Source organism: Coffea arabica, chromosome 2e (genome assembly GCF_036785885.1).
Source record: "Coffea arabica cultivar ET-39 chromosome 2e, Coffea Arabica ET-39 HiFi, whole genome shotgun sequence".
Taxonomy (NCBI): Eukaryota; Viridiplantae; Streptophyta; class Magnoliopsida; order Gentianales; family Rubiaceae; genus Coffea; species Coffea arabica.
In genome coordinates, this window is record NC_092313.1 from 76,910,952 (window position 1) to 76,980,392 (window position 69,441).

At 36.1% G+C, this 69,441-nt stretch overlaps 6 protein-coding genes across 15 annotated transcripts; 4 read left to right on the forward strand and 2 right to left on the reverse strand.

Annotated features, from left to right (window-relative positions):
• Positions 1 to 4,528: 4,528 nt before the first annotated feature.
• LOC140036473 (uncharacterized) lies at positions 4,529 to 9,328 on the reverse strand. Its single transcript, XM_072077912.1, has 7 exons — positions 9,277 to 9,328; positions 8,372 to 8,419; positions 8,241 to 8,282; positions 7,988 to 8,053; positions 7,862 to 7,899; positions 7,092 to 7,240; positions 4,529 to 4,872 (listed from the first exon to the last, which is right to left on the reverse strand). The coding sequence occupies exons 1-7, from the start codon at positions 9,326 to 9,328 to the stop codon at positions 4,800 to 4,802; spliced, it is 468 nt and encodes a 155-aa protein (XP_071934013.1). The 3' UTR covers positions 4,529 to 4,799.
• LOC113728227 (28 kDa ribonucleoprotein, chloroplastic) lies at positions 9,275 to 20,846 on the forward strand. Of its 6 annotated transcripts, XM_072081324.1 has the most exons (6): positions 9,339 to 9,794; positions 9,922 to 10,023; positions 10,156 to 10,467; positions 10,562 to 10,731; positions 19,088 to 19,584; positions 19,735 to 20,846. In XM_072081324.1, the coding sequence occupies exons 1-4, from the start codon at positions 9,432 to 9,434 to the stop codon at positions 10,613 to 10,615; spliced, it is 831 nt and encodes a 276-aa protein (XP_071937425.1). In that variant the 5' UTR covers positions 9,339 to 9,431; the 3' UTR covers positions 10,616 to 10,731; positions 19,088 to 19,584; positions 19,735 to 20,846. The 6 variants fall into 6 exon arrangements, with proteins under 6 accessions (XP_071937426.1, XP_071937425.1, XP_071937424.1 ...); XM_072081325.1 differs by lacking the exons at positions 19,088 to 19,584; positions 19,735 to 20,846 and adding an exon at positions 11,091 to 11,428 and having other exon boundaries at positions 9,275 to 9,794; XM_072081323.1 differs by having other exon boundaries at positions 19,088 to 20,846.
• Positions 19,812 to 20,846, forward strand: LOC140003789 (NDR1/HIN1-like protein 12). Its single transcript, XM_072081330.1, has one exon. The coding sequence runs from the start codon at positions 19,812 to 19,814 to the stop codon at positions 20,469 to 20,471; it is 660 nt and encodes a 219-aa protein (XP_071937431.1). The 3' UTR covers positions 20,472 to 20,846.
• A 10,320-nt stretch (positions 20,847 to 31,166) lies between these two features.
• On the reverse strand, positions 31,167 to 32,886 carry LOC113728183 (protein CURVATURE THYLAKOID 1B, chloroplastic-like). Its single transcript, XM_072081331.1, has 6 exons — positions 32,466 to 32,886; positions 32,208 to 32,311; positions 31,994 to 32,080; positions 31,793 to 31,855; positions 31,511 to 31,548; positions 31,167 to 31,425 (listed from the first exon to the last, which is right to left on the reverse strand). The coding sequence occupies exons 1-6, from the start codon at positions 32,632 to 32,634 to the stop codon at positions 31,368 to 31,370; spliced, it is 519 nt and encodes a 172-aa protein (XP_071937432.1). The 5' UTR covers positions 32,635 to 32,886; the 3' UTR covers positions 31,167 to 31,367.
• Positions 32,887 to 38,047: 5,161 nt separating this feature from the next.
• On the forward strand, positions 38,048 to 52,575 carry LOC113728184 (protein LATE ELONGATED HYPOCOTYL-like). 5 transcript variants are annotated; one of them, XM_072081332.1, is made up of 8 exons: positions 38,048 to 38,624; positions 38,798 to 38,823; positions 39,148 to 39,381; positions 39,507 to 39,618; positions 39,873 to 39,934; positions 50,056 to 50,283; positions 50,413 to 51,855; positions 51,947 to 52,575. In XM_072081332.1, exons 3-8 carry the CDS (start codon positions 39,343 to 39,345, stop codon positions 52,364 to 52,366), a joined length of 2,304 nt encoding a protein of 767 aa, XP_071937433.1. In that variant the 5' UTR covers positions 38,048 to 38,624; positions 38,798 to 38,823; positions 39,148 to 39,342; the 3' UTR covers positions 52,367 to 52,575. The 5 variants fall into 5 exon arrangements, with proteins under 5 accessions (XP_071937433.1, XP_071937435.1, XP_071937434.1 ...); XM_072081334.1 differs by having other exon boundaries at positions 38,804 to 38,823; XM_072081333.1 differs by having other exon boundaries at positions 38,804 to 39,381.
• A 1,794-nt stretch (positions 52,576 to 54,369) lies between these two features.
• LOC140036474 (probably inactive receptor-like protein kinase At2g46850) lies at positions 54,370 to 58,734 on the forward strand. The gene is made up of 3 exons (XM_072077914.1): positions 54,370 to 55,380; positions 55,877 to 55,960; positions 57,456 to 58,734. Exons 1-3 carry the CDS (start codon positions 54,513 to 54,515, stop codon positions 58,517 to 58,519), a joined length of 2,016 nt encoding a protein of 671 aa, XP_071934015.1. The 5' UTR covers positions 54,370 to 54,512; the 3' UTR covers positions 58,520 to 58,734.
• The last annotated feature ends 10,707 nt before the right edge of the window (positions 58,735 to 69,441 follow it).

A 69,441-nucleotide genomic window follows, 5' to 3' on the forward strand; every position in this document is an offset into this window, starting at 1 on the left:
TTGGTTTGAGCTTGATGAACTGTGATGTATCACCAGTCATATGTCTTGAGTATCCACTATCTATGAACCACTTTGATTTCTTAATAATGTTCACCAGGTTCACCTCTTCATCACCAATAGCCATGAAAGCCACTTGGGCAGATTCCTCTTCTTCTTCGACTTCACCTTCTGAATTGCAGTCATTCCAAGTGATTTGAAAATTGTTGAACTTTGATTTTCGTTCAACCTTGCTCTCCTTATTTTTCTTCATTGGACACTCATTTGCATAGTATTCAGGTTGGCCGCATTCAAAGCACTTATCAGTTTGCTTTTTGTTGAACTCTAACTTCCCTTTGTTTCTCAAGTTGTTGGACTGATTCGGAAAGAAATTGCTAGGTCCACCTTTTCTGAATCTTTTCTTGTTGAGTATTCTTTTGAAATCTCGTGTGATGAGTGCAATATCACTGTCATCACCTACCATGTCATCTTCATCTAAGGAGGTTGAATCATCTTCATCTTGTGAGACTTTTAGATCAATACTCTTTCTCACTTTCGTATCTTCTTCCTCCTGCACCTTAGATTTGAGTTTTAGCTCATAAGAGGTTAAAGAATTAATAAAAGATTCAATAGGCAAGCTATTTAGATCTTTAGCTTCCTCAATGGCAGTCACCTTACTCTCACATTCATTGGATAAAGCATTCAGAATTTTTTTATTTTTCTCACCTAGAGAGTAATCCTTTTCAAATACTTCTAAATCCTTAATAAGATCATTGAATTTGCAATACATCTTGTCAATATTTTCATGAGATTCCATCTTAAAGAATTCATACTTAGTGACCAGAATGGAATTCTTTTGTTCTCTCATATTCTCACTTCCTTCATGGATTTCTCTGAATTTATCCCAAATCTCTTTTGCAGATCTACAGCCTTTAACTCTAATAAACTCATTTGAATCTAAAGCACTGTATAGTACATTCATAGCCTTGGCATTTAAGGTAAGATGAGTTCTATCCTCACCAGTCAACTCACTCCTTGTTTTTTGTCTCAACCTATGAGTAACTTCATCAATAATAGAGGTATCATATGTACCTTCATTGACAATAAACCACAACTCAATATCAATGAATTGTAAGAAAATAATCATCCTCTCCTTCCAACTCACATAATTTGATCCATTGAACATTGGGGGTCTAGTGACGGATTGTCCTTCAAAAAATATGGCATTGTTGGTTGTCATTTTTACTCCAAATCCGATTGAGCTTAATCTCTAGGAGACTAAGCTAGGATACCAATTGCAAGGATTGAAGACAACCTAAGAGGGGGGTGAATTAAGTGATTTAAAAACTAGCCAAAATATGAGTCACTTTTTGAGAACTTGCCCTCTTTTTCTAAAGGACCACACAATGGAGCAATTGATAAATAAGCACAAGTGCTTGAGAGTAGAAGAGATAGACAATTTATATTGCAAGACAGTAAGTAAAATGATAGAATAGCAAACCAAGTTTCAATCTTCACTTGAGTTTGAATACCACTTTATATAGTAAGTTTCTTCAAGTTGATTAACTTACAACCAAACTCTTGTGTACAATGGAAGGATCACTTCCTCCTCGCCCCAAGCCGCACTTGGTCAAGCAAGGAAGTTTTACTATTACTCGGATAACCCTCACAAAGCTACACTATTAATGAAATAGAAACACACTTGAAAAGTTTATTGAAATTTCCACAACTAAGAGTACAAATCTTCTTTAAAGAGTATTCTCACACTTGAATCACTCAAGATCTGATGTAGTCTCAATGTGCGAAAGTTCTTTTGAAGTGGTTGACTTTACTCTATTTATAAGAGACCAAAAAGTACTTCAATTAATACTGTCAACGGATAGAAGGCAGCTGAAGAGTCAACTAGCCGTAAGTGGTGTCGGACGTCCGATAGGCTGGTTTTCCCCGTCCGATCACAGGCAGTGAGTTCAAGAAGTTTTCTTGAAATGTTTAGGACGTCCAGTGCTTCAATACTTTGCGTCCGAAGTGTCGCAACGTTTATCGGACGTCCGGTACTTAGGTGTTGTACATCCGAACGAAGTCAGTGAGTTTAGAGAACTCGACTTATTATCTTCGGACGTCCGAAAGTGAGTTCCTTATGCGTCCGAAGTTACTCGAAGGTTGTCGGACGGCCGATGCAGACTTTTTGTGCGTCCGACTCATGCTTCTGCATATGTTAGCCTGTTTTGCTCCAAATCTGAAAACATCTATTTAGGGAATATTAGTAAAATCCATTTATTTTGTAATCTTCAAAAGATACGGACTAAGATGAACATCATGTCTTTTACCTTATAGAGTATCATTCATCAAGTAGATGCAAAGACAAGTGAAGAAACATAGGGTTGCTATCAAATTTACCTCTTAAATCCCACAAAACAAAGTTAGAAATTCATAACATAATCTGAAAATCATGAAATCCACCATACAAGTCCTCTTTTAACTTTTATAATATTATATATCAAATGAACTCAAAGATAAGGAAAGATTTCTAACAAAATTCACCTTTTTACCTCCAAAACCTTAGATTGACAACCAAGCAAGAATTATTCACAGGTTTCTTCCTCCAAAACTTCTCCAATGGCTTCCTCCCAAATTTGATTCAAGGTTTGTCAAAATAAACTAGAATTTTCTCTTGTTTTCTCTCATTAATCAAACAAGAAATCAAGACTTGAACTTATAGTTTTCTCTCCATTTTTGTCTCGCATTTTTGGCCATCTCAAGAAGAAAACGATGGAGTTTTGGTGCTAAAATGTAAGATAAATACTAAGCAGGTTTTGGTCAACGAGGGTTTAAATGAGTGACACTTGGCGGAACTTGGTTTCATGCCTATTTCTTTGTCTCTAGTCATTAACATATCTTGTGCTTCTCCAATTAACTCTTTAACACTTCTTATCACATAATCTCTTTTACAAAGTGTTCCTTCTAATCTTTCAAATTTATTACACACACCTCACAATCGGTAATACTAGTGTAATACACTATGAAAATCGACATGCACCAAATTAAATGTAGAAGCAGCCATTTGAAGATGCTTTAATTAGGTATAATTGTAGAATTTTTTACAATTTCATTAACGAGCATGTTATAGCACATGACTTTTTTAAGCAGAAATTTGAAAAAATCTCTAACGTGTACGAAATGTGTGTAAATATGGTAACTTTGGGTACCAGATTATTTTTCATTTAAAGTTTGGGTTCCATAATTGCTTAAGGGTCGAGATTTAGGTATCAAAACTGTATTTTACCCTTTTCTTTTAATTGGTGCTTCATGTATGTTGAACTCTTTTTTGTTCATTTTCCTCTCTTACTGATTTTATTAGGGAATAGCTACTCTATTATTGTGGATGCTTGCAATTAAAATCAATTTTGATAAATCAATTAAGAAAATTGTCCATTCATTGAAAATTTTAATATTGTGAAGTGTTAGGATAAAATAGCAATGCGTATATCAATCTTGAATTGATACAAGGTAATATCCTAATTAATACTAATTGATACGCACATCATTTGCATTAATAGTAATGATAATAAAAAAATGACATACATAAATTGGCCTACCTAAATTAGGGTGTAACAAGCCTAATCAAATCGAGTACTTAGTGTGTTTAAAAAGAATCGAATAAGCGCATAATAACAAAAATTAAATTGGTCCAAACTTAAAAATAGGGTAACCAACTTGCAATTTTAAAAATGATTAGATTACTCGAACCTACTTTAAAAAATTAGGTTAGGATATAGTTTTGGTATATATGGTTGGTTAGGGTAACTAGTGCCCAAATCTCAAACCATGATTATTTAGTTATTTACTAATAATTTGAGTTAGGAGCACCATTATATATTTTATTTTCAAAACTTATAAATTTATCTACCTAACCCTAACTCTCATTTACCTTTTCTAGTTCCTACTTTCGTCACCATTAATTTCATTGAGTTAGGAGGACCATTATATATTAATAGTAAAAAGAATATTCGATGTTTTAATTATCTAACGTGTTTTGATTTTCTATTTTGTTGATTGTTTTTTATAGTTGGAGGAGTAAATACTCTTATTCATTTGAAAAAATGATGTATTATTTGATTTATTAATCTAATTCTTTTTTTTTTCTGTAAACGAAGGATAGGTTATTCTGCATACCTGACCTATTCATAGGTTAATCAGTTGAATTTTTTACATGTAAATTTCATTTATATGTTAATCAAGCCAAATTTGAAAATTTTAAATGCAAAATTCTATTGAAACTTGATTTGATTTAATTAACTGATGAACTAAATTCAAACGAACTTTTTCCGACCTAATCAAAAATTGAGTATCGACTCGTTTGATTTGTCTTTCAGCACAAACCTTAATGGACACTTATAGACACTCTCTTTTTCCCCCTTTTTCCTTTACTAGGAGGAGAACACCGCGCGATGCGCGGTGTAATTTTCAAGCTTGCCCAGAAACATCCAGTTATTCAAATTAAAAAATTAATTATAAAAAGTTACATAAAAATGTATCAAAATCTTTGCAATAGTTACAAAAAGAACATCAAATATACCCATTTTATTTTGTAACAAATGGATGGCTTCATTACCTGTGGCACTGGTAACTTGCTAGGTTGACATTGCCAACCAAAATAAAGTTCCAACAAAAGGCAAACTACAAATTACCTAAGAAAACAAATTAGTTTACTCTCCTTGCCACTACTGAGCTGATAAAAAAAAAAAGAAAAGTAAATCTTGCAACCCATCAATAAGGTTGACAAATAACCAAAAACTGAAAAAACAAAAACAAGACTAACATCTCTAGAAAAAGGAAACAAGCAAAACTACAAGCCGAACAGCAAGTGTACAAGCAATTATATGTCCGAGTTGAATTCTGCAAAAAAGAAATTGAGCTTTAGGTTGTATGATTCTCAAACAGAGAAATCAAAACAATAAAAACAGAGCAAGTAAAACAAGTAAAAGAAAATAACTTTGGATCTCGAGGAAATAGGATGCCGTCTCAAATTTCCACCCTTCACTTTTTTAAAGACCAATAACAGGACAAAGAAAGCAGAAAGTTACAGCCAGTTACAATGAAAAAAATCTGTTCACACAAAAAAAAAGGACATTAAAACATATCATCCAGGCTTACTGAAGAAAAGTAGCCTCCTTTATCTTTTCTTCCTTCATCTAACAAAGACTTAGAATAAAAAATGCTGGCAAGAGCAAATTTATTGGGGGGAAAAATGAAGACGACAAAACCTTGGATCTACACTAAACAGATTAACATTTTTTTGTTAAAAAAAAGGGCCTAAATAAAATTAACATTGAGAAAACAATTTCCAAAATCCTTTTGTACTATGCTGTAAATCTTAATATCTCAACCCATAATAAACATTTGGGATTTAGTAGAAAATAAATATAGTTAAAATTCTTATGCTACACCATCAAATCTAGCATAGCATATGTTAAATCGCAAAAAAGAAGTAAAACAATAGGAATTAAGCACTAAACACCTAAATTTTTTTTCAAAATTTCACATCCAAATCACATTGATGCAATAAGACAAAACATCGTCCCTAAGCCACTTTTTGAAGTAAATAAATAGTTTGTAATCTAAACAGATAACAAAGGACCTAAAACTTACAATAGCAAACAATTAAGGACCAAAAAAACATTTAAAGTTACTTTTGCAGCATCATAGGTGAATACATGAAAGGGTTCGGACCACCTTAAGCAAATGAATCAAAATGCAATCTACTACATAAAAGGACACGTAGAACTACATAAGAAATCTGGTAATATTTGATAAGTCAAAAAGGAAAATATTTACAAGAATAAATCAGCATTTTCTGAAAACTTTTCGTACTTCCTATAACAACATAAGAAAGTTTCCAAACAATGTGATATGATAATTCAACCACATTTCCAAACAACATAGCAGATACAGGAGAACTATTATTAGAAAAAAGGCTTTCTAAATCTAAAACCTAAACAAAGGACCTAAACCTTACAATAGCAACAATTAAGGACCAAAAATACTTTTAAAGTTACTTTTGTTGCATCATCGGTGAATACATGAAAGGATTTGGATCACCTTAAGCAAATGGATCCAAATGCAATCTACTACATAAAAGGACACGTTGAATTACATAAGAATTCTGGGAATATCTGATAAGTCAAAAAGGAAAATATTTACAAGAATAAATCAGCATTTTCTGAAAACTTTTCGTACTTCTTATAACAACACAAGAAAGTTTCCAAACAATGTGATATGATAATTTTACCACATCTCCAACCACGTAGTAGATTTAGTAGAATTATGTTATTGAAAAAAAACCTTTCTAAATCTAAAACCTGATTCTTCTATAATCATTATAAAACAACCAATAGTTGGCCACAATCTAAAACGCAAAAGAAACACTAACATGAAGTCACCAATTATCAAAAGGGATAAATCACAAAAATTAAGGTCATTAGGTATGAGCACCTTGATTACTAACTCATACTGCTACTCAGATAGCATTTTGAATATCCAGTGTTCTTTTTTGACGAGTCTATTTACTCAAAAAATGTTTATCTTTTTTTTTAGACAGTGATAAATTCCTCTTGCTTCCTACAAAAAATAATGGTAAGACAAAAAAAATTCAAAAGATTTGAGACTTGAGAAACAGAAATCAAAAGAACATTCTTATCAGCCAAAAAGAGTTAAAAAAAAACTTCAAATGAATATACCTCTATAGAACAGAAAAAAATGAAAGGTAGGTGCTATCATCTTTCTTCCTACAAAGGCAATAACATAAAAATATAAATCAGATAAAAAATATCAATGACACAAAATACTTTCTAAGAGGCAAAATATCAGAAGAATAAAGGTCTTGTTAATAAAAAAAGAAACCATGAGTCATTAAATCTAATAAACATAATCCAACAGATCAACTAAACATAATCCACCGGTTGAAGGATGAGGGACAAATCACAAAAGGGACTATAACTTCAAGCTAAACCCAAACATAAGCCAAATATTCCAAAAAAAGAAAGCATAAAATGAGCTTATTTACTTGGAATTGAAATGTGCTAAAATACAATTAAGTACATGATAGAGCAACAGACCTTCTATACATTCTTGTGCTCGATACAAAAATATCAGAATTGAGAATGTTTCCACCTCTTGAAGCGATACATTTTGATAGCTTGTAACTATTCCACCTCATCGTGCAAGAAAAATATGGAAGAAAGGGTAAAGAGTTCACAAAGAGAACCTGAAAACAAATAAGTAAAATAGATGGTTATTAAATAATTAACCAAAGACAATGAGAAATGTAGTAGTTGAAAGTAAACCAGCAAATCACACAAATCATAAGTTTGTATAAGGGCTCTCAAAGAAACGTAAAAAAAAAAGCAAACTAAGTAAATATAAATACAACTCCATGAGAACTATTAAAACTTAGACCAATAAAACCAGTAGCAAAGGTATGGAGAGATCACTGCCAACCAAAAGAAGAAAAAAAAAAGAGATCGAAGAAATTAATTCACATGCAATAAACAAAATTTTCCAGAAAGAGAGCCCCAAATTGCAGGATACCTTAAAGCCGTCCTTGGGAGAAATATGATCAAATTTTATTCCATACAAAAGAAAACCCTATAATGATTATTTTTCATCTCTAATATAATATGCGCTCAGAAAGGAGGATGGGGGCAACAAATAAATATGGTTGGAACGAAGCTTTAGATCTATAACTTTTCTAACAAAAAAATAGTTGATACCAGTATGAACAATATTGGATTTTCTCATATTATAGTTGAAGGAAGAAACGAGTAAAGAAAAATACTATTTATCACAACCAAATAACCCAAAAAATATAAAAGGGCAAGAAATTAACTGTAATTCCTCCTTCAATGGCCTTCCTTGTGTTTTTTTTACCTGAGATAATCACAAAAAAATTCCATAAGAAAAAATAATCATAGTCTAAAAAGCCATGAGAAAAATAAACATCATGTGAGATCTCTTACCTGGCGGGTTCTGTAGAGATTGAAGATACCAGATAATAAAAAGCAAACCTTAAACTTGCACCCTGAAACAAACATGAAATTGATTAGAGAATAAAGAAAATCAGTCAAAATAAAGGAAAATTTTAAAACTAAAAAATGGCTAGATCAGCGGATCGAAAATAAATCAGATAAGAAAGATCTCCAAGGTAATTATGTCCCAATAAAGAGAAAAACAAATAACCCAAAAAAATGAAAAGGCAAGATACTAACTGTAATTCCTCCTTGAGTGGCCTTCCTTGTGTTTTTTTAAACCTGAGATAATCACAAAAAAATTCCATAACAAAAAATTATCATAGTCAAAAAAGCCATGAGAAAAATAAACATCATGTGAGATCTCTTACCTGGCGGGTTCTGTAGAGATTGAAGATACCAGATAATAAAATGCAAACCTTAAACTTGCACCCTGAAACAAACATGAAATTGCTTAGAGAATAAAGAAAATCAGTCAAAATAAGGAAAATTTTGAAACTAAAAAATGGCGAGATCAACGGATCGAAAATAAATCAGATAAGAAAGATCTCCAAGGTAATTATGTCCCAATAAAGAGAAAAATAATTGAGAGAAAATAGAAATTTTTCTATGTAGAAAGAGGGAAAAAATCATAGGTTTATGAGGAAAAGGAATGGAGATCAGAAACAGAAAAAGAAAATCCAAATGTGAGCAGTTGAGCAAACAAGATCGACCAAATTTTCGAGGTTCTCCTATCTCAGAGTAAGGAGCAAAAAGGGCAAAAAAAGAGAGAGAATAAAAGGTGCGTTTTGAGCATCATTTTTTTTGAATAATCTTTAAAAGAGGGGAAAAATATAGAAGAAAGGGAGAATAGATGCGGTGTGTTGTTAGTCTGTTTCTTTTCTTTTTTTCAGAGAAAAAAATGGAGGAAATCCATGGAAGGAATGGAGGCGGTCAGTCATACTCTCGGATGAGACAAAAGGAAATAGAGGTGTTTTGGAAAAAGGGAGGTGAGGAGACTGGTAGAACAAGCGGCGCAAGCAGAAGCAACAAGCAAAGACTCTCAGGAACCCTACCTATTCATTAAGGCGTGAAATCTCGATTTTGTCCTCAATTCAATTCATCAGCTCAATCAACGGAGGACGATCACCAATTGGCCAATAAAATTGTGCCATGTCAGCAATTAAAACTCAATTGGAAACAATGGCATTCGCGCACAATCAGCAAACGTCCAATTCTCATGCGGGCTGGACGACATCAAATTGGAATCCCACGGGCCAGACGATCACCAATCAACCAATGCAAGGAAGCCACGTCAGCAATTGAAGCCCAATTGAAAACAACGGCATTCGCGCATAGACTAGATATGTTAATAAAGAGGGAGAATAGACGAATGAAGAAACGGGGCTGAAAAGGGTCATCGGATTAGACTAGTTGTATTGAAGACGCGCAATGGTTGTTGTGGTTGGGAAGTCCACTCTGACTCCGGCGCCCTTTTTGGCCTTCCCATGGAAAAGTTGTTCCGTTGTTGACGAGTTGCGTCGTAGGAAGCCATGGTGCTGTAGCAGCACCATCAGCCTCGCCGTCACTTTCTCTCTCTCAAAGTACTACCTGCTGTCTGCTCCTTCTCCAGGATTAACTAGAGCAATCCTCCAAGAAGACCAAGACCAAGACTACCACCTCCTCTCTCTACAAGCTAAAGAATTGTCTTCTTCTTCTAATTCTCAACTCTATGTTTGCAATCTGCCCAGAAACTATGGCATTTCTGAGCTTGTTGAAATCTTTACACCTTATGGTACTGTTCAGTCTGTTGAGGTATTTAATTTCCGTCCTCCTTCTAAAATTCAAAGATGGACTTTAGCTTGAGCTGTGCCTTTTTTATGTGTTTGATCCTAATTTTGAGTCTGTGGAGTCTTTTTGTTTTTGCCTTTGTTTGCTTTAGGTTTCTAGGGATGCTGAAACGGGTATTAGTCGGGGATGCGGTTATGTCACCATGAGCTCGATCGCCGAGGCCAATGCTGCAATTGCTGCTCTTGATGCCTCAGTGAGTAGTGTACTGTTTTTGCGATGCCCAGATTTTTTAAAATTTTCTTCTCTTTCCCTTTGTATTTTTGGTTTAGTGCCGCCCTTCTGCGTTGCTGATCCTGATTCGCCTTTTCTCATATGTGCGCCGAAGGATGTTGGCGGGCGTGAAATGCGGGTGAGGTTTTCCACTCAAATGACCAGGGGCAGTTCCCGTCATAATCTCGGGCCTGTCAATTTGTCCACCCGACGGGATTTCATGTTTGAAAGCCCTTACAAGATTTATGTTGGCAATCTAGCCTGGTCTGTTACACCTGCAGATTTGAGAAACTTGTTTTCCCAGTTTGGGACTGTGGTTAGTGCTAGACTGCTCCACGATCGTAAAACTGGAAAGACGCGTGTTTTTGGGTTTCTCTCCTTTTCCTCTGCTTCAGAGCGGGAGGCTGCTTTGTCCTTGGATGGCATAGTTAAGTTTAATTCCCGTTCTTGCAACTTTTGCCATCTTACGGCTCCTCGTTTTTTTCCTCTCCAAAATATTCATTTAACAATTTGCTTTGCAGGATTTCTGTAGTAGGAAACTACTGGTCAGAGATGTTTTTTCAAAGATTTCCTGAGTTTGCTCACCGCCACATTTTTTTTCTGTTTCAAATTCTCAAAGATTTCTCATCAGAGTTGCGAATTTAGAAATTGATGATAATTTCCTTTAACAGACGGAGATGGAATTAAACAGGTAACTCACTCGCCTAGCTCACATTTGCTTTACATGTTCGCCTATGCTTCCATCTCAGCTAAAGATACTCATTCCAAATCTGAACAGTAGATTACATAATGTCATGATCCTTGACAAATTTACTTTTGTGATTAGCATGTGCTGAGAAGTTGTACTTCATGCTGGATTTGGATTTAATAGGGCTTTAAATGCCTTTCGCCTTTGATATAGATAGAGCATCTATAATGAAGTTCCCGATCAAAATAATTAAATTGTGTGTATCTTCTGGTTAATGACTCATGCTCCTTGGTAGAACAATTTTTTCCTATTAGGAGGCCTGCTGTGGGTTTGGTACATGAAACCTTCAATTTTGCTTGCAGGAGATAGACCTGATATGTTGAGCTCTTCCATAGTTGTTCTTTTACTGCTGTGGCTGCACCGCTGCATGGTGTTAACCTATCCATAATGCTTTTGCTTTCATTATACACATTTTCATATTTATGTTAAAATCATTTCCTTGCTGGTTCCCTGCTTCTATAATCCCTATCAACAAAAGATTTGTTAGAGTACCTGCAGATTACGTTTTTGTTTTCTGTCTTGCCAGAGAAGTATAAGTACTGAACTGTATCTAAATGGTCAATGTCCTTCGTGTAACAGTGCTTCATCTTCTCATGCTTGTTCAGTTTCACTGAGTCAATACCTATATTTTCTAGATTCATGATCACGATCCAAATTTACCTAGTATATGCTGAAAATTATTGGACATGCTTGCATAATTTAGATATTGTACTATGTTGCTGACATTATGAAATCTGATAGATGATTACACTACTTAACAACTAGACCTGTTGAAGGACAAACAAGTAGTATTACATATGGTGTATTAATAAACTTTGGTAGTATCATGGAATCGGTCAGCAAATATTCCATTGATTGTTAGATCATACTGACTTATGGGATTTCAATTCCAATAGATCCCAACAACCCATGATGATACTTCTCTAGGATGTAAGTCAATTATCCTGTTTTTTATAAAGAATCAAACACAATCTTTCCCAAAGCCAGGCTCCTAAACCTTGTGTAGTTAGCCAAAGTGAAGCAATTGTGCTTGTTTTGTTTGCTGGTTTTCCAGCATAGTCCTCATTCCACCTACTTCTATCATCCCACTGAACTCTTCCTCTTGAGACTGATTGAGTATTTGCTCCTTAGACTTCCAACTGCAATCACTTCAATTTGTGAAGGTGAACGAGGAATGTAATTTCTCCTATTTACCTTTTTTTTTCTTTTCTTTTCTTTCTACTTGAAAGTTTGGCTGGCTGGGTGATATTCAATTCTGTTTGTGGGGATGTAGCGTGAGGTATGGTAACTTGAGATGTTTGAAGGTAGTTTCTGAAAAAATGAGTTCAATTCATATGCCTAAAGTTCCATAAATAAAATATCCATTTCCTTTACCTTTATTTGGACAAAGAGTTAGGATTCAAGCCACCCAAACATGGTAGAGGAAGGAAAGTGACGGTATCTGTTCAATTAAGGTAAATGGTGTAAATAACCATAAACTGGAATTGCAGATGTTTGTTATTTGAGTGAGAGTGCTGGACTTTGAGCTTCTCAATCCTTAGATGCATAACTTTGATGGTTAGATGAGTTTATGGAAGTTTGTTTAGCTCATACAACTTCCTACCAGCGAAAACTTCTTGGGCAAAATTGATGACGCCTAAGATATTTCTAAGCATATTTAGCTCTTGACATATTTCTAGGCATTTTACTAAGCATTACCAAATGGAAGGTAGCAGTTTTATAAGATTTTATGTGCGTTTATGAGACCGAAATAGACGGACTGGGCAAATGTATAAATTTGGAGAAGTAACTGTTTACTTCATTAGATTAGATGCCCATTTGCTGATCATCTGTGCAGAAGATCGATTGAATCTGATTCGTCAGTCTCATTGCTTCATGGTGAAAATTGCTAATAAAACTCTTAGGAAGAGTTGGCTTCCCCTTCTGTCTCGACTATTTTTTTTGACCGATTCATCCTTCCTGTAATCTGGCAAAGTCCTTTGGTACCTTGATTCAGATTTATGAGTGTTCCACAGCGCTCCTAATAGCTACAGTTTGTTTTGCTGATTTTAGTCAACGTCAATCTAGAGGTGTAAACGATCTGAGTGTCAAACTCGAATCGAGTTCAAAGTATATGGATTGCTAAAGGTATTAGAGAAAGAGCTTTTAATAATATCAAACAAGTATATTTTATTAGTTACGTTGAATTTTATGTAAAACTATCACAATTATTTTACAGTTTCCTTGTCTCTATTCTTATTATTTTAGACTTATTTTGTTTCTATTTTCTAAATTGTTCTAAAATACTTTTCAAAGTTCCGCGCCTACAACCTTGACAGATTTCTTCTTTCGTGAGTGTTTTCAGTTGTTTTTAAGGTTTTGATCTAATAAAAAGTAGGGGTTATTCCTATTGAAGTAGGGATTTTTTTCAGTCACTAATAATAAGTTTATCCTTTTTTGTATTAAAATTATCTCTCAATTTCTTTAGGCATATTCATATTCAAAAACCCTTCTTCTGGTTCAATACCCAATTGAGTACTTCTAGACATGGAATAGACTCAAAGGCTTTCTAAAATTAATTTATAATTTTAACATATAAAATGAGATAGACTTATTAATGGAAGAATTCTTGGACAATTTGTTGTTATTAGAACAACCTTTTTGGAGAACTAGATATCATAAAATTCTAGATTGAAACTAAACATCAAACAATTAGAATATTAAATATCCAAAAGATTTATAAATATTAGATATGAACTTACTTACAATCACAGAAGATGTTGATACGACTTGTGTTGGAAGTTTGTAAGATATTGAGAAGAAAGCTTTATCAACGAAGATATAACAAAAATAATACTAAAAAAAAGACAGTTTTTACAATATCAATCAAAGAAGTGTTTTAGATTGGCTTACTGAAACTAGATTCTTTAAATGCCTAATTTTCTTCTTGCAAAGCTCTTTCTAGTCTCTCCTCGAGAACATGTCCGTTCTTTTATGCTTGAATTGTTAGATTGTAGTTAGCACCGGCTGAATTAGCAGTGCTTCTTTCTTTAAATATCTGATAAGATTCTATCTTCTAAAGGTATCCAATGTTAGATGATAATATTTGTTAACAGTAGGATGAAGTGGTGGGCAATTTGATTGCTTATTCTTTCGCTTTTTTCTGCTCATGTTAGCAGACAACTTTATTATTGCTCCAACATATTATTCAAATTTTGGAGTCCTTCACTACTTATGAAGTTTGCTAGATCATTTTTATCTTGGTTGTCTTCATCTTGATTTTATATCTCCAGAAAAATTTCTTCCATAAGGAGTTCCAACAATTCTTCCAAATGAGCTATTTGTAGAAATGTTGCATTTAGAAATTTCCATTCGCAGTAAATCTTTTGATAGTAATTTTCTAATGCTACTAACGACCACTATGAACGGGGTTCATTTCTTTAAGTCTGGCATATGCAATTTGTCTTACAATTCAATGACTAATTTGATCTTTTGTTCTTTTATTGTGAGATTTTTTACATGCTCATAAATAACTTTCAAAAAGTATCATCAATTTAGCTCGATATCCATCCAAGATTATATGATGTTGCGCTGGTTGGCATATTCCATCGATAAAATTTGGTCATTTGCTAAATATGATAGTTTCTACGTGTTTGCATTGATCTAGACTAAACAATGAATTTATTGCATATGTTAATTTTCTGCAAAACTGATTTCTCTGGTTTGGATCATAAAAAATTAATCAATGAACAAATCTATAGTTTTGGGTAGTGAGAGTTACTATTTGTCCCTCTACGTTTAGTCATAGCAATTTATATATATTTAGATATATAGAAATCTTAAAGATGTTATATATCAAATAACACTCTTAGTTTTGTCTGTTAAGAGAAAGTATTTGGTAAAAAGGATAATTTTAAAATAGGTACTTTGAGTTCGGTAGCATGTATTCAAAGTGAATAGCATACCAGATGGATAAAATTCAAATTCGCGAGATCTGAACAAAGATTAAGTTCTTGCCTTTCATCTACAAAATCACAACAAATAAAGTGAGCAACGTTTCCAAATAAATAATTTGCTAAACCATTATATTTTCCTTTAATATGTTCAAATATTACCCGGTAACGATTTCTAGTTATTGTATTTACAAAATTTTGTTGTTTTTTGCTATTCAATTTTTCTCATTATTATAGAATTTTACTATAGCTTCATAGTAAGTACTAATACTAAATGGTTTGTTTAAAGTCTAAAGGTTTTTTGGGCATTAATTAGCCGTAGAATTTCATAATTTGGGCTAGATAATCCAAATTCTTTATATTTTTCAGAAGTATATCTACAATTTTTTTCATTTTTATTACTATATTTTTTGGGTTTAACTAATAATATGACTTCCCTGTCTAGTACACTTGCATCTATTTGTATGTTTGTATAGTCATTTTCTAATTGTAAATCTAAATGATTATGAAAACAGCTGGATTTTTCTTTCATTTTCTCAATCCAGAAGAAATAGAAAAAAAAAAAGAGAATTAGATCTTTCTCTTTTAGATAGAAAACCTTGGCACAATTTTCTGTAGAAATTCAAAAAATGATCAACAGAAAATCCCAAAACAACGAGATTAATTGGATGATCACCTTCCAAGAATTTTTATGAGAAGTCCTGAAATCTAAATTCTATCCAATTGGTATGCTATTTACCTGGGATACACATTATAGATTTCAAAGTGCTTGTTTTAGAATGGATCTTTTTTGTCAAGCTTCCCTTAGAAACATAAAATTGCAAATGTCAATTGACATATAGCATCTATAAGGTTTTTATATTTTTTGGATGTATATAAACAGCTACAATTAAACGTAGAGGGATAAATCGTAACTTTTACTCCTCAAAAGCTCATGGATTATGAGTTTGTTCAATTATTAATTTTTTTTTATCCAGATTAGTTTGGCAGAAAATTGGTATACGTGGTAGATTAGTTGTTTAGCCATGATCAATTCAAATGTGTAGAACTTATCATATTTAACTATGGACAAGAATTTATCCATGGAATATGTAAATCAGCGCAATACCGTATCATTTAAAATGAACATCAAATTAGACCGATGATACTTTTTGAAAATTATTCGCAGGCATGTAAAAATCTCACAATAAAAGAATTTGAATGATACTTTTTGAAAATTATTCATAGACATGTAGAAATCTCAGAATAAATTTTGAAATAAACCCCGTTCACAGTGATTGCCAAGAAGATGACCATCAAAAGATCTAATACGGATGAAAATTTTGTGATATAAAATTTCTGTTGAGAACTAGGTTGGAATAATTGGTGGAATTTCATATGAAATTTTTTTTTCAAGAGATTCAAAACCAAGATGAATATGATCTAGCAAATGAAGGATTCCAAAATTTGGACAATATGTTGGAACACTAATAAAGTTGTCGGCCAACTTGGGTAGAAAAAATCAAAAGAGTAAGTAATCAAATTGTCCATTATTTAATCTTGTCATTGAAAATGTTATCATCTAGCATTGGATACTCTTTGAAGATAAAAATTTTAGTTGATATTTAAAGCAAAAAATAATTGCTCATTCAGCTAGCATTAACTACAGTCCAACAATTCAAGTATAAAAGAAGAAGAGTTTGAAGAGAATGGATAGGTCCTGTAGAAGAAACTAGAGAGAGCTTTGCAAGACCAAAATTCAGCATTTAAAGAATCTAGCTCCAGTAGATCGATCTAAAATACTTCTTAGATTGATATTGCAAAAATTGTCTTTTTTCTTGATAGTATTATTCTCGTATCTTTGTTGATAGAACTTTCTTCCTAGTATTATATAAATTTCTAGCATAAGTTGTATTGGCATCTTTTGTGATTGTAAGTTCATATTTGATATCTAAAAATCTTTTGGATATTTAATATTCTAGTTGTTTGATGTTTAATTTTAATTCAAAATTTTATTATATCTAGTTCTCTAAGAAAGACGATCTAATAACAAAAACTTGTTTAAGAATTCTTTTATTAACAGGTTTATCTCATTTCATAAATTAACTTTGGAAGGTCTCTAAGACTATTTTATGTCTGAAAGTGTCCATTCAAATATCAAACTATCTAGGAGAAGGACTTTTGAATCTGAACATGTTGAAAGAAATTGAGAGATAATTTTGATATAAGAAATGATAAATATATTATTAATGATTAAGAAAATCCTTGCTTAAATAAGAATAATCTCTGCTTTTTATTAGATCAAAACTTTAAAAGAACTGAAAACACACATAAGAAAAGAAATTTGTTAAAATTGTAGGTTAAAACTTTAAAAAGTATTCTAAAATAGTTGTACTTGGCACCTATGTTGTGAATTCTCTCTCCATTTCTCGCAGTATACATTTGAATGCATGATATGTGTTCTCATTTATTAACAATTGTTAGAATAACTTAAAATGATCATGTCCTTTACGAGTAAATAAATATACATGTCATGTATCTAAATGTGTATTGTGAGAAATGAAAAGAGGAGCCAAATCCTGATTTAGAAAATAGAAACAAAGTTTAAAATAATAAAAATCAAAACAAGGAAACTATAAAATAATAGGGATAGTTTTACGTAAAATTCAAACTAATTAATAAAATATACTTATTTGATAGTATTAAAACTCTTTTCCTAATCTCTTTAACAATCCGTATACTTGAATCGAGATCGATTCTCGGATCGTTTACTCCCATACATCAGTCTGCAGCCAAAAGTCAGAATGCTTTGTGCCCAGATTCGGTGCCTCAGTAAATTAACTTTTGATTAGTAATTTGGCCGTGCCCTAGCACCTTTTTTTTAAAATTTTTTTTTATTTTTACCATTAGTTGTAAAATTTTGCAAACATGTATAATTCAAATCGACATTCATTAACATTAATTTTTTTAAAAATTAATGTATTCTGAGTGTCTAACTATTATTCCAATTTTTAAAAACTTCTATACACACTTGTAATAATGTAATATTCATGAAATACTACCGACGCATCTCAAAAACTTGATAGGTATTCTTTGAGATAAGTAAAATTTTTATAATGACTATAAACATAGCACTGCATGCTCGTACTCAATTAAATGCAAAAGATACAGCGATTAATCTTCTCATGAATGAATATTTAGTTTTTATCAGCGTTAATAAATATACCAATAATGACAGTAAGTAAAATTAATCCAGATTTCAGAAACTATGAGGAAAAATAATTTTAATTGTTTTAGAAAGATAAAAGTTTTTAGAAGAGAGAGAAATTATTGAAAAGAATGGTTAGAGAAGAACCAGATACAATATGAGTTAAAATCCAAGTACCCAAATAATCAATCAAGTCTCTTCAATTAAACAATGTCACCTGAGAGACATAAGATAATTAATTAGATATAGTGCTTTTATTTTTTTACAGTAGCATCCGGATACACCAAATCTGAAAAAAATAATAAATATTATATTGAGAATCTTTATTCTATTTAAAATGATATCAATTACTTTGAGTCCAACAAACATCTTATCCTGCCAAATTCACTGCCCGTGTATCGAGTTGAGAGCTTGAGATCTGATAAAATAAATTTCGAAAATTTCAGATCTGAAAGAAAAGAAGAAAAAGTGAAACCACAAATTCTTGCTTCGTTTCCATTGCATTTGTAAGAATGTTCTTATTATTTGGCAGTTGTTCGATAAGAGTGTCTATACGATTAAAAAAGTGACTTTTTTTTTCTCTTAGAAGAAGATCTGAAAAGGTACGGTATTAATATTTGTTGATAAGAGTATGTATGTGACAGAAATGATCGTAAAGTTGTGAATTTGAAAAATTATTCTATTTTTTCTCTATAAACCTGCAAACCAAAAGGGTCCTGACGTATAGCAGGACGAATGATCCATCCATGCACTGACGGTGGAGCACGAAACCAAATCGAGAGGAGGAGGACACGAAGAAGTGAAGCAGAAGAAGGGGAGGCCACGTAACCAAATTCATGCACGGTGCTACACTTTTCGAGTCATGTCCGAATGTCGGCTGAAATTGGCTTTTCTGGCACAGTTTTTTATCTGATTATGTGGTTGCTTAACGTGTTGTTATTCATTTCGTGGCAGACATTTCCAGTTGCAAATTTTTTTCCAGTTTACTTTCAAAGTGCAAGCACAATAAATATGAGAGCTCAATAACAGAAAAGTTAATGCAAAAATGTAGTATGAGTTAGTTAAACGTAAATATCTCTCACCGCACAAAAGAAAAGTTTCTAACAATTAAAATGCGAGGGTGTTGCATGGAAAGTGTTCTCTTACTGATTATTCTAACACTTAAGTACCATTTTTCCAGGCTCGGTGGCCACCAGGAACCTTGGACTGTAGGTGAGGGTTCAAACCTCATTTGCAGCGAAAAAAATCTAAGGATTGTGCCAGAGCATTTTCTTGGTCTAGTTGGGTCTGTATTTTCACTAGTCCCTACCACAGTCTCCTTAGGCTTTCTCTTCCCCCTAAATTAGGATAGACTAAATTATACAAATGTATGGTTACTGACAAAAAAAAAAATACCATTTTTCCTTTTCCTTTGCTTTGCGAACCCATTGAAAAGATAAAACGTGGACTATACATTGATGCCATCATCAGGAGGAGTAAAAAATACTACTGGTACGTAGTAGTAACCGGAAAGGAATTTTATGAAATAATAGCATATATGTAGCAGAATCGAATCCTCTTTAACTCGCTTTTCCTTTTTTCCTTGACCCCCGGTATTATTCTCTCTTCCCTCCTGCAATTGCGAGTTGCGGTGCCTTTTTCTCTCATCCACTTGCCACCACCGATTTCCACTTCCTGGTAGTACCCACTTCCCTTTTAATTCCTCCGGTCCTTCTAAGCCGGTTCAGCTTTAATAGCTTCTCCTCCCTCCCTCTCTCATCTCTATCAGTACTCCCCCTCTCCCTTCCTAAATTAATAGAGAGTATTTTTCATATGTCACATTACTAGCTAGCTGCAGCGGAAAAGAAGCACCAGAGCTAGCTGCGGGCAGGCAGGAATAAGCTAGCTAGTGGAATTCTCTAAGCATGAGCCATGAAAAGTGTGTCGACGAAGGTTGCAAGCGGTGTTCACGGAGGGGCTACTTTAATCGCTCTTCTGCAGCTGTACTTAAACGTGGTCGCGGCCGAGCCATATGCTCTTTCCTAATCACCTTCCTCGTCCTGGCCGGCATCACCGCTCTCATATTATGGTTGGTGTATCGTCCCCACAAGCCAAAGTTCAGGGTGGTTAGTGCTGCAGTCTTTGATCTCAACGCAACGGCTCCTCCCTTCTTGTCGGCCACCATGCAGTTCACACTCACCACCAGGAACTCTAACCGGCGAGTCTCCTTTTTCTACGATCAGCTTTCGGCTTTTGTCTCCTACAGAGACCAGGCCATCACCCCTCCCGTGATGCTGCCACCTTTGTATCACGAGACGAAGAGCACGGTGATTATGTCCCCGGTGCTGGGTGGAGCTTCTGTTCCCGTTTCGCCGGAGGTGTCCAACGGCCTGGCCATGGACGAGGCTTATGGAGTGGTGGCTCTGAGATTGGTACTGTTGGGAAAGCTGAGATACAAGGCTGGTGCTATCAGGACCGGTCGTTATGGTATATACGTCGAGTGTGACATGCTGGTCGGAGTGAGGAAAGGGTTTGTAGGTCAGGTGCCTTTGCTGCCATCTCCCGGATGTAAAGTAGATACTTGAAAGAGATCATCACCAAAGCAGCTATGGACATCATCTCATCATACCTCTTCAAGTGGCCCTCATCAGCGATGTAAACGTTTCCCCCGTTCAAGTTACTCACAAAACCAACGTCAGTCTACTGTTGCTACTTTTCACTTTTAAGGTCATATAACTCTTAAAAGTGTATCCCATATAACTCTTAAAGTTACCCTAGAGGCTGTCCTGTGGGGTTTCTATCCCACATCCCTCTTGGGGGTTGGGGGATTTGGTAGATAAGTCTCCTGACGTCCTCACAAGTTGTCGGTTTTGAGGATTGTTCGAGAATTAGGTTTATTTGCGAAATTCTGTGGCTTCATAAGATGATGAAAGAAAAAAAAAAACTCTTAAAAGTGTAAATCTTTTGTCATTTCATTCAGTTTAGGCATTAAACTAGACGGAAAGAGATTTGCGCCACAGGCACGAGCCCGCTCAAAGGGTTAACAATTTCACAAAATTTTGAGGGACAATTTGAAAAGAAAAAAATGTCTCGAGAGTTAAATGGAGATACTTCACAAAGTCAGGGTCTTCTCAAAAAAACAACGTTGAAGGTCATCGTCATACCCAAAAATTTCCTTCTTAAAATTTTCATTTTAACTGAGTTTAATCAAATTGAACACAACATTATTTTAGCTTATTTATTTATTCTGACGAGTTTAAAATTGTATGCAAATTTAATTTGCTTATTAGTGAATTCAAACTCAAACAAATTTTTATCAAATCGAGTTATGTACTAAATCTTTTACAGGTAAATTTTAAGCTCATCTTATACAATTGTTCCATGCTCCTCGTCTCGCCTCTCTCTCTCAATCTATTGTTACCTTACAAAAAGTATGATGAGTCTTGGTGTGTAAGAGTGTAAGCAAAAATTAATGTTAATTTTTGTGATATCAAAATTGCCTTTGACATCAATAAATAGACAAATTGCATTACATTTCCTTAATAATTAATAAGTATTATGCTAACAATTTTTAAAAAATATTCCTTGAGTTGTAGTAAATTAAACAAAAAAAAAAGAACAACCAACTCCTTGCATTTCATTAATAATTAATACCAATTATGCCAATAGTTACAAGAACAAAAAATTGTTTTCCCTTGAGTTATGGTGAATTAGATCAAAAAAAGAAGAATGGTGAATCTTAGTTGTTAATAATGTAAGCAAAAAAATGATATTAGTTTTTGTAATGCCAAAATTACACTCTCTAATAAATAGGCAAATCGCATTGCATTTCATTAATAAACAATATCAAACATGCTAGCAGTTACAAAAAATGAAAGATTTCTTACTTTTTTTATTTATTAAAAGAAAGAAAAATGAATTTTATGTGCAAAATATCCAAGTTTTTAAACATGAAACAAAACGTAATAAATTGGTACTATGAGTCTCTTAAAAAGTACAACGAGTCTCTTTTTTTTCAGAATAAAAGTAAATTAAGCCTTAAGAGAACCTTTTTAGTATGTGTCCATTAGTATTGAGTAGGAAACTTTAATACAAAATGTAATAGGAGATGAAGTTCAAGGGTAGACAAAGAGTTTTATGTTGGAAATTTATTTATTTAAATTGCAATAAAAATTAAATTTAATGAACTTTATTAATGGTATTCTTATAACAACTTATAGCATTAAACTACAATTAATGGATATTATACACATCAATGCCAATCATAATAATAGTTATAAAGGTGAAACATATCCAAGTTGAATTCAACTATTATTTAATAAATAATCTTAATGACTTATAATTTTTAATCATATAAAATCTAGGGTTAATTGCACTTTGCACCTATGAACTATTTCCAAATTGAGCACTACACCCTAAACTTCTAATTTTTGCAATTCACTACCTTTAACTTTTAATTTTTCGTAACATAGTACAATCCACCTAATTTTGACAGATAAAAAGACTGTTTCATACCTTACTCTTGTTTTGTCCTACAAAAACCCTTTCTTAACTTTGTAAAAATAATATGGTAACAAACAAAGGCTTTCAATCATAAGAAAAAGAAAGAAAAATAAAAGGGTTTTTTCCTTGAAAAATTTAGTCATTGAAAAAAGCTTCCAAAACTCCCATTGACTCTCAACCTATTGGATGAAAAAAAAAAAAAAAAAAAAAAACAGCAATGCCCACTATCCCCATAACCCCCATCCACCATCCCAGAGAAGAGCAGTAAGGCATCCTAGCATGCCCTGGCCCTTCTCCCAATGAAGAAGCTCTTGAATTCAACAACAAAAACCATGGTGATGGGGATAGCCTGAAGACCCATTGTTTCTTCTTTTGTTTTTGACCAAAAAATGGTGGTGGATGAGCTTGAATCGAAATTTGTTGTGGAAGAGAGTTCAAATTAAGATATGGTATTGACTAAAAAAGGTACTTTCTTCTTCTATATAGGAGACGTCAATACCCACGGATTTAAGAAGTTTTGGTGGTTGTGATAGGACTCTTGAGGGTAGTGAGATTTCAGCATGGGATATTTCTCTCTCTCTCTCTCTCTCTCTCCCTCTTTTTTTTTTTTTTTTTTTTTGATGAGGGTGTGGCTGTTTGACAATGGTAAGATTTAGGCTTCTCATGAGATGAGTTGTCTCATGTTTGATGAATTTTTAGGTAAGAGTGGTGGAGGTTTAAGAAGTTATAGTGGTGGCGGTGCGACTGGGTCATGAGACTTAGACATGGGATATTTGTGGACTTATTTTCTTTCTTGTCCAATGAGTTTTGAGGAACTGATTCAGTGGTTTGTTTGATGAGTTCTTGAGGTTCTAATTTGTTGATGAGTTTGAAGTGGCTATGGTGCTGGTATGGCTTTTAGGGATGGAAAGAATTGGATATGGGGTTTTTTAATTATTTTTTTATTTGATTGATTTTAGGAATTTGGGTTCTAGGAATTTGAGAATTTTTTGTCTCCAAAAAACTTGTCATAGGTAGGGTATTTTTGGAAGCTCAACAAGAAATTAAGGGTAAACTAGTCGCACCACTCTTTTTGTGATTATCTTTAGTTTGATTTTTAAATTGTGCCAAAGGTTAAAAGTTTGAGGTAGTTGATTGCTGTAATTCAAAGTTTAGGATGTAAAGTCTGATTCTTGAATAGTTGGTGGGTGCAAACTGCAATTAACCCTAAAATCTATTATCATAAAGCATGTCATCAATGATAAATACAAATAAATTTTACCAAATTAAAACATTTCTCTTCAAAATTATGCTATTTAAATTTGAACAATGGAATTTCAGTATATTTAAATACTACTATAATTACAATAGCACTATACATTATTTTACAATCCATCATTAGCAACAAAATTAATAATAATTAGAAAAGCTCACTAAAACTAATAAAAATTCATAGAATGACTTAAAGAGAAACAACAAATTATTCCAAAAGTTAAAAACTTTAACTCAAATGACATGAAAAGAACCTTCAAGTTATCCAAATTTAACAGAAAGACAAAAATATTGATACTGCTATGAAATAAAAGTGCTATTGGGACAAAAAAAAATGCTTTTATTGTTTGTGAATTAGTGTTGATTAGAGCGAGTCAATTAATTTTCTAAAAATTTTAAGCAAAAAAAACTAAAAAATCACGTTCACGCGTATAACACTTGATCTGTTACTAGTTTAAAAAAAAAAGCTCACTATAAATCATAAAATTTATGTTGGATTTTTTAATTCATTTTTCACATTTGTTACCGTGTAAAATCTAAATCAATAGCCATGTTTATTAATAAACAATATACAATACGTGATTTAAAAAAAGTTAAGTGGACTAACATAACAAAATAATGGTTTTACCACAAATACAACTTACTGACAAAGAAAAAGTACGCTCTTCTACACAACAATTATCATATTATTTAGGTAATATTATATTTATATATATATAATAATATATTATATTATAGGATAAAATACAGTAAAACCCGTGTGGTTTGTTATGACACACAAACACATCTACATAACCCTCTTGTACTTTGAATTTCTTTGGGAAGTGGATGGAAACTATCTTTATTGATTAAAAATCATCAAATTTCGATACTATCCTTACTTTAAAACACTAAAAATCAAATGTCGGGCTCAATTAAAAGTTAGTTCAGAGTTCAATTAAAATTTAAAAACTTTCTTATTTTTTTTTTTTTACAAAAAGTAAGGAACTCAATTGAAATTCAAAAAGATGAGTCATCTTTTTCTCCATTCCAAGCGTTCAACAAATTAGAACACCGAATAGTTTCTTCTTTTTCTCTTTTTTTTTTTTCATTTTTTGCCTCGTCCTTTCAATTTTCCTTTCTTTTTTCTTCAATCCGTCGATCCAGCCAACACCACACCACCCTACCACTGCCGTCACTGTGTTGTCATCGCCATGTTGTAGCTGGTGTCGTCTCCATGTTCATCGTTCCATTATCGCTGTGTCTAAATCTAAATTCATGTATTTTCATGTAAAATTGATGATGCGTAACAATATAACCACTCTTAAAGATCGTTGTAGTACTAATTTTACAAAATTTGGTTAAGACTTTAGGATACAAAGAGGGTTAGATAGATCTGATTGCGAGCCTCTTTTTACAAATTTTTGCCCATTTTTTTGGCCAAATTGGACACTGGAATCAACATCTACACGACAAATCTTCTTTGGGATGTACATTTGATGAAGTTTTAATGATAAGCAATGGTGGCTGACATGATGGTGGTAGCGGTGGTTGTGCAGTTCCATTCTAGTTTCGGGTTTGCTGAAACAGGAAAAGGGAAAAAATTAACAAAGAAAAGAAGAAAAGAAAAAGAAGAAAAAAGTTTTGCCGAAAGTAAAATATCAGAAACAAAGAAAACTTTGGTTTGCTGTACAGCAAGGAAAAAAAGAACAAAAAAAGGAAAAGAAAAAGAGAGAAGGAAAATAGAAAGAAAGTTAAAAAAGGAAAGAAAATGCTGCAGTTTCTGGCTTCTTGTTTGAAAGCAAGAGAGAAGGAATATTAAAAAAAGAAAAATGGCAGATTCTGAAGAAAAATTATTTTGGGACAAAACATATTCTGGCGATCAATCATATACTTATGTGTTAGGTGAGTGTCATTCACTCTCCGTTTAATAATTGATTGTTCAAAACCACAGCTTATTGACGATCTAGCAAAGTCTGTGCACTAAGGTCATATTCCTCCACTGCAGCATTCCATGCTCTAACGAGTTATGAAGAAGTTGAAAGTCTGGAACTAGGCGAGCAGCTCAGGGGTTCTCTGCTTCATCGATCTCCCCTTCCGACAGTTGATGCTGCTTTAGCTGAGTTGATTATTTAATTATACTAGGGGGAAGTACCCGCGCATCGCGCGGGTGTTTGATGCCTGTAACTAAAGAAAATTTTTTAGTGGTTGAAGTGAATATTATTTTCATATTGACCAAGTTATTTTTTATCAAGAACCTATCGGTACATATCATCAATATTTTTGCCAGGTGAGCAAGTGATTGAAGATAAGAGTAAAATAACAACGCATATTAAGTAATATTAACAAAATTGTTGTAGATAATAATGCATATTAGCCGAATCCTACTTAATATAAGTAGAAGGAAATGCATGGATAATGGAGTAGTTTAGAGGGCATTAGCCTAATCCTGAAAGCCGAAAAGGGAAAAACGGAAGAATGTGAAAGAGGAGGTATCGGAACAACCATAACCGATACTTAGACATTAAATCATCAACATACCTATGTTTTTTGCTGTTTAATTGAGATGTAAATAATGATATTCAAAGTTATGGGATTCAGACATAGAACTCATGCATTGGTATTATTATGAGTTGTTTCAGACAGTTGAATGAATAGCTGCAACATCTCTTTATTTTAATTGCACTATGACACCATTTCAATAATTACACCAACACATATGCTCATATAAGTTGTACCCAATGCACTAACGATTGCAAAATAATCCCTCATTCCAAAAATACCTAGATATCCTTATATTATATAAGAATGAGTTTTGGTCAATTTTGTCAAATGCTACTATATGATAACATCTAACAATCATTTCATTTGGTGCAATAGCTAATAAATTAAGTAGGCAAAGATTTTACAAATTCTTAGAAATTGAAGTTATTAACTTGTATAAATTAAGATCCTTTTTAAACTACTTTGGGAGCTTTGTTTTTGTTAAAATTGTAATAAAGTATTTACAAGGATCTTCAAATGATAAGAATATGTTTGTCCATATAATTTTTTGGTAGTACTAAATTTGCTATAGTTTCAGTCAATTGGTGATAAAACAACTCCAACTTCAATCGAATTTTGGAACTATTTATGTGGCATAATTTGTGGTGCAATACTGATAAAGTATGTATCTAAATTTAGGTTGAATTCTAATGTTTTGTTAAGGAAGTTAGGAATGAAAGCTTTAATGAATTCTATTCAACCATTATAGACTACTCGATTACTATAAGTTTAGCAGAATATAAGAGAAAATAAACATATTATCAAACATAAGATTAAGACAAGCTATAAGTTTTATAGCAGCAGATCAAACTATCAAAATCAATTATCACATGATCGCATAAATGAATCAACTTTATCACCATAGCAAATCAGCAGTACAAAGGTCAAACGACCACCAAATGGATCAAATATTCCTAGAAATCGGACAATCATATATATAACCAAATACATAAATGAACAAACTTTATCACCAAACCAAATCAGTATCACTAAATACACACTAACACCAAAATCAATTCCAGAACTAACGACATGTATATCAAAAGAATTTAAAAGATTCAGCAGAAAGGATAAACTTTTGGTTACCTTATTCCAAATGTTCCCTGCAAAACTTTTCCTTGCACACATGAGGTTGACATTGTTAATGTATTAGTATTACCTAATTAAATATATTAACATGTGCACAAAATGCAGTTATACATGTATCATAGGTTATTTGCAAATTATGACAAATTTCAATGTAAAAAATACAGTTTCAACATACCTTGGCTTGGAGATTCTGATTAGGAGATGTAACACACTTCCAATGAATCCTGTTCCTACCACAAATACAAGTAAAGCAAAAAAAAAATTCAAAAAGTTAAGTCAATTGATTGTTATGATTTGTCTTCAAATGGATGAAAGATGGTTCCAAATAACAATATCTTTGTTGAGCAAACCAAAAAACTAAGAAAAGGGGATGAACTGTTGGCCAACACTTGATGCTATAAGTTTTTTAATAATTAGCATTAATTTTGTCTTAACCATCCTGGTTCTAGAATGGTTGGGAGTGGTAAAGATAGCTAAAAAGATAATCTTTTAACTTAGACCTTAAACCAAAATACATGAAGTTGAAGCAACAGAATTTGAATAGTAACACCTATCTAGCCAACTTCGTGCAATTATCCCTAATAATTGTGTCTAATAAATCATTTGTAGTAAACCTTTGCAGTAAATGAAATTTAGCCAGCCGAGAAGTCTAGAAGTCTAATTAGTTACATCAAATCAATGTTCTCCAACCTTTAATTTGCAACTCACTAAAAAGACCAGTACAACAAACTCACATTCCTAAAATACCCCTCTCTCATTAATTTCTTTCACTAATTACCTACTAAACCACATTCTCCCCAATTTAATTAGAGACTAAGGACGTTTAAATAATTACAACCACACAAAAGCTATTATCACTTATACCCACAACTAAAAAGACAACCAAAATAATCATCATTTCCAAAATACCCATAAAAAGACACAACCCCATTTCTGAAAATGTATGACAAAAGAATTCACCATAAGTTGTAGTTTGTGTTGTACCTACCATATAAACTTTAAATGTACAAATATGAGGATATCTCTGTAAACATACCTAAACACATGCTGTTATGAGTTGTACCAAAAGCTTTAAAAAAGCTACATATTATTTCATATTTCCAAAATGCCCCTACCCATACGGTTGAAATTCAAAGCCCTCTTTGACTAAAACTCATTCTTATATAGTATAAGGAATTGGTAGCTAAGAGATATTCCGGTAATTACACCAGCACACAAGCATACATGGATCGTACAAAATGCAAAAACGGTTGTACACTCATAACACATTCCATCAATACCTAGGTGGCTCATCAATGACAACTTTAAATGTATTATAATGGGGAATTATTGATAGTTAAGGGATATTCCAGTAATTACACCAACACACAAGCATATGTGGGTTGTACAACATACAAAAACGGTTGCACACTCATAACACATTCCATCAATACCCAAATGGATCATCAATGAGAACTTTAAATGTATTAAAATGGGGTCATTTCAGTAAACATATCCAAATACAAGCTTTGTTAAGTTGTACATAAAGCTTTTAAGCTAATGCATAATATTAAGGATTCCCAAAATAACCCCACCCTTGCGGTTGAAATCTTTGCCCTAAATTCATTCTTATATAGTATAAGGATATTATTTTTTAAATGGGTGGCGGGGCGGGCCTCTTTTCTAAACTGGGGAAAAAAATTCCCTCTTGCCCCATTAGCCCCACGCTGGACAGGTGCCCCAATTGCCATCCCTAATTTTTGATAAATTAGATAGGAATCAAATTTGAGTTTTGTCCAAAACCCTCCAAGTTACTAGGGAATTGAGGAATTTCAAATTTTTAAATATAATTTCAAAATTTCAATTTCGATAATAATACTCTAAATAATAATTATGGAGTTTATTCCAATTCTCCATTCCGAAACTCTCTTACCAAACGCCACCTATATTATTGAATAGGCAGGATATTGTACCAAGAGAAGGGGAGGATTGGGTGAGAGTATTGTTTTAAGCCCCCACCCCATCTAAAGTGACTGACGGGAGAACAATTTCTCTCACCCCATATATCTCTCGACAGCATTTGTTCCCGTCTCCATTCCTACTTCAGCCATCTTGTAAACCATTATGTGCCTTTTTCTTGGGGGTAAATTACCTTTTACTCTCCTTTGATTTAGTGTATTACTACGCAGCCTCCTTATGATTTAAAAACCTATAGATAATCTCCTCCTGACTTGGGTTTTGTCCAAAACCCTCCATCGTATCACAACTCAACTAACTTGCATGAATTCAGCACAAAATTGAATAGACTCTACCTGAAATCTTTCTACACAATTGTATTTTTCTTAGGTTCATTTGGAAAGTGCAATTAGGTGGTGGTTTTAGAGAGAGGATTAGTTTTGGTTTTTTTGCAATTGTCAATTTCAGTTGCATTATTGACACAATAAAGATAGCAAATTTTGTTTGAATTCAAAATTCTGCTGATCTTCTCAATTTAATAACGTACCCAACTTCTCGTTTGAGTTGCTTTTTGACCACTTTTAATTAATTCAAAGATGCCTCCGTAATATAACCACAACACTAGCTTAGATTTTGTTTAAATTACACTCAAGGGTGTGTGCATGAAGACTTGTCCACTGCCCTTGCAGATACCCCGTCCACATTTAGCATCAATACTCCTATGTTCTTATCCTCTTCCTCTTCTTGTGATGCTTTGTAAAAGGAGTTACTTTTGTCCGGAATACTGGCAGACTACCTTCATGACTGGGATGATGGTCAGTGCGTGAAGTTGCTTAACAAATTGTTACAAGGCTCTATCAGACAATGGAATTGTAATAGTCGTTGGCGCGATTCTCCCCGTGTAGAGGTGTACGCGAGCCAAGCTACTCGCGAGCTACTCGCGAGTAGCTTGGTCAACGACTTGGCTCGAACTCGGGTTGACCACCCGAGTTCGAGCCGAGTTTCGAGTAGCTCGAATGAAAATCGAGTCGAGTTTCGAGTCAAAAATCCCCGGCTCGAGGCTCGTCGAGCCGGGGTTATTTAAATAATATATTTATAATTTAAATAATATATATATTATAATTATAAAATGACCATTATGGGTATAAGTTATATGGAATTTACAAAATACCTTTCGTTATCGAGCCTTATCGAATCGAGTTTCGAGCTTAGAGCGAGTACATCGAGTCGAGTTTCGAGTATAAATTTTTTTGACTCGATCGAGCTCGAGCCTAGGGATATATGAGTCGAGTCGAGCTCGAGTATAGCACTACTCGAGCTCGACTCGGCTCGATTACATCTCTATCCCCGTGATTCCTGATACTATTGCACGCGTCAAGCTGATCTTATAATGATGAATCAATATCGGGGAGGGAAAGAGAGATCTGGACCGGAGTTTCTTGCCGTGGCTACTGGAGCTGTGTTTAAAGGTATAAGTGTAGAATGTTTTGTATGTAACTTGTGGGTCATAGAGTTCTATTAAGTAGATGACTAATTCATGGTGCGCATCGTACTTTAAAACCTTGACGTTGTATGTTGATTGTTTGTTAGTTGTAGCGACATCTACAACCAGGGGGAAAAAATCTGGTGGGTTTTGGAAGTAACATTGACCTCGTAAGAATATGGTTATAAATTGTTCTGTTTCGGAATATAAAAACTGTCATTGACAACCAAGTCTACTAACCTAGTGTCAAGAACGCAAACTGAAAAGTAGTACAAGAACGCAAGCTCATGCATGTATAGCGGGTTGCCATCGCTTGTAGTTGCCTGTGGACATCCGTTTAACCTGGGTGTGGTTTCCATGCAATTGCACGCAGCCATGACAAGGGATTTATCCAACTACACTAATACAATTTTTTAAGGGATATATATATATATATATATATGGATAGATCTTTAGGGAAATTACATTATTCAGATATATACGTATGTCTATGATGTAGCCCATTAAAATCATTTTGACTCAAGGTTAGATGTGCTAACAGAAAAAGAAAGATTATGTTCACTTACAGAGCTAAATGGGTTTAAAAATTTCAGAGTAACAAAAAGAGGAAGGATTACAATATACAGCAAGATAAAAGAGAAGATCAATGGAGTCTGAATAAACCCCTCCATTAGCATCTTTCTACTCCAGTGTACTTTCAGCTGGTCCCAATTATGTCCTCGTAGGTGTCTTTGATCTTTTTAACCAGGGCTTCCCTGAAATTTCATAAGCCAAGACAAAGCAATTTATAGTCATACAGCAGGGAATTCTGTTAGACCTAAGTTGCAGGAGAGACCATACCTGTCTGGCTTAAAAACGAGGTTTTTGTACACGAAATACTGCAGTCAAAGACAAAAGAGCGCGGGAAGTTTAGTTCATTCTGTTGCTACCCGGATAGATTTTACATAGTATATGCCTTATTGTAAAAGACCAGCCAAGCAGATGATTGATTGATTTTCAGCAGGCGGTGTACTAGTGTTAAGTATTAACAGTAGTTGTAGACTTTAATCCCGAGAAAGGAGGACAATTCGGGCTATAAATGCTCAATCTCAGGAAGAGTGGCGGATAAAGAATTCGACTTACAGTAGTGTAACCGATGCCCACAAGCTCAAGTACACCGGGAATCAATGGAAGCCTGTCAATTGCCTGCAACAACTCGCAAGCCATATCCATTTTGCCCACAAATAATTTGAGTTATTCGGATGAGTTTTCAAATAGCGTGATTCATCGATTAATATAGATTTCAAATACCACTAGTAGTATACATGCTAGAAAAGTCCTCACCGAAACCAATCCAGTGGATCCGCAAAGCGCAACAAGGAGAGCTAACGCCAGAGAACTGACAGCATACTTGTCTTCAACCTTGTCCCACTGAAGAACGAAAAGAAGAATAATGCAGCGGCAAATTGAGAGCGTCTTGGAAGCTTAAGTAAGAGGACAACTTATTTGGACAAAATCAGCAGGCCATGTATATAACATAACAAGGATAAATCCTTACAGCTTCTTGGATTGTTTTGACAATTTCCGGAAGCTCAGTGGCTGCAACCTCAGATGGTGCCTCTCCGGTAGCCATAGCCACAACATTCCGGGCAATCTTTCTGCCTGAGAAAAACAGGCAAGTGACAGCAGAAATGAGTAGATATCTGATTGATTAAGATGCTAAAACTGAGATATATGGCTAACTCCAAAAAAAGACAGATAATTTAAGTATAGTAAGCAAAAGAGTGGAAGACGGATTAAAAGCTTAGCTACTCACAATAGGCAGTTGTCTTTGCAGCGCGACATTGAGACTGAAGAGGCGGAGCCAGTGCGGGTAAGGTCACACATTGGGATGCCGGATTTGATGGCTGGCGAGAAGCCTTGGCTTCGATGAGGGTGGAAGAAGCGGAGAGAGAAAGTGGGGTGGAAGTGGTAGTTGAGGCCATTGCTTCTTCCCTCTGATCAACCCCTCGAGACTCGGACGAGAGAAGAATGAACTTGAGAGAGCTTAGAGGATGCTTTTTGTTGATGCTTTATTCCTCCACCCCCCTTCACCTCCGGAAATTCACTCAATGGGGATTGGCGGGTCTGATATTTTCCTCCGCCTAGGAAAATCAAAAGCACTCTCCAAGTGAAGGCAGGGCGGTTGCTGGACGACCACTCGTTCGCTGATCCATCTGGATAGTGCAGTGCTGACATGGCTGTTGGATAGCCATCTTATGCGTTTTATTGGATGGGAGGACGCCAGAGTCTGGCTGGCATGGGGACGGTTTTGGTTTTCCATTTGTTGATGACACGGAAAGTATAATTTAAAGAAAAAAGTCACTCGAACTATTTTCTTAATTTGAATCAAAAATTCAAAAAATGAGATAAAACTTTTAAGTTTATTGGTGAAATCCAACAAAGTTTGATAAAAATAATAAAAGGCTGTTAAATTTTTTTTTAAAGTATGCCTATTTATAAGCTACATCAAATTTTCCAAAATAAAAGAAGAAAAAATAGCATAAAAATTTAAAAAACGGTGATTTTGTTTTAGGCAGAAAACTCTTTGATATAAGGTGTGGGCACACCATATGGAAAGAAGTCTTCGATCAACTGGACAGACTTTTCGACATGAGTTGTGGGCATGTTGTAACAAAGAAAGTCTTTTGGACTGTAGTTTCAACTATTCAATTATGTTATTAACTTACTTCGTGCGACTGTTCGCGCGATCATTCTTGCCCCAGAAATTATCCTCAACTTGCTTTACATCAGTCCCACCCACCTGCTGAAAACTCATCCTCGAGTTAGCAGGTATATCTAGATACAGAGGCAGATTCAATGAACGGTATCGGGACAAGTTTGCAAGATTGAAGGTTCGAGAAATGCCTAGTGATTCAGGTAAGGAGCAAATTATCCGGCTGGCTATTAAACTTTTGCAATCGGGGAGTTTTGGTCACTCAACTATTAAAAGTCTGGTTTTGGCCACTATAATGTATAAAATTAAGACTCGAGGCTATTCTGTTAGATTTAGTCGTTAAATTCATCGATCTGTCTGTCCGCGCGATTTCCAAGACAAAACGCAGGGTCAATTTAGGAAGTTAAAAATAGCACTTGCACCTTTTCTTCCTCTCCTATGCATCTGTTCTTCGTCTTCCTTTTGTTTTTGCTTAAACCCAAACATCAAACATTTGAGAAATGAACAAAAACGGCTCTTGGTGATTCCTGGAACCACTCACAACACCATTGCCGGTGGGAAGGAGTCACTTGTGGTACTCGACACCAAAGGGTCATTGCCTTGACTCTGAGGAGTAAGCAGTTGTCTGGAGCTATATCTCCTCAGGTCGGAAATCTAATGCCTTGCTTGGATTGCTGTTTTCCGTAGAAAAATTTCGTCATTTTCCGTGAACATATTTCCCTATTACCTTTTTTCCTCACATACATCAAATCGCTACAGTAATTTTTCCATGAAAAATGACGGAAAATGCAATCCAAACGGGACCTAAGCTTCATGAGGTTCATCCAATTTGGGGAGAATCAATTCCATGGTGGGATTCCCCAAGAATTCGGTCGCCTCCTCATGCTAAGAGTCTTGAACTTGTCGAGTAATGCACTCGGTGGAAAAATCCTAGAAAATCTGAGCTACTGCGCAGAAATGATAGCTATTGACCTAACCAGTAACAAGCTAGAAGGGAAGATTCCAATCGATCAGCTAAGCAATTTGAAGAAGCTTAAAGGATTATATTTTACCAAAAACAATCTGACGGGAGAGATTCCCTCTCCCATTGGGAACTTATCATCATCATTGATCGGACTCGGCATTGACTTCAACAATCTGGAGGGAAGTTTGCCTCTGGAGATGGGGCTTTTGAAAAGATTGGTTCAATTATTTCTCGAATGAACGGGGATTCAATCCACTGAGGCGTCTCTCAAAATGGATATGAAGGCTCAGACTTCTTGCTATCTTCCCAAGCCAGTTAGTGCTAAAAAGAGCCCCTGAGTGCAGACCAATCCCCAGGGGACTAAGCGCATTCAGTTATCTTTCAAAGAGCCTATTCTAAAAGCAACCTATTTGAATTTGAAAACAGCTTCTTCTAGGAATGACTATTCTGCAGCGGTAATTGCAAGGAGAAAGGGAGCACCGCTTACTCAAGCACTAGTACCGTCTAAGCATCCCACAGCTGATGAAATAGTACCGGCAACTGGTGGAGCTTCTAGGATCAGATCTGCAGCTCCTTCTGTAACAGCTTAGGGTGGATTGGTTTGAATAGCCCTATTGACCAGGAGAGTCAGCATTACCGCAGCTTTGACTCTGTTGCAGGAAGGACTACTTGGAGTTCCATACCATGACTTCCATGGCAATCTCCCAATTGACGTGGATCTCACCCTACCAAATCTGAAACTATTAGTTGTTAGGAAACAATTTCTCTGGAAACTTTCCCACTTCAATCACCAATGCTTCTGGGCTTGAGGAACTTGCCCTAAAGAAGAAGATGTATGTTGAACTTCCTAAATTGACCCTACCTTTAGTTTTGGAAATTGCCCGATCAGACAGACCGGGCAACTTAACGATTAAATCTAACAGAATGGCCTTGAGTCTCAATTTTATACATTTTAATGGTCAAAACCAGACTTTTAATAATTGAGTGACCAAAACTCGACGATTGCAAAAGTTTAGTGGCCAGCCAGATAATTTGCTCTTCAGGTAAGTCCACCATATAGGCATTCAAATTAATGTGATGTAGAATTTTGTCGGGACCATATTTTCGTGGTTGTAGCTTGCCATAAGTACCAACTGGGAAGCGCTCGCGTCTCAAGTACACCATCACCATATCACCTACCTCGATCATGGTCGTTCGACGATGCTTATCAGCTGCTACTTTGAACTTATTATTCATCGATTCCAGCTTCTGCCTGACAACTTCTTGAATATCTTGCACATCCTTGGCCATATTACCAGCTGCTACACTGTATCCTGAAACTATCTTGAAACATTAAATAACTTGGCCAACTCAACCGCGTGACACGGAAGTTTCAAATAAATCACTGAGAATGGTGACCTCTCAATGGAACTATTAGGGAAAGCAATTTTCGACACGACCTGAAAATGCGATACGAATTTAACACGAAATTAATGGGTTTGGATTGAGATTTCACGAGTTCGGATTAGAATCGGATCGAACCCGATGCACCCGAAAAGAAAACAGGTCAAATTCGGATCAACCTGTGGTTGACCTAATAACCCGTTTACGAATTAAAAAAAAATTAATAAATATAAAAAATATTTTATCCAACTAAACTAAGTTATTCTTTTTTTTCCAAAGGTATTAACCACTTAATCCTAAATGAATTTGTTTAACTTGTGTGAAATTGGAATTATTATATTTGGACAAATGATGTATTACATTATTTTCTACTTTTATTATAAAAAATAAGTTATCTTGCATTATAAAAAATAAGTGCCTTTCTTCCCCAAAACTAAGTTATTCGTTCAGCATTTCCATAGAGTTTATGCAAAAGGACGCAGCATTTGTTTCAATATTTGTTCTTCTCGTGCTATCTTGCATTTGTTACTTAGTTGGCAATGAAGCTAAATGGAAAACAGAGGTGAGCAAGAAATGGAAAAAAGCCAAAACCATACCAAGATAGGTTGGTGCGCGCTGTATAACGTATGGCAAATCAAAATTAATACCTTTGAGACTAGGGTATTTAGTTGTGATAACACCGAGGGTAATTCTGAGACCACCACCAACATCTACCAAAGTTTTGAAGTGCTCGAAACCTTTATATCGTTCAAGGATTCTGTTTATGATGATAGTTGTGTGGTTGATCATTGCCTTATTGAATACCTTAATTGAATCTGGGGTCCCTTCCTGGATATTCAAATGCATGTGCTCCGTGCACCCTGTCAAATGGAACTCCCCTTGCACGAGCTGCATCTTCTAAATTTTTAATCGGTACCTAAATTTTGGGTCAAAGGCATATTTTGTAGAGATTTTAGTACGGAATAAATTGTTCTTAAATACATGCAAGGAATAAAAGCTACTGAGCATACTTGCTCTTTATGGAAACCCCGTGATTCAGGGACGACAGTTGTAGGACTTCAAGGACAAAACTATACAGAACTGGTTTCTGACTCGCAGGTAGCTTTAAACATCCAAGCTGTTAATCCATTAATCCACGGGAGATATCGTACAAGCTTAGTGTTTAGCAAAATTTCTGATATTGCTGCTTCTCATCCCTCATCACTCTCCTCAACTTTCAACTTGAGGTATGGGCTCTAGATATCCATCATGAAAAATGTGGTAGAATATAAGAATATGTACCTCGTTGTTGTAACAAAACAACAAAAAGAAGATAGAAAAGCATCTATAAAAAAAAGGGAAGGAAGGAACAAAAATTGAAAAATTTTTGCACACGTTATTGTCATCATCAATTCATAATTAAAAAAGTCAAAATGAAAGTTGAAGGGAAGCTGTCCACGACAGCAATAAAAAAAAATTAAGCAAGCCAAAAAAATTGAAGTAGAGGTTAAGGTGAAAGCTAGATGATGGATGGCAAAAAAATGATTAATGCTTTTTCTTTCGTATAAAAAAAAAGGGGGCTAGATGATGGATGGCAAGAAATTTGAAAGACAAAGAAATATGGAAATGAAACTTGGGTTGGGTTGCTCGGGATGGGTAAAGTTTAAAGTGATCTGATTACGATGGGAGTCCAGTCCAACCCAACCACTCAAACCAAGTCCATTCAGCGCTTCAAGGGACTAAAGGGGAGCAATTCTTTTGGGGGCTGGGTTTGCTGCCAAATCCGTTGTAGTTGTCACTTTCGTTGTTGTGCTCCTTTTTGGGGTGTGGGGGGGGGGGGGGAGGTTCTTTTTTTGTGGTTTTTTTTTAATGTAACCCCTAGCCCCCCAACAAGATTGAGGACGTGTCCGTACTCACTTGACGGGACGTGGAGTTACAATTGTGGAAAAGGCCACGTGGGGAGGGCTGGTTTATAGTGGGTCCCGTTGAGTGCACTTTTAAACTTGGCGCGTGATGTTCGCAGCACGGAGTTTGTGGTGAAGACCGGCGCAAGGCCTGCTGGGTACGATGAATGTATGGCACTGGGAGGAGGCAAGAGGAAGTGTGGGGGTGACGTCCAATCCAGTGCGCGTCGTCTCTGTCTGTATTCCCAAAAGTGCAAGGGAGTGGGGGCAGCTGGAGCAGACAACCAGCCACTAATTCCCTGCCACATGGAGTCATCCGAAACCCCTACTTCTCCCCCCACTGCTTCCTTACTTTACAGCCTCAAATAATTCCCCTCCCATTTTCCTATTTCTTGAAAATTAAATCCGCACCAATGCTACTAGTGGCTCAGATTTTTCCAGACACGTTAAAAAAAGAAAAAGAAAAAAGTGAATGTGAAAAAAGGCCCGTTGCCAGTTTTTAAAGCCTTGCTTGGATTGAAGGTTTTCGTCGGAAAATATTATCGTTTTCCGTGATCACATTTTCCTATCACCTTTTTCCCTCACATATATCAAATCGTTACAGTAATTTTTCCATGAAAAATGACGGAAAATGCAATCCAAACACAACCCTAGGTTCTCAATTTGGCCAAAACCCGGTTCTTCTCTCCAGTCTCCTCACCTTCCTTCTCCAGTCCGGCTTCCAGTCTCTTCTTCTTTCTTCTGTTCTTGAAGATCAGTCATCCGTGTTTTATTCTCTGCTCTTAGCTAGGGTTCCCTTCTTTTTCTCTTGCTCTCTCTCTATATCCATTTTGGCTGTAGTGCCAGCTATTGTGTGTGGGTGTGTGTGTGTGTTTTTTTTTTCTTTCCGGGAGTTGTAGTTTCCTTAGATTCCGATCCATCATTGTGCTGAATTAAAGGATGATGATGATGATGAGTGTGGGGTGAGTTCCCTCTCATGTATGGTCTGACTCGAAGCAAAACTTGTACAGTTTGTGGATATCTCCCGAGGTACTCAAACCAAACCAAATCTCATTTTTTTTCTTTTTTATCCATGAAAAGCAGGTGGTTGTGGAAGATGGCTTTGTCTTTTAAGTTGCTATTATTTCTTCATTTCTTGACTTAATAGATGAGTACTGATTGAACCTTCTTTCCTTTTTTTTCCTTTTCTCCTCACATGAAAGGTTTAGGCATCATGCGGTTCGTTTTGGTGAGGATTCTGGATAAGGAATTTTCTTCATGCTCTGTCTCTCCCTCTATGTGATGGCTGGATTCTGATTTAACTGCAAATTCGATAAACCCCAAAGAATAAAAAGAAAGTAGTAAAAGATATGTTCTGTTTCTACTGTATCCGAAATGCTACTACTAGTAGTTAGTTGGTCCAGTGTATTCTTTATTCTAATACCAGTGTTCCTACCTAAGTAGTATCAATTAGTCTTTTGGTTGAGTTTTGACTTGAGTGCTAAGTATTATTTTGGGTAACAGAGGCGGATCCGCATCGAATTCTGTGGTTACTGCTTCTTCTCTTTTGCAGTACCTCTACTATTGACTACTTACCAGGTATCGCCCTCCACCACCACCATAACCACCACGGCCCACAAGATTTTTCTGCTGTTTGATGATGTGGCCGCAGATGAAAGAAAGCTCCTTTTCTATCCCTTGCTCGTCCGAGAGGATTTAAAGCAGCGTTAGCCGACGACATAGCCACCCTCTGGTCCTCTCAGTGTAGATGGACACTTACTCCTCTGGAGAAGAACTGATAATTAAAGTACACATAAGCTCCCTCTCTCCCCAACCCCCCACCTTTCTTACATTTTTTAATTGTGACCAGCTAGGTGCTTCATCCTCACTGGTCCAGCCACCTCAATTTTGCTGCCTCTCCCTCTCTTCCAGGCCAGGAAGCCTTACACTATAACTAAGCAACGTGAGCGGTGGACCGAGGAGGAGCATAATAGGTTCCTAGAAGCCTTGAAGCTGTACGGACGTGCTTGGCAGCGTATAGAAGGTTACCAATCTCCTTCCTTTTGATGCTTTATCACAGTTGATATCTCCATCTGGGCTCTCTCTCTCTCATTTGATTGCTTTCTTTTTATGTTTTTCAAGGTTGCTACTTTTGTGGTTTCCCTTAAAATTCTTCTCATCTTTTCTTGTTGGAGTATCATGCCATGTGCTCCTTCCGATGTATAATACTTGCTCTTACTTAGACAACTGTTCTTGCTCCTTTTTCTTTTTTGTTGTTTTCTATCTGGTGGTTTGCAGAACATATAGGAACAAAGACTGCTGTGCAGATCAGAAGTCATGCACAGAAATTCTTTACAAAGGTCAAGCACTACCTTCTTATTCTATGCTTGTCTGAGGGTCGCTTTACCTGTTCCTTTTCTTAGGCCGTATCACATTGGAAGCTTATTTGCCATGGATTTCATTTCACCATTTGCTCACCCATGGAAGTTCTATTAATTTTCATTTTAAGTTTCGCAAATTTTCTTGTGTGCTACTTTTACCCTGGGGATCATGAACTGCATTTGCCAGTAAAACTGCAGTGGACATTAAGAGCTAACCTTGCTATAACATTTTTCTGTTCTGAACTAAATAATATTGCAACTTCTAGGGCCTGAGCATGAGTAGTGCCATGAAAAGGCCATCTAGTATTGAGTGTTTTCCAAATTCTCCATTTTATCCATTATTCAGGAATCATATTGGTTAATGGAGAAATAGCTTCGTGATTGTGTATGAAAGCAAAACTTTGGTAAAGCAATCTGATCTACTTATAAATCTGTAAATCTTCTAATTTTGAGAATTAAATATAAGTTTGCTTCAAATTCATAATGTAAGTGAATGTTATCGTTCTTGAAAATAAAAGATGGTTTGTTATAGTTGTACTCATCTTTAGTGATAATTCTGTATAAATGAAGAGTGCAGCAATTATGATTGCTGGATATTTATATTAATTTATGTAGTTAATCCATTATATATTACCTCTTCAGCATAAACATGCATACGTGAAAAAGATAAGAGTTCTTTAGGTTTGTATGGAAGAATTGACCGATTGCACTTCAGATCAGAATAGGTGGGTTTATGCCTTCCTTCTTATTGCACTTTCATTTTGTGACGCATTTTCTCCATTTCCCATGTTTGGGCCAGAGTTATTCCAGTGCTACCTGTAGTAAAGGAACAATGGTCAAAAGTACTTGATGGTTAGACTAAATCACCTGACTGTGGCAAAAATGAATAATCCAGAACTCAGAGTTATCTTATAGGGTATCTCTGGTCAACGTGCTTTACAAGGTCTAATGCATGTATAACATCCTTACCAACATGGGAGAATAAGTTTAAAGAGTGAACAAGCACACAAATTTTTGTAAATTTTGGTAGATTAGACGGAAAAAAGTTAGATTTCTTACATAAATTGTTGATACCTACAAGGGTATAATGTGCTATAAAATGTTTCTGAAGGAATTTTTGTAAATAAAATGCGGAAATATATCATCTTCAACCTACTTTTTATTGCAGATAACATTTAACGAGGTACACATTTTAAGTCTCTTTATTTGAGTTGGAATTTCACATTCATGCAATCTTTACCATCTTCTTTTGTCATATTTCAATTATTCATCCTTAGGCATATCTCTCATTTTCCCCTCCAAAGCCATATGGGCAAAGCACAAAAGCATCCATAAATGTGTGTTTTTTTTAAAAAATTTTTAAAAAAGTTTATTGGACCTCCTTTGACCACTTCCTACAGCCAAGCACCAGATCTATTATTTTTTGAGTGGCTTTCCTAAAACATGCCTCAATGATTTCAGCGCTATACTCATATTTTATAGTGTTCCTTTGGAATATTTCACAGTCTTCACTATCTTCTTTTGTCATATTTCAACTATTCATTGTTTGGCATAACTCTCATTTTCCCCTCCAAAGCCAGATGGGCAAAAAAGAAAGCATCCTTAAATGTGTGTGTGTGTGTTTTTTTTTGAATTTTGCTGGATCTCCTTTGAACACTTCCTACGGCCAAGCACCAGATCTATTATTTTGTGTGTTTTTCCTAAAACATACCTCAATGATTTCAGCACTATTCCCGTATTTCATAGTGTTCCTTTGCTTCACCTAATATGTTTTTGCATTTTGGAGATGTTTCTAGCCTACATGGCTTAGATCCATGCATATTTTTAGAGTTAATCTTACACACATTGACAGTGTATACACTATCATTGTTGGATGCTTGGCACATATGCAAATTTTAGATTTCAAATTCAATTTCAGATTTGTTGCCATGCATCCAACGGTGATAATGTACATACTGTCAGCATATTGAAGATTAATCCATATTTTTATCAATTATCAATAACTTTGAGGCATTATTCTGTAATGCCAGAAACAATCCTTCGGTTTGTGGGCTATTGCCCGGGGCGGAGTTTACCTAGTGCGCACTCTCGGGTAGCGGCTGCGGGTTCCCTTGTCAAAAAATAAAAATAAAAATCCTTCAGTTTGAACAAATTTATGTTTTGTCATGCCATTTTATTACTTGTTGAACAGGAGTGGAAATATGAGGAAACATATTCATGTATATGTTTGAAGAGTTTTTTTTTTTTTTTTTTATACCCAAAAAATTTGGTGTATAAGGCTTCGGTAATCAAAATCTAATTCAGAGTAAAGATACTTAAAAAAACTTAAGTGAAATGGAAATAGAATGATACATGTTCAGGCTAGACCATTTAACTCTTGGTAGATAACGTGTCATGTAATCCAATTCGGAATCAAGATAGAGCAGCTGTGATGAGGTATTTATCCCTGCGCATCAGCCACTGCAGAATAATTAAAAGAGCTACAATTAAATGAGTGTTTTTCATGTATTGACAATTGGCTAAAACAGCTTATTGTATAAAAACTTAACTGAAGAATAATGAGTGTTTATCTTGTATTGACAATTAGCTAAGACAGCTACAATTAAATGTCTTTGTTTAGTACAACAAAGTTTCTTCAGCATCAAGTTACTGCAGTAGTGTGTTACAACCACAATTAAGAGGCTGACATGGTATTTGATGAAACACCTATAGCAATTTGACTAGACCTATATCTGTAGTAGCTTTTTGAGCTCTGTGAGTTAATCCAATCTGTAGGATGAATTTTTAATGCTGTGAAGTTATTTGAAACATGAATTTTAGTGCATCTCAGTTGGATGGCATCGGAAGAGATTGTAGCGCTGAAAATCCTTATGTGTCCTTACGTGTTCTCTCTTTTTCCTCTTTTTTTTTTTATGGGCATCAGCCACTGCAGAATAATGAATACAGCCTAGGACATTATAAAATATTAACTGAAGAATAATGAGTGTTTGTCTTGTATTGACAATTAGCTAAGGCAGCTCTCCAATTAAATGTCTTTGTTTAGTATAACAAAGTTTCTTCAACACCAAGTTGCTGCAGCAGTTGGTACAACCACAATTAGGAGACTGACATGGTATTTGATGAAAAACCTATTACAATCTGACTAAACCATTGCCTGTGGTAGCTTTTTGAGTTCTGTGAGTTAATCCAATCCATAGGATTTTCAATGCTGTCAAGTTATTTGAAACATGAATTTTAGTTCATGTCAGTTGGATGGCATTGGAAGGGATTGTAGCTTGAAAATCCTTGTGTTTGTGTGTGTGTTTTTTTTGTTGGGGGGGGGGGGTGTGGGTGGTTGTGTGGGAAGAGGTTCTTGCTATTGAAGAAGTTTTGACTTTTAACCAGCAAGCTTACCTGAGTATCACAACAACAAATGTAATTTTTTTCTCTGAAGAAAAGGAATGTAGAAAGGGATGTCTGAGTATTCCAGTCTGTCAACTACATATTGGGTAACAATTGTTCGAAGGAAAGTTCTGTATAGCACTGAATCCTTTTCATGAAGTTGTGTGAAACTTGTTGTTAGCAAGTCATTAGTAATGTGAGGAGAAAGTCTTGAAATATGATGGAAAATAATAAAATTCCTTTTACTTGATTTTACTACTGCAGAAGAACCAAGCAAGCAAGCTAGTGGTTGTTCTTTTATTAGTTTACTATGTTATATAGATGGCAACCTTCTAGAAGTGGTTGAGGTGTTTCTACAAGTTTGATTTTCTTGCTTTCTAAAGTATGTTAGAACAGCTGTGTGGTTCAAGAAGTGCAATTTCTTCCATGTCAAATATGGAAGCTGGAATTTAAGATCTGTAACGCTCTAAAAGAAAGAGCTTATAAATAAGGAATAGAGAGATGGGTAGCCTTAGATTGTTTTTGAAATTTTACGTTCACATATTGTTGATTATCAATGTTTATGTTGTTTTATTTAAAAATTATTTTAGCAGGGGAGGGGTGCTTTTCTAGAAGCGGGAAGGGAAAAGGGGGATTTGAAGAACAATGTTTACTTAATTAACTGATAATGCATGATATTGTTAAAGGTTTTTAGGTCCCACATTCTTAGGTTTTGCTACATCAAGTGGGAAAATTACTGGTCTTCAAGGTGTTAAATATAGGTTCTTACGGCCTTTGAGTGGCAGACAAATACTCACAAAGGAAGAGTCCACTGATTTGCTCTAAGAGTTGATGAGCAGTTCCTGGAACCTAAGTCCAGTTAAGATGACTATCACATTTATTAAACTTAAAAATTAGAAACTAACCATAATTAGAATGATGTCTAAGCAGTCAGCTTTCTAGGACTGTATATTTTAAGATCATTATATCTTGCAACTGATTGCTTCTAAAATAAGTGAGCATCCAGGAAATGAGATTTGTCCAGATTGTTGATTGGAAGTGAAGGGGACTGAGTGCTCAGTGTTTTAGCTATCACTTATGTTACTCATCCCATCATACCCAAGCTGATTAACAGATACCTGCATCCCATCATACCTGATTAACAACTATGTTCCGGTTGTTTGAGTCTGTACCTTGCTACAGTTCTAAATTTAGTTGTCCCTGTGTAAGTCATGTAATAATCTAGTTAAAGTTTTGTCATAATTATGCAAGTTGCCTTGTTTATTATGTAATTAGTGTGGTTTTGGCATTTAAATTCTTGGAGAATCCACTCTTGTAAGTGTTTCTATCATATTGGTTGAGGAATTATAGTTGTGAAGTGCCTAAAGCTTATAGTGTAGTGTCAAAATTGTTGGCCTCATTCAAGAGGAGGTATTACTGATGGTAAGAGGTCACTAGGTCTAAGGGCTGATTTTAGGGGGTACACTTTGGAGAAATTTTCCATTTTGGTTGCCAAGAATTTGAAAAATAAAGAAAGAAGAAGACCAAAAAAAAAACATGGTAATTAAGTGGTATTAAAGACAGAATAGGAATTTTCTTTGTAAATTGCATATTTTTTGATAACCATCAATTAAACCAAAGTAGTAAGTGTCTGCTGTCATGCATCAGCATTGTTCATCATGAAGCTGCTTTTCATTGCAAGCTATTAGCACAATGTTACGATGTGTAAGGCTGGTTCTTTCAAATCGGTAGTTATTTGTTCATTGCCTTGCTTTCAAACTGTCCTCACTCATGAATGAGAAGAAGAGAAGGTTGAAAGGATTGTATTGTTAATTAGCTTTGTCAATATTCTCATTGTAGTTGGAAAACTGCACACAACACAATTGCTGGTGTTTGGTGTATTGATCTCCTTGATTCTGTACCGGGATGGCTATCAGTCAAGTTTAGCTAAAAGTTCTTGTTCGCAGCAAATATCACTTCTCACTACTTCCTTCAGTCATATTACATTCTAGGGCCCATCTTTTGAAACCTCTGCCACCTGCTCGACCAAGCTCAAGTCCGACTCAAAATTTGAATGAACATTGAATGCTGTTGTGCTTGGCTTAATTAGTTGGCAAACCAACTAAAGTTTACAGGTTCAATAGTGCAATATCCATAACATGTATACGGACAAAACTGTTAAGGAATCAAGATGATCTGTTCTCTTTTTATTCCATGTTGCAGTACTACTAGTTTACCTTCTTCTTTTGTTGAAAATTTGATGAGCTAAATTGATCATAATGGTTTGCTTTTTTTCTTTTTCTTTTTTTTTTGAGGCTGTAATGCTTTGCCTTATAATGAATTGCCACAAAGAAAGTGTTGCAAGTTCCATAATGTAATATTCATTAAGTGTGGTCAAAGAAAATTGTCAAGGAATTAAATCCATTGGTGATTTACTGTCTTTTGATATCATGTTGCAGTACTATTTTATCTTTTATTTCTTGTTGATTAGCATAGATCAACCGTTCATATTGTTGTGTTTTATAATATCAGTGAAGAAAATGTTACAATTGTTTCTTAAAATGTTGTAGTTATACTTCGCTCGGAAAAAATTTTCATCCATATTAGCAATCTGAAAGTTCTCAATATAGTAAAGTATAATATAAGGGAAGTTGGTTGTAGCTATGCAGGAAATTATTTGGTGTTGTTTTGAAGTTGAGGTTCTTTATCATCTTATGCATAGGCACAACGAAACCTATGCAACCTAAAGAAGTAGATTGTTTGTGTACTTATCCAACGTGTATCTATTTGTTGTTTTAGATATATGTAGCATTTATTTCCACTCTGCCTAGGAACTTGAGTTTATTGGGTGTCCAAATGTTGTTGATTACAGATTATATAGGATCCAACTTCTGAATTGAGACTGCCTGCATATTTTGTCTTTTCTGGCCTCTGTGATCTTCCATTTTCAATCTTTTGATGGTTATAGCTAGGGTTGATAACCTATAACCCTCCTGTGGCTTAGTGTTGTACCACATAAATTGCATATGGTTTTGAAATGGCCATTTTATCCCTTTGAATTAATGTATATATATATCAAGTTTTAGGTTAAAGTTAATGATCAAAACTGAAAAGTCAACATTTTTTACATCTTATCACAAAATGGCAAACAAAGCCTGTAAAATATATTTTTTAGGTTTTAGAAATAGAATAAGTCTAACTCTTGCTTCATTGGAGATGGAAAGAAAAATTACATAATCATCCCACCAAGGTCTTCTATGTATTCCAGTTTCTGTCCTCATCCTACTTAGTCCCTAATCAGCAGCCATGCAAGTCACTCAACTTCATACCAGCAATATCTCCTCTGACTCAAAGTAGGGATATGCCCGGATTTTGGACCATTTTAAGAAATCACTGTCGGCATACTCTGGAACTATCTTTGGAACAATATTTTGTGGGCTGGACTGTCTCAAGACTACCTACCTACCATCAATCCTGAATTTTCATTGGTGGACTTTTTGCTTGAAAATTAGGATTTATGTACTTTATGTACCTTAATGTGCCATGCCCCTAATTTCTCAACTTGTATGACTGGTGCTTGGGGCACTCTCTTGTTAGTGGTTGAGGTGTATTACCATTGTGAATTTTGTATTTTTTTCCTAAACGTAAACAAACTGATGTCATCCTTGAAGGTTAGTTTTGTGGTTTCATTTGAGTGACATATCACCTTTCCCCATAAGGACTGGGGTGTGAAAGGCCCACCATGACAACCATGTATTGCATGATTAGACCAGGCTTGACATGATTCATACATTTACCTGGGAGAATGTGATTTAGGAAACTTCTAAAGTTTTGGTTGCTGACACCGTCAGGAAAGGACAAATTAGTAACTCATGTAAGTTTGAGGAATGTGTGCATCACTGGTATCCGTGTTCAGAGAGGACGTGAAGTAAGAAAAGGTGTGGTCTTCTATTCTCGAACCCTAATTACGTACCTTAAAACTTTTGATGAGAGCTTGACAAAGGAGAAGAGCAGTACTATAATGACAAAATGGGAAAACAAGGTAAAATGAAGAGCATATGTAAGAACTTTCACACATTTAATCAAATTACAACTGAAGGATTATGCCAAGGCTGTGTATGAGCAACAAAAGGAGATACCAAATGTGTGTAAGTAGTGATGTTAATTTTGGTTCACAGTCATAGTTGTATGTCCTACGAGGTTTTCAGTATACCTTTGCTGTTCAAATGTCGAACTCATTTAAAAGTATAATGCTGACTGGAGAGTCCTCTCTGGTTCTAACAAGTACTTTTTCGTTAAGCCCATTGAATTAGCATTCGCGAGTCTTTCAATTGCCTCTTATCATGCGAATAAAGGGGGCATTTTTAGTGGATCAAGATTAATGGTATAAATATTGGTTTTCATTTAGACTAATTCAATTGCCTCTTATCATGCGAATAAAGGGAGCATTTTTAGTGGATCAAGATTAATGGTTTAAATATTGGTTTTCATTTAGCCTAATTCATTTAACTATAAAAACCTATTTTAGATTTCGGAAACAGGCAGTGCTGTATCCTTAATGTTGCTTTTGATGTGTATGACTGAGCAATTACCTAGCTCTTAATCCTTACAAAAGTATGTTCAATATATTTGGTCATTTTGAGTTCAAAATTGCGCTTGTAACTTTGATTTTTTTTTTTTTTTAAAGTTTGAATGGGTTTGTATCCTCAACTTATTAAGTATCCATAGTTTTGAACAATGTTGCTTTTGATGTGTATGACTGAGCAAGTACCTAGCTCTTAATCCTTACAAAATTATGTTCAATATATTTGGTCATTTTGAGTTCAAAATTGCGCTTGTAACTTTGATCTTTTTTTTTTTTTTTTTTTAAATTTTTGAATGGCTTTGTATCCTCAACTTATTAAATATCCATAGTTTTGAACAATTGGACATGTGAAGATGTTTGTATTATAAGCAGTAAACACTATTCTAGTAGTAAAGTTCGTACTCTTGGCCCATCTCTCTGAATTTGAGCAATACAATTTGGAGCAGAAACATGTTGGTCACTAAACTACCCATCCGTTTTAGGCATATAGCAAAATGCTATACAAAACCTCGTTTGGTCTCAGAATATTTGAAAAAGGCATAGTTAAGTGGTCCTTTAGGCTTTCTTTTTTCCCTACGTAATTTTGCCATCAGCACTTACTGTTGTATTGGTGTCAAGAAAAAGGGTTGAAAGCAAGAAAGTAGAAGTGGAGACAGTTATATCAGGGTGATCAATGGTGCTGATTGGATGATTAGGAATAAAACTGTTTAATGGAACTTGAACAGTGTACTTTAAGAATAAAAGGATTGTACTGATATAGGTGACTGACAGGCCTTATAGCTCGGTGATTGTTTGTTATGCTTTAGACGTCTGGACTATGGTTCAAAAGTTTATGATGAATAAATATTTATGAGAATGATGCTTAAAAAGTTAATGAGATTTTAGAACTTTCTTAGAAGATAATTTTGTAGAAGGCCAAAAAGGAAACCATCAAATGTTGGTTTCTCACACTGCGATGCGACTTCTTGTGTGGTATCTACGAAATGATTACAGTTGCAGAATCCCCTTTTATTAATCATTTTTGGTATTTATATTTCCCTGTTTTATATTTCATAGGACCACACTTCTTCATGTGAGAATTGGAAACAAGCAAGTTAGAGGAACAGGCCTTTTGCCAGTTAATGCATGTGTGTGAAGTGAAAGTGGGTAACCGCTGGTTGTGAAGGCAAAATGAGCTTGGTCACACCAGCCCCCTTGATTTTGAGTTTGGTGATCTTAGATTGAGAATTAAGCCTAAGATGTGAAGTACTCTTTCCAATTTTTGGTGCCCTGAGAGCTGTAGATTGCTTTAGGTGCCCTGAGAGAGAGATACCAAGAAAATCATAATGCCGTAAATCATCATAGCTACAAGTGTTGAGATTCTGATTTACTTTTGGCTTGCCATTTAATAACTTGAGGTTGAAAGCCCCTTTCAGCAAGGGTCTCAGCAGCCAGCCAGAGGAACTATCAATATTATGAATTGTGAATTGGAACTATCAATTGATACCACACAATTTATGATGGTTAGAAGTGAGAGTTTGCTGTCTGTCTGTTTGATTTAGTGTATACTCGTGCAACTCGAGTACTTATTTTTCAGGGAAAAAAACAAAAAAGAAAGATGAAAAAGGATTAGCTAAGGCCAATTTCCATCTGGAGGTGAAAAGATGAGATGTCTTTGGTTGTTCTTGTTGAGCTTTTTGAATAAGATCATGTCATTTTTGAATTATCAACGTGCCTTATTCAATGAAGAATTGGGGTAATACATTTGAATTTGTTCAGGAGTCGACATGTTTTGATTAAAAATCTAATATCTTCAATAATTCAGGATTAGTATTTATACAAAATTGTGATGAGGGTGACGCAAGGAGTCTTTATATGATGATGCAGTTCAGAGTTCCCCACTTTGACATTCTCGATTTATAATATTATTTAAACTAGGCTAACTGCATGGTATTTTTCATAAGAATCTTGCATCCTATCGGGCTTGAGGCTAAATGTCAGAATATCTCATTTGAATGGTATGTGGTCCACTTCAATTTAACATTGTTTATCAGAATGTTCAACTTCAATTCAGCACTATTATCAGATTGCTGCTATGTGTACATCCATTCGCACGAATATGCTTCTCCATCTAAACGGGGGTAAGTTAAAAGTTTTGCTTTCTAATCTTGTGCAGTTGGAGAAGGAAGCCCTTGCTAAAGGAACCCCAATAGGACAAGCTCTTGATATTGAAATTCCACCTCCCCGTCCCAAAAGGAAACCATGTAATCCATATCCTCGAAAGATGAGCATTGGTCTGCCTACTTCCCAGGTGGAATCAAAGGATGGAAAATTAGGGAATCCAAGTTCTTCTCTGCCCCAGGCTGAACACATACTAGATCTGGAGAAAGAACCAGCTGCTGAGGTATTTACTTTGCACGGTATTATCTCTTTTCAGTATTTATTGAATTATAAATCATCATCTCGGGTTTTATTGGTTTATTTGCCTGTCAGACATTATGAATTTTTTTCCTATTTACTGCATTTATGTCAGAAACCTGAGGGTGAGAAGTTTGAAGATGCTAAGGAAAATCATGATGAGGGTGAATCCAATAAATGTTTCAACCTTCTCCAAGCATCTCCTGGTATCTCCCCATCTTCAGCAAACACATGCTCCTCAACAATGGCTTCAGGAAAATCGTCTGTCCTTAAGGAGTTCGTGCCAATTTTCAATGAGGTGGTCAATAGGGATGAAACTATTGAATCCTATGTTACTGTTGAAGCCGGACCAAATCAGAATTCAGACAAATTTTATACCATACAGTCATTTGAGGAGAATGGCACTTGTAACAGCAGAAATTGGGCAAATGCACACTCTTTAAATGATAAACCGGCTCAAAACAAAGGAAATGTACCGGAACAATCTGAAAATATTGACACCTCGCCAAAAAATGGTGTACAATCTCCGAAGAGCCAACCCAGACATGTTGCGGTGCACATTCTTGATGGGAGCTTAAGAATGAATGCTCCGAATGTTTCTGCCCATATGCCATATGAGGAATCCTCATTTCATGAGATCGGTGGGGTTAATTCAAACATATTCTCTACTCTTTCTTCATCTGCTACATCTCAGCATCAGAGCAGTGCATCCAGGTTTTCCATTAGCCAGCCATTTGTCGGTTTCAATCCTATCTGGACTCCAGTCCATCAAGAAGATTACCATTCATTCCTGCATGCGTCCTCTACCTTCTCAAATCTAATTGTATCTGCTTTATTACAAAATCCAACGGCTCATGCTGCAGGAAGCTTTGCTGCTAGTTTGTGGCCATGCTCAACCACAGAAGCTCCTGTGGAGTCACCTGGAGGAAGTACAGGAGGATTTACAGCAAGACAGATGAATGCAGCTCCAAGCATAACATCAATTGCCGCGGCCACAGTGGCAGCTGCAACTGCATGGTGGACAGCCCATGGGCTTTTGCCACTTTGTGCTCCATTTCACATGGGTTTAAACTATGTGCCTGTTTCAGGCTCCGCAGTTCCTGCAGTTACCAATCAACCAAGAGTTGACATTACTGAAAGAAGAGAAGAAATCAGTGGTCCTCCCTTGGATGCTAAACATCTGGAACCAGAATTTTCTGAAGCTCTGCAAGAGCAGCATTCAACCTCAAAATCACCGACTTTGTCATTGTCAGATTCTGAGGAAAGTAAAGGTCTGAATTCAAGTAATAAATCAACTGCTAAAAAAACTGATAGTGCAGCAGTGACTGATGTTAATGATTCAAACAAGCCAAAGGGTAGGAAACGGGTAGACCGCTCTTCATGTGGATCAAATACACCTTCGAGCAGTGAAGTAGAGACAGATGCTTTGGAGAAGCTTGAGAAAGGAAAGGAAGAGTTAAGGGAACCTGTTGTAAGTCAGCCTATTGCTGATTCTAGCGGTCGACGAAGTAGAAGCTCCAGCAGTACAAGCGATTCTTGGAAGGAGGTTTCTGAGGAGGTACTCAAATTCCCCTCTTTGTGCTCGACTCTGTCACTTTATTTGCTTTTCCTTTTCATATGTGCTTTTGTTTTGCTCACTTTGTTTGCAGGGCCGGCTGGCTTTTCAGGCTCTATTTTCCAGGGAAGTACTGCCACAAAGCTTTTCTCCTCCACATGATTCAAAGAATAAAGGAAAGAACACTAATGAGAAAAATAAGGATAACGCAGATGAGAAAGGTGACGAGGGATATCTGCTAGACCTCAATGGGAAGATGTGCATGAATTCTGCCATTGATCAAGAATTGGAGAATAATTCGAGTTTAAGATGTTTAAACATCACGGAAGGGGGACTACTGACTACGGGAAAACTGAAAGTGCGTCGGACAGGATTTAAACCTTACAAAAGGTGCTCTGTGGAGGCCAAGGAGAACAGGTTGGTATGTGCTGGAAGCCAAGAAGAAGAAAAAGGTACGAAGAGAATACGGTTGGAGGGTGAGGCTTCCTACTCATTGAACATGCAACACAGATGACAAAGATCTTTGCATGTTTCAGAGTGCAGCATGTTATTACGTCTATCTAGTTTGATTATGTTTACTTTAAAAGCTCACGAAACTTATCGTGTAGATCTGCTACAATTTGTTATTTTGGAGCTGTGCAAATACTACGCATAAACATCCTTTTAATGCAATCTGTAATTGTAAGAAAATGAAAGGACCTTGATCAGGCCATTTCTTTGAAATTGTCCTTCCCTTCATTATGGTAATTTAAGCACAGCTTCCATGAACGGAAGAAAGGAATGCTGAGATCGAATAAAATGGATATGACGTGGTAGCACAGTCGTCTTATTGCGACTAGAAATGAGCCATGGAAGCTTTGATCCAGTGGTTGACATTAAGATTTCAGAATTTAGAAATCTTGAGTTCTAATTTTCTTTTTCCTCTTAATTGTTTGAATCTCACCCCTCTTGTTAGGGAAAAAAAAAAAAATACTTGTACAATTATCCCTCGAGATTTGGTTTATGACACGAAACTTGTACAATTATCTAGTTCAAATTAACTCGAAGAGAAGATTAAGGTTGAGTTTAGAGTTCGTTGTTCTAAATTTTTTTTTTAAGCAGAGTATCAAATCAAATATCTTTGAGAGTGGTGGTGTCACAAAAATTGTAATGGGCATTAGAGGAAGATTATTTGGAATGATTAACATAGGTCTTTTAATATGTTGTGACGTATTAAAATGAAAAAAAAGGTGATTGAAAAGATTAAAAAGTGATTGAAAAACATATTTATAATATAATTTTTCTTTTTTTGACAAATAATGTGCAATCCAAACAAACCCATGTTATCATTTAATTTCATGCTCCTATAACAGTTACCGTAGTTAGTAGTCTCTCCTACAACAGTGTCAATGCTTTTGTACGGGCCAATATTCAAAGGTCACTTTGTCACTTTTTTTTTGGTCCTTTTTCTTTTGCACAAAGCTTTGGGAGTTTTTATAGTAAAAGAGGAATAATTACTTGTATGACGATACCGTGAGTAATTAGTCCTTATTTGAAAATGAAAAATTTGGTTGACAACAAAAAAAAAAATTATGCATTAAAAACTAATTATTCACGTGATTAGTATGTTGATAACTAGTCAAAAATTTTTTTTTTTTTTTAACATTTTTAGTCTTCTTTTATTACACACCATGGCAAAACAAAATGTTTTTGATTATTAAAATTTTTTTGAAAATGTAGTTGCTGGCATGTGATATAGTATGATTGGATTCTGGTAATAGAATTAAATGTGTTTTGAAATTAAAAACATATGGAATTAGATTTGCTTTCGTTTAAACTTTAGGATTAAAAATGTTCATATTTCAAACATTTGGGACCAAAACTGTAATTTTATCTATAAAAAAAGTGTCAAAGTATTGAAAAAAAACTGTAAAGAAAACAGTGTCAAAGCACCTAAGAACTCAAGAAATGCAATCGAAATTGCAAAAATAAAAAACTTTCGCAAAATACCATCAATAGAGAGAGCAATTTTTCCCCCCAGTAATCGCAGTTTTAAAAACCCTGAAAAGATGCAATCCAATTTTCAGAAGCTCCCAAAAAATTGCAATCCAATTCCAAAAAACTCCCGCAGAATACAATCCAAGAAAGTGAAGTTTTGGCTTGCGTACCTGGTTAAGAGTGCTACAGGCAGCAAGGGCAAAGTTACCGATGACCAGTAACGCCCCAATAACGTTTGTTGGTTAATAGTACTGTATATCGGGACGGGGGTAAGGGGGGGCTCCCAACTCCCAAGTCCCAAGTCCCAAGTCCCAACTCTGCCACACATGCATATCCCACGATGCCCAAGCTCAAAGGTACGAGTGTATCCCATTTCAGAGACCAATTGTCTTCCTTCCTAATTCTCTCTCTAATTCCAAGACCGGGAATAAAAGAATCTTCCTAGTTATCTGTAGTAATATGAGTGACAAGGTACTGTGTATTTATGATCGAGTAGTAACGTTGTATCGAGCAATACAACCGTGTGCTACGCAACGCATCAATATTGATCGCATGCGGCAGTAGAGTAGACCGGTTTCAGACGCCTCCGATTGCTCTCTTAAGTCTCTGTTGATGCCATACACATTTATTGTCTCATAGCAGCATTTATTTAGCAGTAATTTTTACTGCACTCAGGCCAATCCATGTCCTCGCATCTTCAAGTCCTCCAAAATTTCAAATATTCCAAAAGCTGCGTCTTCGTAATCCTAGCACTAGTGCTTCTACTGGACGACCAAATAAAAGCTTCTACCGACCCTCCCTTATCGCAAAGAAAAGATGTATCGTCCTCGTCTTCCTATTACTCGGGTGGCGGTGAAAGGTGCGGGATCTTTCAAATCCCGTTCCCCTTCTGCCTGAATGCCAGCAGCGCTTCTTCTTCTCCTGCTTGCAAGTGGTCAGGGTTACTTTCAGGTGCCTTCAGCCTCTCGTGCCTCAACTCCTCCTCACTGTTCCTCAACATTGCCTCTCAAAGCTACCGCGTCCTCTACTTCTTTCAGGACGGTGTACTGGTCGATTTTCCCAACACGTCCGTTTGTCATCGCGGCTACAACGACCTCAATTCTTTCGCTTTTGCAGGGGACCAGTACTTTGGCATCTCCACCGATAATGTGGTAGCCCTGTATGGTTGCCAGGATGCTTCCCCTTGCAAAACAGACTGCGGAAAAAGCTTAATGCCAGATTGCGATCATGATGGCGGTGGCGTTGCTGCTGGTGTTGGTGGATATCCTGCTTGCTGCTATCCACTCTCTGACTTCAGTATTAGTAATGGTTTCTCTTTCTTTTCCCAGTATGGATGCAGAGGACTCTCCTCTTGGGTTATTCTGCCAGGGAACAGAACAGGCATGGGGGGAGTGAAGCTGGAGTGGGCAATTCCCAGAAATTCGACCCTAGCCACTTGTGCTACAAACGGTGACGCTATCAATGCCTCGTCTGTCAAGTCAGGGATGAGATGCCAATGTCGTGACGGATTCCTCGGTGATGGATTTACTTTTGGGCTTGGATGCTTCAAGCGTGAGTCATTTCATTTTTATCCCTACGTTTCTCAAAATACAGATACAACCTATATACCAGAGTTAAGTTAGTGCGCAATTACATTACGTCAGGGGCCTGTTTCTGTAATGGAAAATGTTTAGGTAAAAAAAACAAACTGGACAAATTAAAATTGGAGAATAGAAAATTTTTCTCCTACTTGAAAGCTGAAAGGGCGATTCATATAGTCAGTCCAGAATGGTTTTCACTTTTCACTCTCATAATTAAGACGAATACTAGCAATGACTCCCCTGTTCCGTTATCTATATATACTCGTACCCTTACTGCCTGCTGGTGCTTCTTTTCTCTTCCTTGCATGTTTAAAACTCCTCGTCTTCCTCGCTTTATCCTCTTGTGTCGTCCATGGCATTTTGTCCCAAATGAATCTGTCAATGCAAAGTTGCGGGTCGCTATCCGTGAAAGTTTGATTTTACTTTTGACTTGAATCTTACGATCTGGTTCACTATCTCTGACTCAGCCTGCCAGGGTGATGGAAAGGAAGCTCCGGTCAACGATCGTTACCGAAAGAACCATCACACGGTACAAGCAATAATTCTAGCTGGTGCGTAATAGTACAATGCAATGCTGCTTACAGTAGGTGGATTTTTTTTGGGAAAACTTCAGAGACCTCCTCTTAGGTTTCTAGCAATTTAACTAACCGTCGTTAAAATATGGTCAAGATTTTAATGAATACCCTAAAATACGCTGATCTAATAAAATTTAATTTATTCTTCTAAACAATTATAAAGTAATTTAGTATAATTATAAAGGAATGAGTGTCAAATTTTTTATACTCATGTTTGTTGTTTAATAATCAACTCTAATAATAAATCTCATGATGATAGGTTACTTTTAATAGTGCTTTGTTGACAGTATAGACTCTTTTCAAAATGGAGGAGAAAGTGTCATCATAATTTTTTAAAAAAATTGTAAATTAGTCGGGTGGGGGAACCACTGTAATTTAGTAGTGATTTTAGACTATTTATTTTATAGCTATTATTGATTTATTGTTGATTTTGATGCCAAAAACAAACAAGATGAGATAATATTCAAAGTTATAAAAAAAATGTTATTAGTTTGACATTTGATCACGACGAAGGTTAGGATTGATAGTACTGAAAAAAGTTAGATAATATTCAAAGTTACCAAAAAAATATTACCAATTTGACAATCATTTACGTCGAAGGTTAGGAATTACTGATTTTAAGATGGACTTTCTTATTAATAAGTTCCTTTTTTTTTTTCCTTAGAATGTCAAGACTAGGATTGTCTCTTTAAATGGGCAAGTGAAATATATGTAATTTATAAAATGTTAAAGGTGCTAAGTGAAATTATTGAAAACCTCAGAGGAGGTTTTTAAAATTATTTCTTTTTTTTTTTCTTATCTCTCTCTCTCATATCCTTGTTACGGAGTAGCAAAGAAAATTCTGGAATATCTTATGTGTTGCAGTTATTTATGTTGTGCAGTGGTATACTCTAAGTTTATTATTCATGTCATTGTTTATCTCTAAGTTTATGTTGTGCATTGGTAGTGCAGTTTATCTCTAAGTTTAAGTTTATGTTTATATCATTGTTTATGTTGTGCAGTGGTATACTTAGTGTATTATTCGTATCATTGTTTATCTCCAAGTTTTGTCGTAATCAAAATATGGTAAAACAAAAGCTTTACTATAAAGAGAGAGGCATGCAGATGCAATATAAAAGCTTTGCTATTGTTTGAATTGTCATTTTCAGGAGAAATTTTTCCGTTTACTATGAATATGTTTTTTCACATTTTTTTAAATTATTTTTCACGTCACATACATCACATCCTAAAAAAGTATTACAGTATAAAAAATCCTCAAAAAAATTCAATCCAAACGGGCTCTTACCATTTTTTGCTAAAAAGAATATTAAAATTTTTTTCCTGCTATTGGCAACTGTGTGTAGGAAAGGTTAATTGTAATTGAGTTGGAAGAATTCAAAAAATAGCTAGTCATTTACAATTTTCAAGTGAATCTCGGAATTTTGTATTTACATGTCTACTGATTTCGATCGTGACATTTCGCTAACTGTAGGAGCTCTGGCTGCAGTTTCCACGATCGCGTCCTTCGTAGGACTCTGCTGTCTTCTAAAAAGACAGCAGAGTAGTCAGTGTAGTAGACATGAGCCCGATGAAAGCTGCAGCGATGGTTCAAGTATGTCATTCAGCACAGCCCACACGACCCAAATGTTTACTTTCCATGAGCTTGAGCAAGCGACGAGAGGATTCGATAATGGGCAAAAACTATCTGACGGCATCAAATCCGCACTATATACCGGAGATATCTTGGATGGATCTCGTGTTGCTGTTCACATGATACGATGCGAGAGTGGAACTGAGCTGACCCAAATCTTTTCACGAGTCCAGGCCCTATCAGCTATTTCGCACAAGAACATGGCCCACTTGCTTGGATGGTCTATTGATTCTTCTACATATACTCTGCTGGTGGTGTATGACTATCCGGCTAATGGAACTCTGGAAGAACAAATATCCAAAATCGAAGATCCAAAGATGATAGGACTTGACTGGTTTAAGAGACTGAATATTGTTGCTGAAACTGCGAGTTTTCTTGCATTTCTTCAGCATGAGATTTCTCCTCCCATTTTTCATTTTGATCTCCAATCTTGTCATATCTTCTTAGATGATGAGTTTTCCGTAAAGATTGCTGGATTTGGGCTAGGCATCTCCAATCCACTACCTAACTGCTCATACACCAAAATGCATGATGTTTACAACCTTGGTCTGATTCTTTTAGAGGTCATCACAGGTACAAAATCTATGGATATTCCTGTGACAGCTTTGCAGATGATAAGGAATGGAAAGCTCGAAGAAGTCGTAGACCCATTTCTTTGCTATCATGAACAGCCTCTCTGTCGTCGAGAGCAGATTGAGATTCTTGCGGACCTTACAACCAGATGCTTGTTGTTTGGTGTAGATGGCAAACTTGGCATGACAGATGTCGCTAGAGAGCTAATGCACATCACAAAAGAAAGTCTTGATGGCAGCCGTAGGAGGTGCCCTTCACTGGAGGAAACATTTTCCAATTCAAGCCTCCTTCAGATGATATCCATGTCTCCTGATTCTCTTTATGTGCCTTGAAATGCCCATCTAGGACAATTTTTAGCTTCAATAGGTTGCCATGAAAGCATGCCTTTAGATGCCAAATAGTAATTTCTTTCCTTGATTTAGGATTTAAACCAAGTTACTATTATTTAATTGGTTTCCATCACACTAAAACATCACTAGTGCTGTTAATAAAATCTGGGAGACATGAGAGGGAAGAGAGGAGCAAAAGATGAAGCAGAACAATAGGGGACAAGTGCAGGAGAAATTCCCAATTATATGATGAAATTTAAAATTTTTCTACAAATGCGGCTTTTTGAGTATAGCATTCCGTCAAGTGATGTTTGCATTTGCAAAATACGTGTTCACTGAGTTTGCATTTTATAAATGCGATTTATCATTGAATTTCTGATTTGCAAAAACAAAAAAAAAATTGCTTCAGACCTCCCATTTGTTGAATGCGAGGTCACTTTACCTTGCATTTGTCAAATGCGAGGTCCAGCACCTCGCATTTAGCATATGCGAGGTTTGAAACCTTTTAGTTTTTTAATATTAATAAATTCATGCTCATACATTTATGTTTTTTTTTATATATAAATTCAAGCAAACCATTTTTGTTTTTCTTTTGAGCGTGGGTTTTGCTTTTTATTTTGTAAAATTACGGAGAATGAATTTTAAGGTTATTATCCATTGATCTTGAATTTCTCATTAACTGAACTCTAATATTACTTGGTCCATAATCGAATTTGTGCCAGTTGTAAATCCTTTTTAAATTCAACCACTCCCCATACTATCTAATTATGCCTATTGCTGAGCAAGTTATTGAATTAGTTAATTATCATATTAGCATATAGTATAAAAATAATATTTTTCTTTGACAAAGATGTACAATGTTATCTAGTCAATTAATAATGATAGAAATAATGCGCATACTACATTGTCCAACTTTGTTGATGATAGAGTTACAAATTTACTAAGTTCTGAATACTAGATATATATTAACAATAGTTGATGCGTAGTTGACGTAGAATTAGTTGTCCTAAGGCTTACTTCAAATATCTTAAAAATCTAATTCTAACTACGAAATATTAATTGGGTTGGTATTTAGTACTGGTTAGATTAGTGATATTATTTAGCTTTATCATGGGTTTAAGAGAGAGCTATCCAATATGTTGAATAGCACTTTTTATTTTTAAAACTTGCACGAGGTAAACAAGGCGAGTTTGCACTAAAAAAGGGTAAAATGATTTTCTTTAAAAGAAGGGATGTTGATTTGGAGAGTATTAGTTCAAAGTGTGGAAAAAAAAAACTGCATTTGAATGTCTGATTAGTAACTGTGGTGGTAACCGTAGGTAACTGTGGTGGTAACCGTAGGAGCAACCGCTCGCGGTTTCGAAGATGAGTTTAGTCGGGAAGATAGTTAGCTACAAATGCGAGCTTTTGGCACCCTTTTTTTTTTAAACAAAAAACGTTTATCATTTTTTTTGGTTTAGAAACATGAACCTTACATTTATCAAATGCAAAGTCTAAGGACGTCGCATTTCATAAATGCGAAGATTTTACTTGTAGAATCAGCCCCAAAAACAGCCCCTCTCATAGAAATTTTTTTTCCTTTTTCATCAAGAAGAGCATGTGTATAGCTTTTGTGTAGTTGACCTTTGGAAGAAATAAGGCAGCCAGAACACTTTCCACAAAAAACGATTGCACGAAAATCATCTGTATGCTGATATTTCAGAAGTATTTTAATCAAAGACTTTTGGTGTCACTTTCCCAGTAGCAACAGCAGCCCCAAATATCACATCAACATGTTCTCCGCCAGCTCATTGACAAAAATAACATTGACAACCATCACAAAGCCAAATTGATTTTGTGACCCAAAAAAAAAATTATCACAAAGCCCTCCTCCCTACACAATTTTTAAAAGAATTAAATAATCAAAATACAACTAATCAGCTACATGCAGAGATACCACAATCCAGTCAAGTTAGTTGATCACATTGGTGAGACCTTAGAGTCAATTTTGAACAAAGCACAATGCCTAAATCTGTGTAACCTGCTCACCTTCATAAATTGTCAGAAAAGAGTTGATTTTTATAGCAAATACCTCTTTGAGAAAATTATAAAATAGGTCCAATCTACTAAAAATGAGAAAACTTAAGAAAGTTATACAACACAAACAAACCGCACGGACATGATGTCTGAATAAGTATTATTTGTCTTCACCACCTTTCTAAGGGGAAGAAGGTGAAAACCAGAAAACATGGTAGATGGAAGAAGATGACCGACAACCCAAAATGAAAGGGGAGAACAATGGAAGTATTCCTCCATGTAGAAAGGAAGTAGCCAAAAAAATAAAAAATAGAATAATTGAAACAGTGAAGCTAGAGCATGAGAAGCGTGATCCTGGAAAGTCTGCAATCAACGATTTCGCTTGTAATTGTAGTGGCAGCTGGACTAGCATCATTAGCAAGTATAGTTGAAGATTAGTTCATGCGTCAACTGGTATAAAGTCCTTAGGCAACTACAAGCTGCTTACACATCAATCAGTTTACCCTTGACAAATGTAGTATAATTTTTTTTCCTTCGTTTGAAAAGCGAGTCCACCCTAATTCCAGTAGTGCCACAATGAAGTGTATTTGTTCGCCTTCGCGGGCTTAATTATGGTATGATTTGTGACCGGTACTTGAATAGAATAGGCTACTACTAGTACTTGCTTTGCAGCACTTTTTAGTTTTTACAACATCAGTTCAATCCATCTGATCAAATCATTCAGTGACGTTTCTCTCACAGCATCATGTAAGTTACTGATCAGAAGAAACGACAACAACAACAGTGATTTTAAAATAAGTAAAGAACAAACAGCAAGACTTCTTTTGAAGGGATCCAGCTTGTAGTTGTAACTAGGTACAGAGCCAGCACATGATTGCCTTCCCCATCGACCTCTAAGGGCCGACACAAATGTAAGTAGTATCTGGTATCTAGTGAAAAGGTAACAAAAATCATATGAAGGAGATGGATGAATTATAACGATTTTGTATCTATATATATGTTCCTTGGTAAATAGTAAAGTTGGGATGATGGGTACATGAGGAGCAGATCACTAACGAGGGGATGTTCGGAGGGGATCAACAACATCGAGCGATGTCATCATCTCCTCTAGTAGTAGTGAAACTGAAATCGTGCATTCGGCGCATCCCTCCTCTCGTCCATCATCTTCAGGATCTTCTCAAAGACAGCAACTTGGCAAGGGATCTGTAGAACTCCTTGTTGGAACCCGAACTCTTCTTCAGCTTCTGTCAGTAGAATCCCAAAAGCTTGGTGACCCAGATCCTCCATTGGGATCACGTATGCGTGTGAGCCCTTCTCCCACGCATACTGCTAGATACCCTTTGGGCACCACGTCGCTGGAGCCACCCGAGACCGCACCCTTTGCTACTGTGCTTTCTCTTTCTGAGAAAGAGTGTTTTCTTGAGGAACTTGACACTCTTTACTGGTATTACCAGTGCCGCCACTGCCGCCACTATTGTTAGTATTTTTGGTACTAGTGGTGCCGGTGTGGCTTATTGAGCTGCTGCTGCTGTCTGGACCTTTGGTAGTGTTCACCTTCGAAGTATTGGCCGCGAGCTTCTTCCATTTCTTGAGAACGGGTTGAAGCCTAAGTATTTGTGTGATTCTGTTAGACTTGTTTGAGTCCACATGTTACTTGGAACCGCGGACGAAAAATGCAGCGAATATTCACCTAACACAAATCAATTATGGAATCTGTGGGGCAATTGGTGGTTAAATCGAAAAAAGATGTGCCTTTTGGATTCGCTGACTGCAGGAGGCATGCAACTACCAACAAGCAGGGGGTACGCTATTCTCTTCTAGACACACACACACCACACGCACGTAAATTGAAGAGGTGGTACAGGACTTGGATTCTTAATTGGCCTTTGGATTCTTAGTTCAAATTATTCCGACCACTTTTTTCATTTATATACTACCTTCTGGCTAGAAAAGCAGTACTAGTACTTAAATCGCCGCAAGAAAGCCCAAAAAACAACTAGTAGTACTTTAATCGCCGTAGGAAGGCAGAGAAAAAAAGGTTAGTTTCCAGATGATATGTGATTAACGTCCACTGGTTATGCTGAAAGGGTTAATTAAAAAACGTGGGAACAATGCATGGTGCATGAACGGGCTCAAGCGACGGTGCTATTCTATGTTGTAGTGGTACCAACGGCAATAATTAACGCCAACCAGGTTCAGTTAGTACTAAAGTTTTGTTCTTCGAATATGCAATCTGATGCCTAATTTGTGAACGGGTCGTCAATGCGCATGTATAATGCTCCTTCGATTTATCGATTGTTTCTCCTCTTCTCCATGTACTCTGTGAGTCTTAGTTGATTGGCTCCCGCTTTTTGTTTATCATCATACATGGATAGATTTGAGGTGGTTAGAAGATCGTGAAAGATGACGCATCACCCCACTCATTACTATCTGCGTCGTCTTCTTCCATGTAAAATGATTATCACACAAGCCTGGCCCTTTCGTAAGAGCGCACATCACAATTATGCATGTTCGTCGAAATGCGTGTAAATCAACAGGGGTAGAGGGGTGATTTTAGTTAACGAGTTAAATTAATTATTTTGATAAAATAATAAGATAATGTTTTTAAAAAATCTTACATAGCCGTTTGTTCCATTCAATGTCATGAATTAATAATTAAATAAAGGGATAATTTCAGAAACCTCCCCTGAGGTTTCTGACAGTCTCACTCACCTCCCCTGAACTTTGCAAAATATCAGATACCTCCCTTGTCAGATTATTGGGCCCTATTTGTGATATCATTGATGATGAATTGACAGATATACCCTCATAACTTATGATATATTTTGAAGCTATTTTGACATAATTAGTTAAATGAGTAATAGAGATATAACTTTTGATATAACTTATGATATATCTTCTATTCCACTTTATACTTTTTATTCGTAGTACAATCAACAATGAAGAGTTTAGCACTAGTGTTACCTTTCTCTAAAGTCATGTATTTCATGTTTTTTTTTGTAAGACAATTATCTAGTGTAACTCATTACTTATATTTGGGTAAATTTGGTTTTCAAAAATTCAATGATGTAAATTGTATATTACATCATCTCATAAAGGGATGCGACACAATTTGGGTTATTGAATTTTTTGAAAATCGAATCTACCTAAGTTTTGGTGTTCAAACGAAGCTTGTTGAATAAATTCGACTAATTATAGTGTGAATTAATTTTTTTTTTAAAAAAATCTCAACTAAAGTATCTAGCACTAAATGAAATGAAGTATTAAAGTATTGCAATTGCAAAAAGAGTTATTAAACTATTGAGAAATTGGTTATTTGATCGTTACCCTATTTATTTAATTGCAATTGGCATTCACTCAATTAACCAAATAGTGAAAAAAATTTTGTGACTTAACTAGTAAAAATTTATACTTTTAATCACTCAAATAATATTTTTTTATGACTTAACTAATAAAAATTTATACTTTTAATCACTCAAATTATAAAACTATACATTTTTTTTATATCACGAGAAGTATGTTTCAATTAATTGAATGATCATACTAGCTAAATAAATGTCTATTAGTTAGAACAAAAAAATATAAATAAAATTGTAACATTGCTTGAAGAAGCCATCTGCATTTATCTTTATCTGGTTCAACTTATTATTATTATTTTTTGCTTTTGCTTTAGCTCAAGTTGTGGATAAGCAAAAAGGCCATATGTGGAACACAAATATCATCTCACTCCTTAAAATATTTTTTTAATGCTCATTTTTCTGACATGGGCTGATCTTGTTACTCCAACTATAAGTTCAGGGGAGGTATCTGATATTTTGCAAAGTACAGGGGAGGTGAGTGAGACTGTCAGAAACCTCAGGGGAGGTTTCTGAAATTATCCCTTAAATAAAATTATAAATCATATTTTCCTAAAATATGAGTCCATTGCTATTTTTTTCAAATTCATGCTGTGAATTTCATACCTACATTGAATGCATTAATAGGATTAAATTATTCTTGCAAATTAAGTAGATATATTTGGGGTTTAGGGTTTTTAGGGGGTTTGGGGTTTGGGGTTTAGGGTATAGGGTATAGGGTATAGGGTATAGGGTTTGGGGTTTAGGGTTTGGGGTATAGGGTTTGGGGTTTAGGGTTTGGGGTTTAGGGTTTAGGGTTTAGGGTTTGGGGTTTAGGGTTTGGGGTTTAGGGTTTAGGGTTTAGGGTTTAGGGTTTAGGGTTTAGGGTTTAGGGTCTAGGGTCTAGGGTCTAGGGTCTAGGGTCTAGGGTCTAGGGTCTAGGGTCTAGGGTCTAGGGTCTAGGGTCTAGGGTCTAGGGTCTAGGGTCTAGGGTCTAGGGTCTAGGGTCTAGGGTCTAGGGTCTAGGGTCTAGGGTCTAGGGTCTAGGGTCTAGGGTCTAGGGTCTAGGGTCTAGGGTCTAGGGTCTAGGGTCTAGGGTCTAGGGTCTAGGGTCTAGGGTCTAGGGTCTAGGGTCTAGGGTCTAGGGTTCTAGGGTTCTAGGGTTCTAGGGTTCTAGGGTTCTAGGGTTCTAGGGTTCTAGGGTTCTAGGGTTCTAGGGTTCTAGGGTTTAGGGTTTAGGGTTTAGGGTTTAGGGTTTAGGGTTTAGGGTTTAGGGTTTAGGGTTTAGGGTTTAGGGTTTAGGGTTTAGGGTTTAGGGTTTAGGGTTTAGGGTTTAGGGTTTAGGGTTTAGGGTTTAGGGTTTAGGGTTTAGGGTTTAGGGTTTAGGGTTTAGGGTTTAGGGTTTAGGGTTTAGGGTTTAGGGTTTAGGGTTTAGGGTTTAGGGTTTAGGGTTTAGGGTTTAGGGTTTAGGGTTTAGGGTTTAGGGTTTAGGGTTTAGGGTTTAGGGTTTAGGGTTTAGGGTTTAGGGTTTAGGGTTTAGGGTTTAGGGTTTAGGGTTTAGGGTTTAGGGTTTAGGGTTTAGGGTTTAGGGTTTAGGGTTTAGGGTTTAGGGTTTAGGGTTTAGGGTTTAGGGTTTAGGGTTTAGGGTTTAGGGTTTAGGGTTTAGGGTTTAGGGTTTAGGGTTTAGGGTTTAGGGTTTAGGGTTTAGGGTTTAGGGTTTAGGGTTTAGGGTTTAGGGTTTAGGGTTTAGGGTTTAGGGTTTAGGGTTTAGGGTTTAGGGTTTAGGGTTTAGGGTTTAGGGTTTAGGGTTTAGGGTTTAGGGTTTAGGGTTTAGGGTTTAGGGTTTAGGGTTTAGGGTTTAGGGTTTAGGGTTTAGGGTTTAGGGTTTAGGGTTTAGGGTTTAGGGTTTAGGGTTTAGGGTTTAGGGTTTAGGGTTTAGGGTTTAGGGTTTAGGGTTTAGGGTTTAGGGTTTAGGGTTTAGGGTTTAGGGTTTAGGGTTTAGGGTTTAGGGTTTAGGGTTTAGGGTTTAGGGTTTAGGGTTTAGGGTTTAGGGTTTAGGGTTTAGGGTTTAGGGTTTAGGGTTTAGGGTTTAGGGTTTAGGGTTTAGGGTTTAGGGTTTAGGGTTTAGGGTTTAGGGTTTAGGGTTTAGGGTTTAGGGTTTAGGGTTTAGGGTTTAGGGTTTAGGGTTTAGGGTTTAGGGTTTAGGGTTTAGGGTTTAGGGTTTAGGGTTTAGGGTTTAGGGTTTAGGGTTTAGGGTTTAGGGTTTAGGGTTTAGGGTTTAGGGTTTAGGGTTTAGGGTTTAGGGTTTAGGGTTTAGGGTTTAGGGTTTAGGGTTTAGGGTTTAGGGTTTAGGGTTTAGGGTTTAGGGTTTAGGGTTTAGGGTTTAGGGTTTAGGGTTTAGGGTTTAGGGTTTAGGGTTTAGGGTTTAGGGTTTAGGGTTTAGGGTTTAGGGTTTAGGGTTTAGGGTTTAGGGTTTAGGGTTTAGGGTTTAGGGTTTAGGGTTTAGGGTTTAGGGTTTAGGGTTTAGGGTTTAGGGTTTAGGGTTTAGGGTTTAGGGTTTAGGGTTTAGGGTTTAGGGTTTAGGGTTTAGGGTTTAGGGTTTAGGGTTTAGGGTTTAGGGTTTAGGGTTTAGGGTTTAGGGTTTAGGGTTTAGGGTTTAGGGTTTAGGGTTTAGGGTTTAGGGTTTAGGGTTTAGGGTTTAGGGTTTAGGGTTTAGGGTTTAGGGTTTAGGGTTTAGGGTTTAGGGTTTAGGGTTTAGGGTTTAGGGTTTAGGGGGTTTAGGGTTTAGGGTTTAGGGTTTAGGGTTTAGGGTTTAGGGTTTAGGGTTTAGGGTTTAGGGTTTAGGGTTTAGGGTTTAGGGTTTAGGGTTTAGGGTTTAGGGTTTAGGGTTTAGGGTTTAGGGTTTAGGGTTTAGGGTTTAGGGTTTAGGGTTTAGGGTTTAGGGTTTAGGGTTTAGGGTTTAGGGTTTAGGGTTTAGGGTTTAGGGTTTAGGGTTTAGGGTTTAGGGTTTAGGGTTTAGGGTTTAGGGTTTAGGGTTTAGGGTTTAGGGTTTAGGGTTTAGGGTTTAGGGTTTAGGGTTTAGGGTTTAGGGTTTAGGGTTTAGGGTTTAGGGTTTAGGGTTTAGGGTTTAGGGTTTAGGGTTTAGGGTTTAGGGTTTAGGGTTTAGGGTTTAGGGTTTAGGGTTTAGGGTTTAGGGTTTAGGGTTTAGGGTTTAGGGTTTAGGGTTTAGGGTTTAGGGTTTAGGGTTTAGGGTTTAGGGTTTAGGGTTTAGGGTTTAGGGTTTAGGGTTTAGGGTTTAGGGTTTAGGGTTTAGGGTTTAGGGTTTAGGGTTTAGGGTTTAGGGTTTAGGGTTTAGGGTTTAGGGTTTAGGGTTTAGGGTTTAGGGTTTAGGGTTTAGGGTTTAGGGTTTAGGGTTTAGGGTTTAGGGTTTAGGGTTTAGGGTTTAGGGTTTAGGGTTTAGGGTTTAGGGTTTAGGGGGTTTAGGGTTTAGGGTTTAGGGTTTAGGGTTTAGGGTTTAGGGTTTAGGGTTTAGGGTTTAGGGTTTAGGGTTTAGGGTTTAGGGTTTAGGGTTTAGGGTTTAGGGTTTAGGGTTTAGGGTTTAGGGTTTAGGGTTTAGGGTTTAGGGTTTAGGGTTTAGGGTTTAGGGTTTAGGGTTTAGGGTTTAGGGTTTAGGGTTTAGGGTTTAGGGTTTAGGGTTTAGGGTTTAGGGTTTAGGGTTTAGGGTTTAGGGTTTAGGGTTTAGGGTTTAGGGTTTAGGGTTTAGGGTTTAGGGTTTAGGGTTTAGGGTTTAGGGTTTAGGGTTTAGGGTTTAGGGTTTAGGGTTTAGGGTTTAGGGTTTAGGGTTTAGGGTTTAGGGTTTAGGGTTTAGGGTTTAGGGTTTAGGGTTTAGGGTTTAGGGTTTAGGGTTTAGGGTTTAGGGTTTAGGGTTTAGGGTTTAGGGTTTAGGGTTTAGGGTTTAGGGTTTAGGGTTTAGGGTTTAGGGTTTAGGGTTTAGGGTTTAGGGTTTAGGGTTTAGGGTTTAGGGTTTAGGGTTTAGGGTTTAGGGTTTAGGGTTTAGGGTTTAGGGTTTAGGGTTTAGGGTTTAGGGTTTAGGGTTTAGGGTTTAGGGTTTAGGGTTTAGGGTTTAGGGTTTAGGGTTTAGGGTTTAGGGTTTAGGGTTTAGGGTTTAGGGTTTAGGGTTTAGGGTTTAGGGTTTAGGGTTTAGGGTTTAGGGTTTAGGGTTTAGGGTTTAGGGTTTAGGGTTTAGGGTTTAGGGTTTAGGGTTTAGGGTTTAGGGTTTAGGGTTTAGGGTTTAGGGTTTAGGGTTTAGGGTTTAGGGTTTAGGGTTTAGGGTTTAGGGTTTAGGGTTTAGGGTTTAGGGTTTAGGGTTTAGGGTTTAGGGTTTAGGGTTTAGGGTTTAGGGTTTAGGGTTTAGGGTTTAGGGTTTAGGGTTTAGGGTTTAGGGTTTAGGGTTTAGGGTTTAGGGTTTAGGGTTTAGGGTTTAGGGTTTAGGGTTTAGGGTTTAGGGTTTAGGGTTTAGGGTTTAGGGTTTAGGGTTTAGGGTTTAGGGTTTAGGGTTTAGGGTTTAGGGTTTAGGGTTTAGGGTTTAGGGTTTAGGGTTTAGGGTTTAGGGTTTAGGGTTTAGGGTTTAGGGTTTAGGGTTTAGGGTTTAGGGTTTAGGGTTTAGGGTTTAGGGTTTAGGGTTTAGGGTTTAGGGTTTAGGGTTTAGGGTTTAGGGTTTAGGGTTTAGGGTTTAGGGTTTAGGGTTTAGGGTTTAGGGTTTAGGGTTTAGGGTTTAGGGTTTAGGGTTTAGGGTTTAGGGTTTAGGGTTTAGGGTTTAGGGTTTAGGGTTTAGGGTTTAGGGTTTAGGGTTTAGGGTTTAGGGTTTAGGGTTTAGGGTTTAGGGTTTAGGGTTTAGGGTTTAGGGTTTAGGGTTTAGGGTTTAGGGTTTAGGGTTTAGGGTTTAGGGTTTAGGGTTTAGGGTTTAGGGTTTAGGGTTTAGGGTTTAGGGTTTAGGGTTTAGGGTTTAGGGTTTAGGGTTTAGGGTTTAGGGTTTAGGGTTTAGGGTTTAGGGTTTAGGGTTTAGGGTTTAGGGTTTAGGGTTTAGGGTTTAGGGTTTAGGGTTTAGGGTTTAGGGTTTAGGGTTTTTAGGGTTTAGGGTTTAGGGTTTAGGGTTTAGGGTTTAGGGTTTAGGGTTTAGGGTTTAGGGTTTAGGGTTTAGGGTTTAGGGTTTAGGGTTTAGGGTTTAGGGTTTAGGGTTTAGGGTTTAGGGTTTAGGGTTTAGGGTTTAGGGTTTAGGGTTTAGGGTTTAGGGTTTAGGGTTTAGGGTTTAGGGTTTAGGGTTTAGGGTTTAGGGTTTAGGGTTTAGGGTTTAGGGTTTAGGGTTTAGGGTTTAGGGTTTAGGGTTTAGGGTTTAGGGTTTAGGGTTTAGGGTTTAGGGTTTAGGGTTTAGGGTTTAGGGTTTAGGGTTTAGGGTTTAGGGTTTAGGGTTTAGGGTTTAGGGTTTAGGGTTTAGGGTTTAGGGTTTAGGGTTTAGGGTTTAGGGTTTAGGGTTTAGGGTTTAGGGTTTAGGGTTTAGGGTTTAGGGTTTAGGGT

What these genes read in the sequence shown, in the direction of transcription:
- LOC140036473 (XM_072077912.1), bottom strand. Translation starts at nt 9,328, where the DNA reads ATGCCGTTGTTTTCAATTGGGCTTCAATTGCTGACGTGGCTTCCTTGC. An exon ending in CTACAGAACCCGCCAGGTAA is followed by an intron (nt 7,900 to 7,987) that starts GAGATCTCACAT and finishes TTATCTCAGGTA; the next exon opens with AAAAAAACACAAGGAAGGCC. An exon ending in CCATTGAAGGAGGAATTACA is followed by an intron (nt 7,241 to 7,861) that starts GTTAATTTCTTG and finishes ATTTGTTTTCAG; the next exon opens with GTTCTCTTTGTGAACTCTTT.
- LOC113728227 (XM_072081325.1), top strand. Translation starts at nt 9,432, where the DNA reads ATGGTTGTTGTGGTTGGGAAGTCCACTCTGACTCCGGCGCCCTTTTTG. An exon ending in TTGCTGCTCTTGATGCCTCA is followed by an intron (nt 10,024 to 10,155) that starts GTGAGTAGTGTA and finishes TGTGCGCCGAAG; the next exon opens with GATGTTGGCGGGCGTGAAAT. An exon ending in CTTTGTCCTTGGATGGCATA is followed by an intron (nt 10,468 to 10,561) that starts GTTAAGTTTAAT and finishes TTTGCTTTGCAG; the next exon opens with GATTTCTGTAGTAGGAAACT.
- LOC140003789 (XM_072081330.1), top strand. Translation starts at nt 19,812, where the DNA reads ATGAGCCATGAAAAGTGTGTCGACGAAGGTTGCAAGCGGTGTTCACGG.
- LOC113728183 (XM_072081331.1), bottom strand. Translation starts at nt 32,634, where the DNA reads ATGGCCTCAACTACCACTTCCACCCCACTTTCTCTCTCCGCTTCTTCC. An exon ending in TCAAAACAATCCAAGAAGCT is followed by an intron (nt 32,081 to 32,207) that starts GTAAGGATTTAT and finishes TTCGTTCTTCAG; the next exon opens with TGGGACAAGGTTGAAGACAA. An exon ending in GATCCACTGGATTGGTTTCG is followed by an intron (nt 31,856 to 31,993) that starts GTGAGGACTTTT and finishes GAGTTGTTGCAG; the next exon opens with GCAATTGACAGGCTTCCATT.
- LOC113728184 (XM_072081332.1), top strand. Translation starts at nt 39,343, where the DNA reads ATGGACACTTACTCCTCTGGAGAAGAACTGATAATTAAA. An exon ending in CACAGAAATTCTTTACAAAG is followed by an intron (nt 39,935 to 50,055) that starts GTCAAGCACTAC and finishes AATCTTGTGCAG; the next exon opens with TTGGAGAAGGAAGCCCTTGC. An exon ending in AGAAAGAACCAGCTGCTGAG is followed by an intron (nt 50,284 to 50,412) that starts GTATTTACTTTG and finishes CATTTATGTCAG; the next exon opens with AAACCTGAGGGTGAGAAGTT.
- LOC140036474 (XM_072077914.1), top strand. Translation starts at nt 54,513, where the DNA reads ATGTCCTCGCATCTTCAAGTCCTCCAAAATTTCAAATATTCCAAAAGC. An exon ending in TGGGCTTGGATGCTTCAAGC is followed by an intron (nt 55,381 to 55,876) that starts GTGAGTCATTTC and finishes TCTCTGACTCAG; the next exon opens with CCTGCCAGGGTGATGGAAAG. An exon ending in ACAAGCAATAATTCTAGCTG is followed by an intron (nt 55,961 to 57,455) that starts GTGCGTAATAGT and finishes CGCTAACTGTAG; the next exon opens with GAGCTCTGGCTGCAGTTTCC.